The sequence below is a fragment of the Lissotriton vulgaris genome, chromosome 1_1 (assembly GCF_964263255.1).
Source record: "Lissotriton vulgaris chromosome 1_1, aLisVul1.2, whole genome shotgun sequence".
NCBI classification, from domain to species: domain Eukaryota; kingdom Metazoa; phylum Chordata; class Amphibia; order Caudata; family Salamandridae; genus Lissotriton; species Lissotriton vulgaris.
In genome coordinates, this window is record NC_141685.1 from 1,982,673,283 (window position 1) to 1,982,745,371 (window position 72,089).

Sequence of the window (72,089 nt, forward strand, 5' to 3'; positions counted from 1 at the left end):
ACAATATTCTGCAAACAGCATCAAAGTTAAAGCAGAAGTGCTGTAAAGCATTAACATAAACTAACAAAATTAACATACTAAATTCTATCTCAATGATGTATTCAGTTATCTAGGGGGATTGAACATCTAAATCTATTTAAGACGTGATGTGCTGTATTTTATTGTGTAACAGAATGTATACAGTGCTTAAGACCCTTGATGGGGCAGCAAGTACTCAACTTCACATTGGGTTCTTGGGCGCCGAGTTGAAGAAGCGTGGTTGATATGATGTCTGTTGGAGTAATTAAGAGGGGTTGGATGAGAAGAGAGAGTTCCCGGAATGTGCTGTAAACATGCTCTGTTTATTAGTAGTTGTATTTAAGCCTGAGATGTAGGAAAGTGTGAGAAACTTACCATATTTTTTTAGATCTTTATTTCCGAACAGTTATTGTTATGTTCCATATAGGTACCCCAATATTGGCTCAGGTAACATCGTAACCTTTCCCCTATACTCTCCCCTACATTACACAAATGACTGTTCCTGGGGACTGACCTTTTACCTAGATATGAGACTGCACACAGAAAGCCAAATTTTCCCTGGTAAAACCCTCATACATTATGCTTGAGGATTCTTGGAAACTCAACAGGATGCCTATCTCCTGTATAATAACTATGCTTAAAGTTCATTCCCGATGTCATTCTAAGTACAAGTGGCACAGCAAGGTAGAACTCCCGGGGACACTTTTGGGTATATAAACATCATATCTTGCTGAGACAAACAGAGGAGATCAGGACTTCCATGCCGACACACTGACGCAAGACAATGAGGTTCCTCCATGCAGATACTCTAGCTCCTAGTGGTCTAACATCCCTTGCAGGGTGTCCCACTAGAGACTAAGATGGGGTCCTACAGTCGCTCACTTCAGGTTATGATGAGGTTGACTTAATGCTTGAGGGATTCTTGGCTTAACATATATATACATGTTAGATACACTTAGGTACATCTAGTTAGGGTAGCATCGTAGGAGTACGCATTTTTATTGTCATGTATTTTATATATTAGCCTGTATTCATGGTTATAGCAAGATGGTAGAAATCTACCATCCTTTTACTTTCTTAGTGCTTCAAATCATTTAGATCTGTTACTGTCTATTGGTTGTTTCAGCACACCTATTTTACACCAGAATAACGACTGTTCAATAAATGCTTACTGAAAAACGTCCATACTGTTTATTCTGTGTATCTCTCTGAGACTAAGTGAGCACGAGTGACTCAGCAAAAAGTAGTACACTGTTTCTATGGCCCTGAGGGATCAGGGTTGTCATTTTCAATAGTTGCCAAGAACTATTATCTCCCTGATAATAGGAGTTTCTAGTGGCATTGTGAGCTAGCTGGTACACAGGCCAACATACCCGGTAGGGGTGTTTAGAATCAGTCTGACACCAATCCTACCGTGTATGTTGTCTAAACGGGCAGATCACATATTAATTTTGATAGGAACTACACAACATGGTCCTGCCAATGTTGGTTGGATACTTATTTAACAGTAAAATCTTAGTAGTACAGTTGCACTATGCTCAGAGAGCCTTACTCACATTTCCCCAGAGACGTCTGGAGTGGGAGGGTACAAACTCTGCCACAGCTGAGTAGGCAAAAATCCTATTTATTGGCTGTTGGTTAATCAAGCTTGAAGGACTCATAGTTCATATTTGTGCATAACACTTTATATTGGTTCCCTTGGAAAACACGTCTTACTTATACAATGACTGAGCAAGTAAATAGCGCTGTACATGAGCTAAATCTATCAGCCAAAGAAGAAGATGCAGATGCAATTCAAATGACAGAAAATGTTAGAAATGCCATCACCCTAAGACTAGCTGCATATGGGTTAACAGCTAGGGGTGGGCCAGTAAGCGGTTCAGTGACTTAATATCGAGGGACATAATATAGAATGCCCAAAATATCAAATATTTTAAAATAAAATTTAATTAATTGTCAATACCAATAAAAAAATGTATTACAAATTTTCACCAATTAATACAAATTAATTACCAATTAAAAAAAAATTACCAATTAAAAAAAATTATTACTAATTAATAAAAATGTATTACCAATTAATAATTATCAATTAATTATCAATACATATAAAAACAATTATTTGTAACTTTAAAACAATTAAATAACTTTCCACCCTATTCCCTATAAACCCACAACCCGCTCAAAATAAATACAGATACAATTAAAATAATTATCAATTAATCAATTAATAAAAATTATTCACCAATTAATAAAAATGCATTACCAATTAATAAAAAAACATTACCAATTAAAAATTAATTATCAATCAATTAATTATCAATACATATAAATAAAAATTACCATTTAATTTACTAGTATTAAATTACTTCCCACGCTATCCCCTATAAACCCTCAACCCGCTCCTAATAATAAAAAATACAATTAACAGAATTATCAATTAATCAATGAATACAAATGAAATACCAATTTATAAAATGTTATTACCAATTAATAATTAATTATCAATCAAATAATTATCAATACATATAAATAAAAATTAATATTTCATTTAACATAATTAAATTACTTCCCACCCTATTCCCCTATAAACACACAACCCGCTACAGAATTAAATTACGCAAAAATTAAATTACATACAATTCATTACTTTAAAAAAATTAAACATACATTAGAAAAATAATACATAATTTTAAAACATATACTACCAAACATGACACTAAAAAAAATTAGATATTATGGGAATCTATATTATAAAATTTGATATTGTGGGAATCTATATTATAAAATTCGATATTGTGGAATTCAATATTTCCTACCCCAATTTTGATATTCTGTCCTATCTATCTGTTGATAATTCGATATTCTGTCTATTCTATAGTTTTTTTTATTGATATTTTGTCTATTCGATATTTTGGAATCAATATTTAGGGTGTTCACCCAGTAAGCTTCGGGATTGAGGCACACAAATCATTCAGAAAAAAGGTATTCTCTTCATGTGTTACATTCCCAGAGGAAAATGCACTAACAAAGATATATCATTACTACACGACATGACACAACAGATAATGACATACCGAATTAATATTGTTCGTAAGAGGAAATTAATGTTCAACTCACTTACCAGGAGCATTTATACTGGTTTAAAGGTGCCCTATCCCATACAAGTAATAAAATAAGACTCGGTCCACTCGAAAGAGATGGAGCAACATGGCCGGTGCTAGTGGCCTAGACACCACATCCTGATATTGAAACAATGCCAGCAGGAGACTTCCTTACACTACATAAAGAACTAATAAAACTAATAAAACTTTACCGAAACATGGCACAGTTCAGCCGGCAACTGCTACACCAATAGGTCAGACTCAAACATCAACAACTAAAATTAGACCACAAACATTATACGTAGTAATGGGTAAAATGCCCACTGAACGTGAACAAATGCCATATAGGGTCCATCAAAAAATAACACAGTTAGAGATGGTATTTCAAGACAACAGCCCACATGAAAAACGCAGAATGTTAACAATTTGCTTGCCATTGAAAATAACACCCCAGATAGAGGATAGTACCTCTTGGGGTGCATTTTTCGCTGCCATATATTCCAGGACTCATGGTATCCCATCATTAGCAGGCAGTAATACCAGATGTATTAAGACAAATACAGAACGAGAATGGAGCAGAACCTAGTCTGCACTTAGGGATGAAATTATTAGGTAATTTTGCCCAGGTATCAGCTATAATATTAGCAAATATTAAAGGGGGGGCATCATCGGTGCAATACGCCAACGCCTAAGGGATTTCACTCCTCTACAACAGGAACATTAATTACCTAAAATAATTGAAACTGCGTATGCAGAATTAGGTAGAGACAATTTGGGAGCTAGAGCAATAAAACCACAACTGATGGGTAGTCCCGAAAAGGATACCTTTAAGCAAGTACCTGCTTCTTCAAAGAAGAAATGGTTTAATAGCAAAAGAATAGAGACAATAGATCTCAATCCAGAGGTAGGTGTCATTAACAGGAATCCTCTGAACGAAGGTATAACCTTAGGAATATGGACAACATTAGAAAACCTGACAGATATCATTACACTGTTACACGTTCCTCTAGTTCCTTTCAGGGTTCATTGAAAAACTCTGAGAGGGAAGGATGGACAGAGCACAGACAAGAAGAGCGTACAAAGTCCAGAGACGCACCACGCATTTCAGACTACACTTCTAAAAACTGAAGAAAAGCCTAAATCAAAACATCAATTCAAAAAGAAGAAGGTAGTAGGTGTTAAGATCAGACACGCCCAGAATTCTGCGGACTCAACTGCTGAACAGGCAATGGGGTCTGAACATACTAGACAGTGCAGCAGAAGTAACAATAGCTTGCCAGAACCTGCTGAAATTTCTGGTGACAGCGGATCTGAGTGAACGTATCATGGTGGGAACGCCTGATACTAGGGTAAGTAGCCCACACAGGTTATATAAAATACCACTCCAAATGGAGGGGGACAAGCCCATAGGATTTAGAGGTCTTTTTTGGGAGAACCTAACTTTTGGCTATGACATTCTTTTAGCTGAAAGAGATTTGCCGCCTACTATTGTTATGGATTGCCCAAAGGGAGAAAGGGTAAATTTCCCAGCTTTTTCAGACCTCGTTCCTAAATGCTTCAAGCACACGAATGTGTAGGGGTGGGCGGTAGCACTTGCCTCTGCATTATATCGCAACCATGTTGGGTGGGATGAGGATTCAACTCACCATGTGATACCATTAAGATCTACTCCCAGTCCACAGAGGCAGTATCCAATTAAGCAAGAAGCAAAAAAGGAGGTCAGGGAGATCTTAGATCAACTTGAATACCAGGGGGTGATAGAAACTTGCACCTTTTCAATGAATAATCCTTTATTTCCCATAATGAAACCTGACAACTCACATCGTCTAGTTTTGGAATACAGACTCATGCACAAAAACATTTGCAGTACAAAATGCACATAGTGCTGCATTGCAGAACAACATTGTGGTAAAAAATACAAAACAACATTTGATATCTCAAATCGATTCTTCTGCCAGAATATAGCGCCTGAGAACATATATTTGACAGCATTGTTGGCGTTAGGATCCCAGCATAAATTTGTCGACTCCCTCAGGGGTATTGAAACAGCCCAGGGTTGTTCTCAGCTAGAGCAACATAGTTACTTCAGAATCTGGATGAAGAGGCATTGTCTTATGTAGATGATATTTATCTGACAGACAATGACCTGGAGGAACACTTTGCCAGGGTGAGCACCATGATGTAGGGATTCGCCTATGGGGGCTTTAAATTGAACTTCAAAAAATCAAAATAGCCCACCTCAATGTCCTATTTTTGGGATATGAGCTTTTGAGTGGGATGATGTTCCTCTTCTGTTCCTCTTCCGAAGGGCCTACAGAACAAGAGAAGCAGAATTGTAATCCCATGAATGATGGTGGGTCCAGCTTTGGCTCTGCCGTCGGGATTACAATGTTGATTCACTTCCTGGGAGTTCACCCGTTTATAGTGTCTTTGACACTGCTTTGTAATATGTATGTATATATATATTCAGTGGAAAAGCTAATTATAACTTACGCCCCAATACACTGCTTATGACCTTCATACTACATCACTGATGACAAGGTCAGTGACATCACTGATGACATCATTGATGCCCTCCCAAATGAGATCAATGATGACATCACTGATGTCATCATTGTGAGTGTTTTCTAAAGGTTTTTGAATGTTAAAGATATTTAGGGGCCGATTATGATGTCATTCGGAAAGGCTCCAAATGGTATTCAGTTCGGCTGAATCTGATTCAGAACCTGTCATTCTGACTGACTCAAAAACCCTTCCTACCAACCGATGTTTGGAAAGCATTTGAGCTTTCCGACTCAGTTCCAAATGGCATTCAGAGGAACTGAGTCGGTCGGAGCAGACTCACACAGGTCTACAGACCGCGCTTCCGACTGACTGATTACGATGTCGGATCTGGACAACCTTCCGAATCGGTTATTCCAACACATGTCGGCTGTCAGAGTCTGACTTTGGGGGCCTGTAGCAGGCCCTCTTTCACCCAGAGCCCTCCAGTTGGGGACCTTTGGGGTACCTATGTGTCCCCTCTTTCAAACAATGCACAATGTGGCAAGCAACATGGGGTGCCCACAACAGGGTGCATGATTTTCCCCACTCACCCCTTTCTTCAAAGGAAGCCCATGTTGTCGGTCGAAACACAGGCTCCAATTGAAGTCAATGGGAGTCCGACAGAAAGGTGTTCAGAAGCATCGTAATCGGTTGGTCGGACTTCCCGAATCCAATTCAGTCGGAAACAATTCCGAGAAAGAGTCGGTCGGAATGCTTTCCAACCGACATCATAATCGGCCCCTTAGGAAGATACCACAAATGTTAAATTAGTAGATTTTGTGTACTAATAATGAGTGGTACTATATGTATGTGAGTGACTGTATGACTATGTGTACCCATGTGTGAGTAGCTGTCTTAGTAGCTCTATAGGTGTGTGAGTTGTTGTATGAGTGAGTGAATGGCTTTGTGGGTGAGTGGTTGTGTCAGTGGAGTATGGGTGAGTGAGTAAATGTGAAAGTGACTGTATGGGTGAGCGTGTGCTTGTGCTAGTGACTGTATAGGTGAGTGAGTACATGTGTTAATACATGTATGAGTAAGTGAGTAGGTGTGTGAGTAACTATTTGGGTGAGTGAGCAGCTATGTGAGTGACTATATAGGTGAATGAGTAGATGTGTGACTAGGTGTATGGATGATTGACTCAATGTTTGAGTGGTTGTGTGGGTAAGTGAGTGGGGCATGCATGACTGTATGGGTGAGTTAGTGGTTATATGAGTGGGTATATGAGTGAACAGATGTGTACATGGCTCTATAGATCAGTGACTGGGTGTGTGAGGACTTTTATGGGTCCATTGTCTGGTTTTCTCCAGAAAAGTTTCTAAGTATCTTTTTTCACAAATTGAAAATATTCCTTGAAAATCACCTGTATGACTTAAATGCATTCTTTCAACTGTTTACAGGAGATGCACCAGTGCTGGATCCAGGATCCACCACTGAGTAAAAAAAAAGTAACGATAACACTACTTACCTGCTAATTGAATTTCCTTCCATAAGGTAACTTTGAGTGGTTTCACTTGGAAATTATTCTAAGTGTGGAGTTTTGGAACTTTAAAGTATTCACCTAAAATCAGCCGCACAACGAATTCCAATTTATTCACCTGTGATCAGGAGAGACCTTAGTGTTGCATCTTTGAGCCCAGTACTGATCCTGAAAAGTAATTCTAACCATACTTACCAGTAACTTGAATTTCCTCCCATAGGCTAACATTGACTGGTTTTACTTGGAAATTCTTCTAAGTGTGGAGTTTTTGAACATTATAAAATTCCTATAAAATCAGCAGAAGTAAGAACTCCGATTTACTCACCTGTTATCAGGTGTGACCTCAGTGCTGCTTCTTTGAGCCTAGTACTGATCCTGAAAAGTAATTCTAACCGTACTTACCAGTAACTTGTATTTCCTTCCATAGAAATCCATTGTCTGGTTTGCCTGTATGACTTAAACGCATTCTTTCAACTGTTTACAGCAGATGCTCCAGTGCTGGATCCAGGATCCACCACTGAGTAAGAAAAAGTAATTATAACACTACTTACCTGCTAAGTGAATTTCCTCCCATAGGATAACATTGGTGATTCTATGTGAAAAAGTTTCTGTCAACTTTTAAAACACAATAATGTTCCTTAAAAATCACTACTGTAACAAAAACGCTTTTACTCAACTTTTTACAGGAGATGTCCCAGGACTCAATCTAGGATCCAGTCCTGTGGTTAGAAAAGTAATCCAAAAAGTAACTAATTGCATTTAACTAGATAGTCACATTGACCTCAATGTTGCATTGTGTCTGAAATTGTGTTGCTCATTACAACAACTGTACTTAGAAGACTATTGCCTATTTGCAAAGTATTTAAACTAAAGTAATTCACTCTGAGAAAGTATATTTTGTAATTATAATGTAATTTAAAAAATAAAATATATAAAAATAAATTGTTTAAAAAGATTGAGAAAATCAGTATCAAAAAATAAACATAACAATTAATACATTTAAAAATAGTCATTTACAAACCTTTGAAATTCACTGAAAAAATCATAGATTTCAGACATGTTATAGTTAGGAATTAGCATTTAAAAAACCTTTGAAATTCACTGAAAAAACCGAAGGTTTCAGTCAAGTTATAGTTAGGAAAAAGCATGTTAAAAACCTTAGAAATTCACTGAAAACACCATAGGTTTCAGACAAGTTGTAGTTAGGAATTAGCATTTAAAAAACCTTAGACATTCACTGAAAAAACATAGGTTTTAGGTGTGTTATAGTTAGCTAGACATTTCACTGGTATAAAACCATTGGAATTCCCCTGTTATAGTTAGTTGTACTAACTATAACTCTCGCGCCCACAATCCACTGCGCATGGTCAGTGGATGACATCACTAAAAATGGCCATTCGTTCACGCTCCTCAATGAATTAATGTTTGTTGGGCTAAGATGTGTTACATGTATTTAGAGGTGTCGTATATTTGCACTTTGCACAGTCGGACTTTACTTCATGCTGCTATCTGTAAATCACTTGAGCTATAGTAATTTTTTTACTCCGATGCTCCACGGGAAATCTTGTACTTTGCACCTTATATTAATGATCTTTAAATAGGAACTATGCATTTTTCAAAACTAGCACTCCAGATAATGCTGCTAATTGTCCCAATAAATTGTTTCTTGATCTGATGCTGAGAATTGGTGTACTGTGTATATATTGCTGCTATTTTAAGGTGATTCGTGCACATGTGCACTTTATTTGATGCTGCTATAGAAACATACTTGAAAGTTGGTGCCGATTTGGAAAATAATGTACTTTTGCACATTGTCATACAGTGTTGCTGCTATTGTAAATGAAATGGAAAATATAACAACTATTTACTTTTTAATGTAATTTGTATTATCTTGACCATGTAGCAATTATGTGTGTACTTTTAATGATAATGAAATATCCGAATAAAGATTATTGACTTGACTTGACTTGACTTGACATCACTGATGATATCGCAAATGACATCACTGATGACATAATCCATTGAATGTGGTTTGGTTTGTTATTTAAATATTTATTATATATATAGCAATCTGCATTGAAGAATGAATGGATATATAAATTTAAATATCTGGATGGAGGATTTAGTAGCAGTGTGATTGACTGTTTACTTGAGTAATTTATAGTATCTCACTAAATATATTGGATAATGACTAAACTGTGTGCATATCTGTATCACTTTGTCAGTTGTTGTGTAAACTGCTGCACCAGTTGGTTACTAGCTAAATGAAAGTCTATATTAGTTATTGATTAGCTAACTGAGTATTTGTATGGGAGAGTAAATGTGTGTGTGATTTGGTGGGGTGTGTTACTGCACAAAGATGTGTGATTATTTGATTCAGTAGGTATATGAGGTTAAGACAACATGTTATAACAGTTGTTTGGGTGAGTGAATATCTGTATGGGTGTGGTGATGAGCAAATATATCTCTCAATGATACATGTCCAAAAACTAGAAAAATAAAAGGCAGTGTATATGACAGTTGTTGCATATAAATAAGTATACATAAGACTCAGTGATTGTATGAGTGACTGCATGGACAACTGTATACTTGTAATAGTGATTTTATAACACACTAAGTATGAGTTACTAGTGGTGTTTGTATAAGGGTGTTGCTGAGTAAATGTAAGTATGATCCATTGTTTCCATAAGTGAGTAGGATGACTGCATAAGTGAATAGGATGTCTGCTGGTGTATAACGTCGCTATAGGTGTATGAGTATATTTGATAGTGTTCTATTGATCATTGACAGCATGTATGAGTGAATCTATAGGTAAGTGATTAGATGTGTGCGTAGATCTAGGAATTACTGAGTGAGTTTTTAGAAACTTGTATTGGTGTGTCAATGGATTCAAATATGGTACTATGTATTTTACAGTGAGTGATGAAAGGATTTACTAGTGTATGATGAGGTGTATCTGATTGTCACATGGATGATGTCATCGGTGATGTCATCAGCAATGTCATTTGAGATGTCATCAGTGATGTCACTGACCATGTCATGAATGATGTAATATGTGACATCATCAGAAGTGGATTGCGGGTACGTGATTTATAGCAAAACTAACTATAACGGAGGAATTTCAATGGTTTTGTACGAGTGAAATGTCCAACTAACTATAAAAGCCTTGAAACCTATAGTTTTTTAGTCAATTTCCAAGGTTTTTTAAATTCTAATTCCTAACTATAACATGTCTGGAACCTATGTTTTTTCAGTGAAATTCAAAGGTTTTTTAATGATAATTCTTATGTAAAAATATATGTATTTTTTATACTGATTTTCTACAGTTTTTTAACTGTTTATTTTTACATATTTTATTTTTTAAATTATATTATATATTTTTAATATAAATGGAAATAAAATTGTTTTTTAAATATTAAAACTGAAATATAGTTTTTTTGTTGAATGTATGTGCAGAACTATAAGTGTATTGGTTAGTTGGGGGACTGCATGCCTAGTGGATAGGGGTTTGAAGCAGTCCATGTGCTATAGCCTGGCTCAGTGCATTCGTACTTGGGTACTGACTGAATGATTAGAGTACTGCAAGGAGAGTGCCTGGGTGAATTTATAAGTGGTTGGGTTTTGGCGCAGTGAATGGATTAGTTCATGGCGCTCAATGGGTCACTAGAGGAGTGCAAGGGGAGTGCCAGGGTGTTTGCTGGTAGTTAATGAATACTGACTGGGGAATTGAAGGTATGAAAGACAAGTGTTTATGTGGTTAGAGGACTGCATGCCTAGTTGATAGGGGTTTGAAGCAGTCCATGGGCTAAGGCTTGACTCACTGCATGAGTACTTGGGTACTGACTGAATTATTAGAGTACTGCAAGGAGAGTGCCAGGGTGAATTCATAAGAGGTTGGAGGTTGGTGCAGTGAACAGATTAGTACATGATGCTGAATGGGTCCCTGGAGGAGTGCAAGGGGACTGACAGGGTGTTTGCTGGTGTGTATGTATACTGACTGGGGAATTGAAGGTGTGAAAGAAAAGTGTGTAGGTGGTTAGAGGACTGAATGCATAGTGGATAGACATTTGAAGCAGTCCATGTGTTAAGGCCTGGATCAGTGCATGAGTACTTGGGTAATGACTGAATGATTATAGTACTGCAAGGAGAGTGCCTGGGTGAATTTACAAGTGCTTGGGTTTTGGCGCAGTGAATGGATTAATACATGGTACTGAATGGGTCACTAGAGGAGTGTAAGAGGAATGACAGGGTGTTTGCTTGAGTGTAGGGATACTGACTAGGGAATTGAAGGTGTGATAGACAGGTGTGTAGGTGGTTAGAGGACTGGTTTGGGTACTGACTGAATGATTAGAGTACTGCAGGGAGAGTGCCTGGGTGAATATATAAGTGTTAAGGTTTTGGCACAGTGAATGGATTAGTACATGATGCTGAATGGGTCACTAGAGGAGTGCAAGGGGAGTGACAGGGTGTTTGCTGGAAGTGTTTGAATACTGACTGGGGAATTGAAGGTGTGAAAGACAAGTATGTAGTTGGTTAGTGGACTGCATGCATAGTGGATAGGCGTTTGAAGCAGTCCATTTGTTAAGTCCTGGCTCAGGGCATGAGTACTTGGGTACTGACTGAATGATTAGAGTACTGCAAGGAGAGTGCCTGGATGAATTTATAAGTGTTTGGCTTTTGGCGCAGTGAATGGATTAGTCAGCCCCTTCAGCATTTCGCTACTTTGCAATTCATGGAAAAATCGCGAAATCAGCTGTTTGCCGCCATGGCCGCTATATTTACTATTTTGCCCGCAAAATTAGGTCTTCTGGCAGAAAGCAAAAGATTGTGCCTTCTTTTTGACTGGGCGCACACAACACTATGTGCTGTGCCGGATGTACCATGTTACAACGCATACCGTTACAACTACCTACCATTACAACGCGACCATTACAACGCATACCATTACAACGCATAGCGCTTTGAGGTGCTGGATAGTGGTAAGTATAATTTACTATTCTAACTCCAGTCCCCGTGGACCCTAGGGAAGGTGTTGGATTGTAAATTATACTTATTCCCTATCCTAGAGCGCCCCCCAGTGCAATGCGTTGTAATGGTATGCGTTGTAAAAGTCGCGTTGTAATGGTAGTGCGTTGTAACAAATGCGTTGTAACAGGTGTATACCGCTGTGCCGCCGTACAGCCATAAAATAGCCATTCTGTGTCAGAATGTAAATGTATGTGGTGCTCAAATAGAACGCTGGCCTCTTCCTTACATATAAACAACACACTGATGCTTTTGATGGAGGAGAAGGAGGATCTGAATGCAGCAAAGAAATAAGGTGTTAAATTCCACATATTACATTAAAAAATTGATTTTTTTTTACTCCGGAAATATTTATGTCCCTCTCCTCTGTGTGTTAAAGGTCAGACTTCCCCACAGAGCAGGTAAAACCAGATGTCCCGCACCGTTTGCCATATGTTGCCTCCCCAAATCCATCTAAGTCAGCGAATAGATGGATGGCCAATTTGACACTGCAGAGAGATGTAAAATGATAGAAAATGGAAACCCTTCCTTTCTACAAAGCGGAGTTTAAAAACCACAGATTTAAAAAAAGCTGGAAAATCAAATTAGGTGTGAGGTCGTGGATCTGGGGATAGCACAAACAGGTGAATATTGTTATTCACACACAATAAAAGAAAATATGTGAATTTGTGAGAAGCGGAAAACATATGCAAGAATGAGCACAGTATACCGAATACTAAATACACACTACATACTAATACACCGCAAAACATTTGTTTGTCTGCTCCCCCTCCTATTATTTCCTTTTCCTTGGATAACGTGCTATATATGGGATTGCTCATTCTATTGTGCACTTATACCAATTTCTGATTTGTATTTTTATCCTCTAGAACTTGTGTGTACAATTAGAAAAACAACAAGGTCAGACAAGCGCTTCATTATGCTAAGAAACTGCCCAGCAGACCTCATTGTTTTTGCAGTCTGTGCTTGGAGGCAGTAGAGACTTGCAGACCCCAATGTTGTGCGTCTCTTTTAGTGGTAGCTTAAGCTAAACTGTCAGCATTTCTCGCCTCATCATGCTTCGCTAAGCCTGACCCTCAACAGCACTCATGGATCTCTTCCTAACTGAAAGTTGAGATTTCCAGTTGTGACAATTTTCTTCATTAAGACTGAGCAGGAGAATCTTGTGTGCCTTCCCTAGGTCTCACTCCAGCTCCTCCAGTGCAGTGATCCAGTATGCCTTCCCTAGGTCTCGCTCCACCTTCTCCAGTGCAGTGATCCAGTGTGCCTTCTCTAGGTCTCACTCCAGCTCCTCCAGTGCAGTGATCCAGTGTGCCTTCACTAGATCTCACTTCAGCTCCTGCAGTACAGTGATCCAGTGTTCCTTCACTAGATCTCACTTCAGCTCCTCCAGTGCAGTGATCCAGTGTTCCTTCACTAGGTCTCACTTTGTCTCCTCCAATGCAGTGATCCAGTGTGCCTTCACTAGGACTCACTCCAGCTCCTCCAGTGCAGTGATCCAGTGTGCCTTCACTAGAACTCACTTCAGCTCCTCCAGTGCAGTGATCCAGTGTGCCTTCACTAGGTCTCATTCCAGCTCCTCCAGTGCAGTGATCCAGAGTGCCTTCACTAGATCTCACTTCAGCTTCTCCAGTGCAGTGATCCAGTGTGCCTTCACTAGATCTCACTTCAGCTCCTCCTGTGCAGTGATCCAGTGTGCCTTCACTAGGCCTCACTTCAGCTCCTCCAGTGCGGTGTCTCAGCAACAATGTGCAGGCAGCAAGGCTTTTTTTAATTGTCACCTACAGCCGTGTCAAAGATAAAGGCCAAGTTAAGGGGTCATCAGACACAGTGCTTAATTTATAAAATAATAAGTGCCAGGGCCATGACCAGGAGGCCACTGCAACTTTCAGCACCATCGCTGCCAAAACAACTAATAACCATCTCTCTCACCTACAAGTGCCACAGTTCAGATCAATCCAGGTCCCCAAAGATAAAGGAACAGCTGGGGAGGCAGGAATTAGTAATTTCTAATGTATATTGCATTCATAAACAGCCGTTGTTTTGCTCATATCCACATCAGATGAGTAGTACCACCATGTGGCAGTCTGTCATCAGTGTCCTGTTGAAAATGAAGTGCTGTGCCGAGTACCGGAAAACAAATTAAGTGCTGGTGCCGCCTCACTTAAATGCAAATACAACAGAGGGGAAAGAAAAGAACACAGCTTGTTATCTCTTCACAGGTACTTAAGAGGTGCAACAAATGTTGCTGCCAGCCATCACAGGTCTTGGGACTTAGCATAGCAACCAAATACTCTCAGACACCTTAAACATGTCTATTTGAAAGTGGAATACTCTGCTAAAACAGTTTCCATTGATTTAGGACTGAAAAGGAATGATTATGAGTAAAATAAAGTGCCTGAATACTGCAGCTAAATTTCAATATTTGTGCCGCTAAATTTCAATTTGTGTGCCGCTAAATTTGCAAATCTATGCCGCAATATCCTGGGGGGGTCTAATTAGTACATGGTGCCGAATGGGTCACTACAGGAGTGCAAGGGGAGTTACAGGGTGTTTGCTGAAAGTGTATGGATACTGACTGGAGAATTAAAAATGTGAAAGACAAGTGTGTAATTGGTTATAAGACTGCATGCATAGTGGATAGGGGTTTGAAGCAGTCCATATGCTAAGGCCTGAGTCACTGGATGAGTACTTGGGTACTGACTGAATGATTAGAGTACTGCAAGGAGAGTACCTGGGTGAATTTATAAGTGTTTGGGTTTTGGCGCAGTGAATGGATTAGTACATGGTGCTGAATGGGTCTCTGGAGGGGTGCAAGGGGAGTGACAGGGTGTTTGCTGGTATGGATACTGACTGGGGAATTGAAGGTGTGAAAGACAAGTGCGTCGGTGGTTAGAGGACTGCATGCATAGTGGATAGGCATTTGAAGCACTCCATCTGCTAAGGCTTCGCTCAGTGCATGAGTACTTGGGTAGTGACTGAATGATTAGAGTACTGTGAGGAGAGTGACTGGGTGAAATTATAAGTGTTTGGGTTTTGGTGCAGTTTAAAAAAAAATCAGCTGGGTACTGGTGGTAACTGGCTCTGACTAACCAGTCCTAGAGCCACTGCTATGCTAAAAGAGACTTAGAATACAGTTAAAACACCTACATACACTAGAGAACACTTGGGGTACCCCTGTGATTAGAATGACCTCCTCTGTAAGCCCCTAGTACATAATAGGGCAGGGGGATTTAAACTACCTCTTAAAACACACAACAGGGCACGTTTGCACACTGGTGAAGGGAGGGGGGGCTGAGCTGACGTGTGCAAACATGCCCTGTGGCCGTTTTAATTTGGGGGCTAAAGTATCCTTGAATCCTGAGTGTCCCTTGGGTCCAACTAGCCCACCAGGTACCTCCAGTTAGCGCCACAGAGCTGCGTTGCAGAGAGGTATAAAAAGTGACACGACCTGGACCATCTCTCTGCAACGCAGCGCAGTGGTGCTTACTGAAAGCACCTGGTGGACTAGTTGCCCCCCAGGGGCCTTTCAGGATTGAAGGCAAATTATTTCCCCATCTTAAAACGCGCCACAGGGCATGTTTGCACACGTCACCCCAGGCCCCATCCCCTCCCTTCACCACTGTGTAAACGCGCCCTGTGGCCGTTTTAATTTGGGAGAGTAAGTCCCTTTGACTCCTGAGGGCCCGAGGGTCCAAGTAGCCCAGTAGGTACCTCCAGTAAGCACCACAGAGCTGCATTGCAGAGAGGTGTAAAAAAGGGCACAGCCTGGACCACCTCTTTGCAACACAGCACAGTGGCGCTTACTGGAAGCACCTGGTGGGCTAATTAGCCCCCTGGGGTCCCCAGAATTGACAGGGATTTATTTCCCCAACTTTAAACGTCCCTCAGGGCTTGTTTTCACACGTCACCTCGGGCCCCTTCCCCCTCCCTTCACCACTGTGTAAACGCGCCTTGTGACCATTTTAAGTTGGGAGATAGTCCTGTTGATTCCCCTAGTGTCCCTTGGGTCCAACTAGCAAACTAGCCCACTAGGTACCTCCAGTAATGCCACAGAGCTGCGTTGCAGAGAGGTGTAAAAAGGGGCACGGCCTGGGCCACCTCTCCGAAACACAGCGCAGTGGCGCTTACAGGAAGCACCTGGTGGGCTAGTTGGTCCCCTCAGGATCTCAGGATTGAAGGGGAATTATTTCCCCAACTTAAAAGGCGCCACAGGGCGTGGTTTCACTCGTCACCTCAGTCCCCATTCCCTCCCTTCACCACTGTGTAAATGCTCCCTGTGGACATTTTAAGTTGGGAGATTAAGTTCCCTTGAATCCTGAGGGTCCCTAGTGTCAAAATACCCCACTAGGCACCTCCAGTAAGTGCTGTTGCAGAGGGGCATAAAAAGGGGCATGGCCTGTACCATCTCTCTGCAACGCAGTGCAGTGTCACTTACTAGAAGCACCTAGTGGGCTAGTTGGGGCCGGGGGGCTCTCAGGATTGAAGGGGAATTAATTCCCCAACTTAAAACATGCCACAGGGAGTGTTTGTACACGTCACCTCAAGCCCCGTCCCCTCCCTTTACCACTGTGTAAACGCGCCCTGTGTCCGTTCTCAGTTGGGAAATTAATTCCCCTTGAATCCTATGGGTCCCTAAGGTCAAACTAGCCTGCTAGATACCTCCAGTAAGCGCCACAGAGCTGCGTTGCAGAGAGGTGTAAAAAGAGGAGTGGTCTCTGAACACCTGTCTGCAACGTAGCTTTGTGGTGCATACTGGAGGTATCAGGTGGGCTAGTTGGCCCTCAGGGACCCTCAGTATTGAAAGAGAATGAATTTCTCAACTTACAACTCCCCACAGGGCGCACTTGCACAATGGTGAAGGAAGCACACATAATACCTCAGGCCCCGCCCCCTCCCTTAATCACTGTGCAAACGCGCCCGGGGCCCGTTTTACGTTTTTAGTTCAGACATGTTATAGTTAGGAATTAGCATTTAAAAAACCTTGAAAATTCACTGAAAAAACGATAGGTTTCAGGGGTGTTATAGTTAGTTGGACATTTCACTCATACAAAACAATTGAAATTCCCCCGTTATATTTAGTTCTACTAACTATAACTGGCGCAACCGCACTCCACTGCTGATAATGTCCCATATTACATCATTCATGACATGGTCAGTGACATCTCTCATGACATCACTGATGACATCTCAATCACATCACTGATGACATCACTGTTGACATCATCCAAGTGACAACCTGATACATCTGATCATATACTAGTATAACCTTTCAACACTCATTATAAAATATGGAGTACCATATTTGAAACCACTGGCACACCAATACAAGTTTCTAAAAACCCACTCAGTGATTCCCACATCTACACACACATCTAAACACTTATCTATAGATTCACTCATACATGCCAACAAAGATCAATAGTACACTATTAAATATACTTATACACCTACATCATCATTACACACCAGCACATATCCTATTCACTTATGCAGTCATTCTACTCACTTATGCATACAGTGGTGTGATTTTGGCAACCTACTCAGCAAACCCCTAAAACTAAATCTGTAATCTCTACTGACGAAGGTTAATGAACCAGGAACACCGGTGTCTAGAGATCAGCACCATCTGTGCCAACTTTGGCCAAACACTCGACAACATTTCTACGAGGCGAACTACCAGAGACTGCATTACCCAGAATGCCAGGGCCGAACCTTGCCTGATAGGTGAGCAGTGTGCTCCCTGACCTGCTGTTTATTTAAAAGTACTCCCGTGAGTCATGGAGCTGACGAGCTCGTGGACGAAGCACCTGCGCGCCAGTGAGCGGTACCTGACCTGATACGATTTTGGCAACCTACTCAGCAAACCCCTAAAACTAAGTCTGTAATCTCTACTGACGAAGGTTAATGAACCAGAAACACCGGTGTCTAGAGATCAGCACCATCTGCACCAACTTTGGCCAAACACTCAACAACATTTCTATGAGGCGAACTACCAGAGACTGCATTACCCAGAATGCCAGGGGCGAACCTTGCCTGATAGGTGAGCGGTGTGCTCCCAGACCTGCTGTTTATTTAAAAGTACTCCCGTGAGTCATGGAGCTCACAAGCTCGTGGACCAAGTACCTGCACGCCAGTGAGCGGTACCTGAACTGATACGATTTTGGCAACCTACTCAGCAAACCCCTAAAACTAAGTCTGTAATCTCTACTGACGAAGGTTACTGAACCAGAAACACAGGTGTCTAGAGATCAGCACCATCTGCGCCAACTTTGGCCAAACACTCGACAACATTTCTACGAGGCGAACTATCAGAGACTGCATTACCCAGAATGCCAGGGGCGAACCTTGCCTGATAGGTGAGCGGTGTGCTCCCAGACCTGCTGTTCACTTATTCAAACAGTTCATCAGCGACACACTTATACAAACACCACTTTATTTATTGATATAGATAGTAAATCATACATAGGAGCCGATTAGGATTGCGGACGGAAACGGGTTCCGTCCGCCAAGGAAGCGGCCAAGATACTCCGGACCGCTCCGCGGATAAACCGCCGTAGCGATTAGGATAAAAATGGAACGAAACTCCGACCGCGGCGGACGGACCACATCAAACTCCATCCACGGCGGACGGAGTACACCTGAGACTGCTGCAAGCGGACGGAACCTAAGAAACACCGCCCGCCGCAGACGAACATGACCGCAGAAACCGCCACAGCTGCAGCCACCGCAATACCTGCGGAGGCTTCGTGCCTGCGATTAGGATAACGCCGCCAGTCCTACGGAACTCACCTCAATCCACGGCCGCAGCAGAAACAATGCAACGAGAAACGGTGCATCCCAGCGGAAGGCCAACACGAACACCATCCCTACCGTCAAACCAATTTCAATATGGCTGACGGAAGTAAATACAAAACACACGAAACAGGACAACCACCCACCTGAAACACCTACACCAATCACAAGCCACAATGACACCCATCCAAGCATCTACAAATCCACACAAGTCAACACACCCACCTAGCACCTGACTAGCAACAACCATTGGGACACAACCACGACACAGAGTATAAAATGACTCCCACCCACTACCACAATCCTTTGCAGCATAGCTGCTAGCAAGAGGCCCAATACGATGGACAGCAGACACAAATTTCACACATACAACCACCACACAAACACACACACCACACAAACACCCACCACACCATTCCTACACACCACACACCTACACCTCCCAACCCACTCCAACCACACCTTGATCAGCACACACCATGGCACCTAAGAAAAATCCTAAATTCACTGAGACAGAGTTGAAGGTCATGGTGGATGAAATCATCCGTGTTGAACCCCACAAATTCGGCACACTAGTCCAGCAGACAACCGTAGCAACCAAAAACCACATGTGGGACAGGATAGTAAGTCGGGTGAATGCGTCAGGGACCGTGCCAAGGACAAAGCACGAGATCCAGAGGCGGTGGCATGACCTAAAAACCAGGGTCAAAGGCATCCGTGCTAAAAACCACCTGCGAGCACACCACACTGGCGGCGGCACACCCCCGGAGCCAATACCGTATACTGATTGGGAGGAAAAGGAGCTGGGCATACTGCACCCAGAGAGCTTGGATGGAATTGATGAAGGAGAAGAGGCTGGTAAATACAAACCAAGCACCACTATCACACCGACATGGTCTGCCTCACACAACTGAGAAGACATATCTTCCAGGACCCAACCCATGCATGTGGGCCAGATACTCACCAAAATGTGAACGACTCCCAACAGGCCCCCATGTCCACAGGGAGGGTGGTGGTGGGTGGGGTGTGTGAGAGGTCATCACTACAACTCCCAACAGGCCCCCATGTCCACAGGGAGAGTGGTGGTGGGTGGGGTGTGTGAGAGGTCATCACTACAACTCCCAACAGGCCCCCATGTCCACAGGGAAGGTGGTGGTGGGTGGGGTGTGTGAGAGGTCACTACTACAACTCCCAACAGGCCCCCATGTCCACAGGGAGGGTGGTCATGGTGTGTGTCGAGAGGTGGGTGGGGTGTGCGAGAGGTCACTACTACAATTCCCAACAGGCCCCCATGTCCACAGGGAGGGTAGTGGTGGGTGGGGTGTGAGAGAGGTCATCACTACGACTCCCAACAGGCCCCCATGTCCACAGGGAGGGTGGTGGAGGTGTGTGTCGAGAGGTGGGTGGGGTGTGTGAGAGGACAGTGAAATGTAATGTATGTAAAATGAAACATGTCATGTCCACAGTATTGATCATGAAATTCTTGTCCCGCAGGTGATCGCAATTTGACTGGTGATACCAGCAACCGCCCGCAACAATCGCCTCACTCACATTCAGGACTCTCTGGGGACAATCCCACAGCCAGCTCCGGTGCGGAGGACGGAGCGGGCCCAAGCACACTCCCAGGGCCATCAGGCTCAGTGGAAATCCCTGCCTCAACAACCTTTGCCTGTGTCACTCCAGCTACACCTGCCACAGTGAGCTGTACAGCTACCACCACCACCACCAGTACCACCACTCCTGCCTGTGCCATCCTGCCTGACCCACCACACGACGCAGGGCCATCCACATCCCAGCCAAGCAGGGAGAGTGGATGGGAAAGGAGAGAGCTGAGGCCACATCACCCAAGCAGGAGTGCTTCTCACCGGCGAGCTGGGGAAGGACACCCACCCCATCCTGGCGCTGATTCACTTGAAGCCCTAGCCAGAGTCCAGGCCTCCTATGAACGTGTCCAGGAACTGGCTGATCGTGCCCACCAGGACTCGGTTGAGAACATTAATCTGTTGCGGTCCATTGACAGCCGCATAGGCCAAATAGTGGACCTCATGGGCCAGCAAACATCACTGTGGAGGGAATGGTTATCCTGCACCACACCACCCCCCCAACCATGTGCCCAGCCACCACAGTCACCAACACCACCGCCACCTGTGCCCATGGACGCAGATGTGGTCCCTGACCAACCTGCCCCCCCAGCTGACTCCGTTCCGGCTCCAAGACGGAGGGTCCGTCCGAGGCTGGAAGTAGGTGAGAGCAGTGGGGATGCTCCATCTACCCGCTCAAAGAGGGCCCGCCAATGACTCTAACACTGCCTGAGGCTGCCATCCACCTGCAAACTATCCTGTCCCACTACACCAAGTATTGGCACTGGTCTGCTGGACTAGCTGGACATCACCCAATGTGGTGTCACCACGGTCTTTTCATCTACCATGACCTTCAACTCACCTTCCCCCACCCAACACTTACTTGGAAATATCCAACAGCACCAATTCACAACCTGTAAATAAATTTCACTTAAACACTCAACGATGTGTTGCCTCCATGTTTTAATCACATGAATGTCTCAGAAACAGAAGTTACCAGGTGCAGGGATCTATGTTGGTGAGAATCATGCCTCTGTGGGAGTGACCTAGGGAAAAAGAGAGACAACAAGCACACGTCAGTAAACTGAATCACACCCATCACAACACACTGCAGTGCAACATCCCACAAACCACACTCATCACAAAATCAGTGGATGAGAGGACACACATCATGGAGATTTGCATGTACACAGACATTACCACACACACATGCAAACATGACATACCAGAACAGCCAGCTGATGAACACCACATTCACACACCACCAGCAAACATACATAAAGCATTGTCAACCAGCACAAGCGTTACTTACTCACATTCAAGGGAAATAGCGATCAATGAGCTGACGCCTCTGGTCCACACCTTCCTCCTCACCACTATCCTCATCAGTCAACATGGGTGGGATGGGAGGCCGAGGATCTTGTTGGTCTTCAGGGTCCAAGATCAGCTCAATGTTATTGCGTAAGGCCAGGTTGTGGAGCATGCAGAAGGCAATCACGATCCTGTATACTTTGCCTGGTGAGTAAGGCAGGGCCCCTCCGGTCTCATCCAGGCACCGAAACCTAGACTTTAGCAGTCCAAAAGTACGTTCCACCACTCTACGTGTCCTTCCATGGGCATCATTGTATCGCATTTCACCCGCTGTTGTTGGATTACGTATGGGACTCAGCAGCCAAGGCCGGTTTGGGTACGCAGAGTCGCCTATGTAGGGGGATGACAGACACAAATATCACAACCAGAATTGGTGGGTACCCAATCCCACACTGAAAACACAACTGTCCCCACAGCATACTCACCAACAAGCCATGCATGTTCTAGACGCAGATTTGCCATCAGTTGGGGACAATGCTGCTCCGCATGATGTGGAAGTCATGTGCGGAGCCTGGAAATCTTGCACCCACTTGGGATATGATATTGTCGGCCAGGCACACCACTTGCACATTGAGCGAATGAAAGTGCTTCCGATTTCTATATACCGGCTCACGTGCCCGTGGTGGAATGAGACCGATATGGGTGCCATCAATGGAACCCACTACGTGTGGTATCTGGCCCAGTGCATAGAAGTCTGCTTTGACTGCTGCCAACTCTGCCGGCCGTGGAAAATGGATGTATTCATCCTTGTACAGCATCATGGCTTTTAGAACATCCCGCAGTACCATGCTGAACATGGACTGTGACATCCCCCCGGCATGTCCAACTGTGTACTGAAAGGTGCCAGTTGCAAAAATGTGTTGTGCCGCCATCACCTTTGCTGTGGGTGTAATGGAACTTCGTTGCTGCAGATGAGGAGACAATTGGTGTCGATCTAGCCGGAATTTCCTGATCACCTCCTCGTCAACCATATCCTCCAGCACAGTGTATGGGTGATGCACATTTGGAGCCCTCCTGTGTGGGAGTAGATGTAGTAGAAGTCAATTTACCAACAACGCATAGCTGAGCAACTCCATCACATGTAGGCCAACACTAGCAAAATGATAAATGTTGTCGACAATTGTCATATGTGTGACATCTCTGAAATTACCTACAATACGGAGTGGCGTATAAACAATGTGCAGCCACTAGCAACATGATGTGTGTCAACATGTACAATGCAACTTACTCTCATGTCAAAATTAGTGCCAACAAGACATGTTTAAGGACCCAATTGTGGACAAGCCTCATCACAAACACACATGCACGTGCAAACAGAAGACGATAATGCTACACACACTCAATGTCATCATGCACCAATGACCACACCGACAATGGTGAGCATCCTCACATGACATGCATGGTCACACAAGAGGCAACACACATACGCATACACAGAATGCATGTGTACCCCCACCATTGTTATTTGCACACATTAACCACACACTGACAACAGATTCAGAATGTGGCGAGACAGCCTTGATGTACTGGGTAGATGTGAAGAAGTTGCAACATTTGTGGGGAAATACAAGACCTCAACACGTCGACATGCACATGTGTAGCACATTGTGCGCACATCAATGGGCATAGTATGAACACACATGATATAGTGCATGACATATGCAGTTTCGCCATCACGGTCACAACCCTCATATCGCATGTGCAGACTATCCACCATGGTGCTGCATTTGAAAATATACAATCAGTGGCGCCGCCATGGCGGTGCACTGCTTCCGCTATTTTTGATTGGGCATACGCGGCCCGCGTCACCTCTTCCCATTTCCTGCATGTGGTCACACATCGGCAACCGCATGGTCGCGCTTCCGGGACGGATGCTTCTTTTGCAACAATGTTCAATCTGTGGCGCCACCATGGCGGTGCACGCATTCCGTGGGGGAGATGCAGGCCAACACATCCTTGTGATGATGAAATTCGAAATGGCAGTTCATGACCCCCTTTACAGTCGCATTGCATCATCCACCATACACCGGCCGGCCACGGCCGGTCCACAACCGCTGTGCCAGGCCAGCGTGTGCCCAATCGAAAATAGCGGAAGCAGTGCACCGCCACACCAGGGCCAGTCATTGTCCCTTTTTGAAAGAGGCATCCAGGGGGAACCAATTGCTGATGTATGCCACTCACATGGTCTCAGGGCCCTATATATGTGTGATTTCCAAGATCACACATTCACTGCTGTGATCCAGTGCTGCCTGTGACCATCACCTCGACCTGCTGCTGCTGAGCTGACCAACGACTACTGCCTGTGATCATCACCTTGACCTGCTGCTGCTGAGCTGACCAACGACTGCTGCCTGTGACCTTCACCTCGACCTGCTGCTGCTGAGCTGACCAACGACTGCTGCTGTAGTGCCACAGTCCAGGACGTTTAACCGTCTGTCATTCCTTGTCTCCCCAGAGAGCCAAGAGTTTCCTATACCTTGACACGTAAGTGTATTACGCTTTATTCCCCCTTTCCCGACCCCTCTGGTTTCCTACCCCACCCACGCCACCACACTAGTTCACTAAACGGGTGTATCACGTTATTTCTGTCACAGAGGATGTCATGATTTAACGCAATGTGAATGTATTTGTTATATTGGTTAATTCGGAAGGTAAAAGCGTTTGTTTTGCTTTCAGAACTCCTTGACAAAGGGCAATCCATGCCCGAAATGCATCGGAGTATTTCTTTGGAAATGTTTGTCTTCAAAATGATGGGATATAAAAACTTCGAAACTGTGTGAATTAACACGTCAATGACTTTTTGCAAAACTGATCAATAAATAACTAACCGATAAAAGCAACATAGGAGTCTGTCTTCATTAGACGAACCATAGAGTGTGCCCATTAGCAAGGATGCGTTTACTCCCCATGTAACGCACACAACCTGTTCTTACAGTCCAGGACCTTGCCATGCAGAGAGTGCGAGAGATCCGGTCTCGTCCCTTCACCGCAGTGGAACTAGATGTTCTTGTGGGCGGTGTGCTCAGCCACTACAAATACCTCTATGGTGCACCCGGACAGGTGGTAAGTGCAGTGGTGTACATTTTCTTGGCCCAGTTGCTCCTGTCTTCTGTAAGCCTGGCGGTGTGATGTGGGACTTTCACATGTGTTTTGCAGAGCATGGCTGCATGTAGATACGTGTCTCTACATAGTTTGTGCATGTCATACTGTCCACTTACGTTACCCTCTTGTCTCCCATCATGGTAGGTTAAGCTGCACCTTCGCAAGGCTGTGTGGAGGACCATAGCACGTGATATACGGGCAGTGGGGGTGTGCAATAGACGACACACACACTGTCACAAGCGCTGGGACGACATAGCCAGGCTGAGCAAGAATGTAGCAGAGATGACACTGGGGATGATTCCAAGAACGACACGTCTGGCCCGACGCACCATGACCCCTCTTATGCACCGTATCATTGCTGTGACGCATCCTGACCTGTCCGCACGGCTGAGTGTGGATCAACGGCAAACTAGCGGTAAGCAGACTGTATGTGTATGTTACTTGGGAGTGCAATGCATGTATTGGTGCTCAGACACAGTAGTGACTTCCGTGGTGCGTATGTTTTGCAGGAATACCATGTTGGTGCCATTGGCGTAGTCTAACTTGACATCCATGTCCGCCATGTTGACATGCTACTTACTTGCTTAGTAGTGGAGGGTTCAAGGACATGACGTAGAGGTTTGTGGTCCCATGGCAAGACATGTGTGCAGATCTATATGCACTTGGCCTGTTCGTATGATGTACATGTTTCACGGCCACCACCGGTTATTTCATGTGAGGATGACTGGTAGGGGTGGGACGTGTGCAGGAAGGGGGCTACATGTTCTTTGTCTGACATGGAATTAGAGATTTGTTGTCCTTCTGTACGTGAGTCTGGCAATTACTTACACCTCTTTTCTCTCTATTTCAGCTTTGGCAGAGGGCACTGAGCCACAGACGACGGAGATGAGATGAGGACTCGCATGCCGAGACACCATCGTCCTCATCTTTCGACAGTGTTGGTGAATCAGCACTGTTGTCACAGGCAGGGAGTGGGCAATCAACACCTTCGGTCGGGACACAGCACACAGGGCCCACACTGCCGCCAACTGCACCATGTACTGTTCGTGCACGCAGAAGTAGGGGGAGCAGAGTGAAGTTCGGTGCAGGCACCGCTGCCCCTGCCCCGGTGACCCAAAGTGCACTTTGTGCTGAGGCTGTTGATATGCTGCGACAGCTGTGTGTGGGGCAGACCAACATGATCAATGCATTCCAAGACCACGATAGGAAGTTGGGGCAGGTGGTGGAATTCATGGAATGGATGCATGGCAATGTTGCTGGTCTACACAGGACAGTTCAGTCATTGGCAAACACTTTGTCTTCTGCCATTGTACAGTCGCATGGACAGGGTGCTACTTCTGTTCCCCCATCTACACCACTTGATGTCTCAGGGGGGAGTGAATATTCTGACCACGACTCTTTTACAGGTTATTGCACTAGAAGCAGCCACAAGCAGCACGGCAGGGCACAAAGGGCACAGACACCATCCCCTAGGACAGGAAAATCTGTTACAAAGACGACGAGAGATACACTGGAGTTCACACACAGGATCCCAAGTGGTGTTGGGGGAAATGCCTTCACATGCTACACAGGCATCCCATACAAAGGGTACTCTCAAGGCAAGGGATACTCCCAAGTCCAGCGAAACTCCCTTGGACAAGGACACTACTAAGGCAAAGGCACTTCAAAAGAGCAGGGACACTCCCAAGGACAAGGACACTACTAGGGAAGGGCGACTCCCAAGAGCAAGGACAAGGATAGTACAAAGACAAAAGGCACCTCAAAAGAGCAGGGACACTCCCAAGGACAGGGACACTACTAAGGAAGGGGCGACTCCCAAGAGCAGGGACAAGGACAGTACAAAGGCAAAGGCACCTCAAAAGAGCAGGGACACTCCCAAGGACAGGGACACTACTAAGGAAGGGGCCACTCCCAAGAGCAGGGACACTCCCAGGGACAGGCACACTACAGAGGAAGGGCAGGGACACACCTAGGGACAAGGTGTCTTCTAGAGACAGGTACACTACAAAGGACAAGTCTGCTGCCAGGGCACCGTCCAGGGAACAGGGAAAATTCAGAGACAAGACTCCTTCTCAGATAGTGGCACTGTGTCTGTTGTTTGCTGTCATGCATCATGTAGTGGCACTGTCTCAGTTGTGCCCTCTCCTGTTTCTGGTGCTGGCAGTGTGTCTGGGTCTGTGGCTCATGTGTCAGTCACTAGAGCTGTGGCTGTGTCTCACACCCCTATGTCTGGTGCTGGCAGTGTGTCTGGGTCGATGGCTCATGTGTCAGTCACTAGAGCTGTGGCTGTGTCTCACACTCCTATGTCTGGTGCTGGAAGTGTGTCTGGGTCTATGGCTCATGTGTCAGTCACTAGAGCTGTGGCTGTGTCTCACACCCCTATGTCTGGTGCCTGCAGTGTTTCTGGGTCGATGGCACATGTGTCAGTCACTAGAGGTGTGGCTGTGTCTCACACTCCTATGTCTGGTGCTGGCAGTTTGTCTGGGTCTATGGCTCATGTGTCAGTCACTACATCTGTGGCTGTGTGTCACTCTCCAGTTTCTGGTACTACCAGTGTGTCAAAGGCAAGTACTTCAGGCAGTCCATCTGCTCCGTGATGTGAGGTGTGTTTACCTTCACTCACATGTAATTTGACTTGGTGTGTAGATTGTCCATTGTAACCAGACTTGCGTTGTTCTTGTCCTTGGGATAGGTACCTTGCACCACATACTTGTGCCTCTGATGTTCCTGTTCGATGCCATGGACTGTTGATGCACTTAGCCCCTCTCCTGTGCTGCCTCTGATGTACCTGCTCTGTTGGCCACAATGGCCTGTTGGTGTTCTGATACTGCAGTCTGCCCTCTCATGTGCTGCCTCTGATGTACCTTTTCGATGTCATGGACTGTTGATGCACTTAGCCCCTCTCATGTGCTGCCTCTGATGTACCTGCTCTGTTGGCCACAATGGCCTGTTGGTGTTCTGATACTGCAGTCTGCCCTCTCATGTGCTGCCTGTGATGTACCTGTTCAATGCAATGGACTGTTGCCCATGCTCTTGCATACTCAGTGATTATACTCCTATTATGTATAATAAAGAAAGTCAATCATGTGTCGTGGTTTGTCGTTGTCATTCCTGCTTGTGTACTCCAGTTGTGGATTTCTATTTGCAATGTGATGTGGTTTCTCAAACATCACACTCACCCTCCCAACGTCACAACCCTGCCAGGTACTCCCCTTCAGACAGCAAATGGTGTGTTGCGTACCTGCGTCGTCGTCGATAGTGGTCCATGACTTCCAGGTGGTGGATCGCGAAGAGTATCGGAAATCCGTGTAGCGCTGGGTCCATGATGGCGAGCAGCTTGTGGTGGGTATCTCTGCTATGTGTGGTTTCTTCGCTGTGGGGAATCTGCCGTGTTCAGGCAGGTTGTTTTTCTGCTGCGGTTTTATGTGTGTTTTCCGCCATCTTGATTTGGGGGACGGTCGTTGTCGTCAGTCTCTGGATTGGTTACGTCTGCTGCGGGGTCGGGTGTAGTTAGGCGGCGGTCCGTGCTCTTCCGTCACGCACGGACTTTTGACACTCTTTACTATCCTGATATGGCGGACGGAGTGACCGCGGAAGGCGGACACGGAAACAGCATTTTCCGCCTACTCCACGGCTGCGGTCGCACTTCCGTCCGCCATCCTAATCAGCCCCATAGTATGTAATGAAACCACTATTACAAGTCTACTGTTTTCCATATGTCACTCATACAATCACTGAGTCTTATGTGTAGTTATTTATACACAACAACTGTCACATACACTGCTTTTTATGTTTCTAGTTTCTTGGACATGTATCATTGAGAAATATATTTACTCATCACCACACCCATAAAGAGATTCACTCACCCAAACAACTGTTTCCACATACAGTCGTAACCTTATATACCTACTAAATCAACTATTCACACATCTTTGGACAGTCACACACCTCCCATCCAACCACACAAACATTCATTCACTATACCATACAAATACTCACTTAACTAATTAATAACTAATATAGACTTTCAAATAGCTAGTAACCAACTTATGTAGTAGTTTACACAACAATCAATAAATCAATCAATCAATCACTTGCAGAGTGCACTACTTACCCGTGAGGGTCTCAAGGCGCTGAGGAGAGGGGGTGCTGCTACTGCTCGAAGAGCCAGGTCTTGAGGAGTCTTCTGAAGATGAGCAGGTCTTGGGTCTGCCGCAGCTGGGTCGGGAGGGTGTTCCAGGTCTTGGCGGCGAGGAAGGAGAAGGAACTGCCACTGCAGGTCGTTCGTTGGATGCGGGGGACAATGGCGAGGGTGAGGCTGGCGGAGTGGAGCTAGCCGGTTAGGGGTGTAGTAAGTTGAGTCTGCTGTTCAGGTAGGCTGGTCCGGTGTTGTGGAGTGCTTTGTGTGCGTGGGTGAGGAGCTTGAAGGTGATCGTCTTGTTGACGGGGAGCCAGTGCAAGTTTCAGAGGTGGGGGGGTGATGTGGCTGCGACGAGGGATGTTGAGGATCAGGCGGGCGGAGGATTTTTGGATGCGTTGCATTCGTCGCTGGTGTTTGGTCAGGATTCCTGCATAGAGTGCGTTGCCGTAGTCCAGCCTGCTGCTAACGAGGGCTTTGGTCACCGTTCTTCGTGTTTCGGTCGGGATCCACTTGTATATCCTGCGGAGCATGCGGAGGGTATTGTAGCAGGAGGAGGAGATGGCGTTGAGTTGTTTTGACATGGAGAGAGAAGAATCGAGGATGAATCCTAGGTTGCGTGCGTTGTCCTTGGGTGTCGGTGCTGTTCCCAGTGTGGTTGGCCACCAGGAGCCCTCCCAGGCAGAGGGAATGGGGCAGAGGATGAGGACCTCCATCTTGTCCGAGTTCAGTTTCAGCCAGCTGCTCTTCATCCACTTGGTGAAGGCCTTCATTCCCTCGTGGAGGTTGGGTTTGGAGGTGTGCAGGTCCTTGGTGAGGGAGAGGATGAGCAGGGTGTCGTCAGCGTAGGATATGATGTTCAGGTCATGCTGGCGGGCTACTTGTGCGAGGGGGGCCATGTAGACATTGAACAGGGTCGGGCTGAGGGATGAGCGCTGCGTGTAAACGCTCCTCCTGCATTCCAACTTTTTAAATAATTTTAAAATAATAGCCTAATCTTGATTGGCGTCGCGCGATCGCGCTTTGTGTTTTATTTTGTATTAGCCGCTTAGGGGGAATTTAAGGGAGCACTTACCCTCACTATAACTGCTGCACTCCCACATTTTGTGGGGTAGAAGGGACTCGGGGGCACTGCACAGCATCGCGCCGGTTTTGAGCGCCATTTTGGAGTGGGGAGAAGGTTTTCTCCTCACGGAGCGCCATCTTGGGTGAGGGAGAGCCACTCGCCCTGCCAGGACCCACGTGATTTTCACGCCGGCCATTTAAGATGGCCGCACAACAGGTGCGCAGCAACGGTGCGCAGCGGGTGCGCCGTAGGGGCGCCGGAGGTAAGCCCGTTTGCGCCCGTTCGCGCAACGGACGTGCCGGGGGCCGGTACCTCTGGATCCCGTCCACGAGATACTCTTATCTATACTCGTGACGAACTGCTAGGCTTTAATATTAGTCCCCCGTCCAGTAAACCTGCTACATCACAGACAGACTCCTTTAGTTGTGGCCGTTTGAACGTTAGGTCGCTGTGCTCACATCATGAGGAGATTGCCCTCACGATTGAACAACATGAGTTAGATATGCTACTCATGACGGAGACATGGACGAACATGGACTGTGCTGTAGAGTTGGGCTTAGCTTGCCCTTCGGGATATAAAATCAGGCACATCCCTCGAATTGGTGCTAGAGGGGGTGGACTAGGACTTATATTCAGAGAGTCTATTGATCTCTCCCTCATTGATATTAAGTCCATTCCTGGTTACGAATTACTTGCCTTCTCTCTAAATGGACAGGGGGGCGCCCTATTCACTGGTCTACTTTGTTATAGACCTCCATCTTGCCCTTTATCTGCAGTGACGGGGTTGATTGAGTTAATTCTCGATCTATCCGCCTCACATTCAAGGCTAATGGTGTTAGGTGATCTTAATCTTTGGCTGGGCGGCTTTGGAGATACCGCACTTGCAGATCTGACCCAGACCTGTCAGAGTATCTCACTGCAGCAGTTGGTCTTTACTCCTACCCACCAAAAGGGCCATATACTAGACCTTATCTTTGCCGACCCAGAGTTTGTAACTGTTCAAAACATTCTGCCTCAGTGTTGGACGGACCATGCGTTAATCCTTTTCTCTCTCACGCCCAAGATGGAGCAGGGGAGAAATAGGAATTTAGGTGGAGTTAAAATTTCCAGACAATCGTCTAAACTCTTGCGTCAGTCCCCTTTACCCCCTCTACTCTCTGAGGGTTTTACGGTAGAGGAAAACGTAGATCTGAGTTATGAAAGACTTAGTCAAAGGATTGTGTCTTCCCTTGACTCGCTGGCCCCTCTACGGAAACTAAGAAATAGGCCCACACCAGCGATGCCATGGTTTTCCGAGGAGTTGCTTCAACTTAAACTCCAATGCAAGCGAGCTGAGCGCACATGGAGAAAGAAATACCTGGACTCAGACCGGAACCTTTACAAACAGGCCTTGTCCATCTATAAAGCACAGATCAAATGTGCGAAGGCCAGGTTTCTGGAAGAGTCTCTGCGGGCGGCAGTTAACAAATCACAGACCTTATTTAAGATCGTGAAGGATCTGTCATGCCCTGCTAGTGCGACAAATACCATCATCGCATCTCAGTCCCTGTGCGACTCACTGGCACAGGCCTTTGAGGATAAAATCGCGGCCATTCTGAACAATCTTGGCACAACACCCGGCGGTAATCCCGAGAGCCGCTCGGAAACGCACGCCAAGCCTATCATAGACTGCACCTCCAGCAGTGCTAAGTTGGACTGTTTCCCTTCTCCAACTTTTGAGGAATTTTGCTCCTTGGCCAATAGTGTTTCATCGGGATCACCTCTAGACCCAATACCGCATAAATATTGGAAGCTCTTCCGGGATGAACTCTTCCTTCCGTTGTTTACCATCTGCGATCAGTCCCTGGTTTCGGCACGGGTACCAGACTGCTGGAAACTTGCTGTGGTATCCCCTCTACTCAAAAAGCCCACCTTGGACCCGGCTAATCCTGCAAACTATCGACCCATCTCCCTGCTCCCGTTTCCAATAAAGATTCTGGAAAAATGGGTCACAAAACATCTATCTAAACATCTGGAGACTGGGTCCTGTCTGCATGAAGTCCAATTCGGATTTAGACCGGCCCATGGGACGGAATCAGCGCTGGTGACTGTACTTGACGATCTTAGAACGAGAGCCGACCATGGAAGAGCAGCCTTCTTAGTACTGCTCGACATGTCGGCCGCGTTCGATACTGTCAGCCACGCAATTCTGATTCACAGACTAGAGGAAGTAGGGGTAACTGGCCTTGCACTACAGTGGTTGACATCTTATCTTGGAAATCGCCACCAGGTAGTGGCATTGCCACCGTTTCAATCTAACATCAAAAAAGTGGTGCAAGGTGTTCCACAAGGGTCGGCCATCAGCCCTATCCTCTTCAACCTGTACCTGCGGCCCCTAGTTGCGCTGATTAGATCCTTTGGCATAGCGGTGACAAACTACGCAGACGACACTCAACTTGTCTTCTCACTTGAGGGCAAGGAAGCAGTGACTCTTGACACCTTCCACCGCTGTATGCTCGCAACCGCGGACTGGCTGAATCAGAATTTGCTGCAGTTTAACAGCTCTAAAACTGAGGTCCTACACTGCACCACTGATCGCATCCCTAGACGTCTTCCACCGGATTTTTGGCCACCCTCCTTCCAAAGTACGATTGGGCCTACCACCTCGGTCCGCAATTTGGGAGTGATGTTTGGGTCCAATCTCCAATTGGATGCAGCTGTTAACAAAACAGTGAGTACTTGCATGGGACTGCTTCGCATGTTGAGGAAGGTCCTCCCGATGCTTCCTAAGGACAGCAGGCCAGAAGTGGTGAGGAGCATTATCGTAAGCCGTCTGGATTACTGCAATGACCTATTTCTTGGAGCACCAGCCACCTTGATAGGAAAATTGCAACGGGTGCAAAATCTTGCAGCCAAATTGGCGCTTGCTCGCCGCCGCTATGACTCCTCATCCCAGGCATTAAGAGACCTTCATTGGCTACCGATCCTTCAACGGATCGATTTTAAATCTGTATGTATTGTATTCAAGGCCCTCCACGGACACGGCCCAGTACCACTTCAGAACATGTTTCACTGGTACACTACGCCGAGATCCCTTCGCTCGGCTTCCGCCCATCTTGCTGTGGTGCCTAAAGTCTTGAGAGCTCGGTTGGGCGGACGATCTTTCAGCTTTACGGCAGCCAGATTATGGAACACTCTTCCGTTGGGTTTGAGAAGTACGCAAGACTTTTTCTCTTTCAAGAAACTCTTAAAAACACATCTTTTTCCTAGGACTGCATCTTCTTAATCCCAAATTCCAGTAGGATGTATGGCAGGATTTTCATCAGTCAAAGCGGCAGGATACCCGTGGGGTGACAGATACGCGCTATAAAAGATTATAAATACATACATACATACGCCGCAGATGATGTTGGTGGCTTTGGATCGGAAGGGTGGGAGGTGGACTCTCTGGGTTCTGCCGGAGAGGAATGAGATGGTCCAGTCCAGGGCCTTTTCTTGGATTCCAGCTTCTTGGACGCGTGTCCTTAGTGTGCGGTGGCAGACCGCGTTGAAGGCTGCTGACAGGTCCAGAAGAATGAGGGCTGATCTTTCGCCTTTGTCTAGTTCGCACCTGATGTCGTCTGTGGCGGCGATGAGGGCTGTCTCTTTGCTGTGGTTTTGTCTTAATCCGGACTGGGACGGGTCTATGATGTTGTTGTCCTTGAGGTGGCAGGCTAGTTGCATGTTGGCGATTTTTTCGACACGAGGTAGAGTGATACAGATATTCACAAAGTTTAATCACTATCCCATATATTTAGTGAGACACTTTATATTCGTCACTTAGACAGTCAATCACATTGCTACTAAATCCTCCATTCAGACACTTATACATGCACTCACTCTAATATATATATAATACTTATTTAAATATCGAACCAAACCACATTCATGGGATGATGTCATCAGTGATGTCATCAGTGATGTCATTTGAGATGTCATCAGTGATGTCATCAGTGATGTCACTGACCATGTCATGAATGATGTAATATGTGACATCATCAGCAGTGGATTGCGGGCACGCGAGTTATAGTTAGTACAACTAACTATAACGGGGGAATTTCAATGTTTTTGTACGAGTGAAATGTCCAACTATCTATAACAACCCTAAAAACTATGTTTTTTCAGTGAATTTCTAAGGTGTTTTAAATGCTAATTCCTAACTATAACATGTCTGAAACCTACTGTTTTTTCAGTGAATTTCGAAGGTTTTGTAAATGACATTTAAAAAAAAAATTATTTTCTTTCCACACTTCCAAGACATGATAGATATTTGACAATACACAATTTCCATATCTAATTCTTACATGATTCTCATACATTATTTTATCCAGCTGGGCCTTTTAGTTAGAGTCCATCAAGAAAAATACGCCAAAAAGAACATTAATGTAAATAATCTGCTGGGAAAGATTAATTTGCCTTATCATTGCAAAATCCCCATTTTTTTTACTTTAGCTTAAAAAAATATAGTTGCCATGTTGCGTTTCCACAGTTGTTGGTCTTTACACCTTCCACATTTCCTTGTATTTTACAAATTAGTATTCTCAATTATTCATATGGCCATGAATTGCTCCAAAATCATAAGACCCAATTTCCGTTTTCGTGCCCCCTTTAGCGAATATACAGGCAGATGCATCAAAGAAAATACCGGGAGCAAACGGGCAGATTCTCAGAATTTGGCCGTTTGCTCTCGGTATTTTTGCATTTTGGATGCATCATCCCAAATGCAGAAATCACAATTTAAGGAATCTCTAAATAGCGATTCCTTAAATTGCTCTTGTATTTAAGGAATCCCAAAATGAGATTCCTTAAAAGCAATGCATGAAACCCAAAAAAATAGCGATTTCGCTAATAGGGGGAGCAAAATACCATGAAGTTGAACTTCGTGGTAATTTGCAAAAACTTTGAAAAATGCACTTTTGTGCATTTTTCAAAGTTACATGTTGCGCACACACATGGCCTTAGGGCATGTGTGTGTGTAACATTTGTGCACAGGTCCATTTCAGGGGTGCAACAGGGTGTCCCTTGGACACCCTGGCACCCTTGAAATAGCGGAACATTAGCGATTCGGTAATAGCTATTACCGAATCACTAATAAGGAGTCTGTAGGAAGCGCTAATAACATTGTGATTCCTACATGCATCCCGTTTTGCGAGTCTTTAATGGCGATTCCTTAAAATTCGCTATTTAGGACTCGCAAAACATAACTTTGATGCATCTGCCAGATAGACTAAATTCCAAACTTGAACTTCTATATAACTTGGCCCTCCAAACCTTAAATCTTGGAGGCTCCTTGCATAGCCAGTCCCCCGCTATACATAAGCGGGCAGTAGTCATTGCAACAAATAAAAAATATCTGAACGTATATAAACTACCCCCCTTTGAAACATGCTGGCCCTTCCCTAACAACATCAACGCTGGGGTTATCCGAACAGGTGTCTCTAATATATCAGATAAAAATCTTTCCATAGCTTGTATGAAAGGAAGCAATTTAACACTAGTATAAAAACTATGATCTATATTCGCATCAGATGAAACACATTCGAAACATTTGCCATTGCAACTACTACCCCATTTTTTACATCCGCGCGGGTGTATAATATAACTTGAATATAGTTTTAAAAGACTGTACTTGTAAATTTGCTGACATAAGAACTTCCCTAGCTCTTAAAATTGCTTCCTCTATTGATATATCTATTTCATTCTCACCAAGAGTTTCTACCCAATATGCCATATGTTTTTCCAAGTCATCCTTCTTTCTCGAATTTAAGATTTTGTACAGACCACCAATTCTACTGTGAGCCTTTAGAGCCTCCATCAAAGGGTTAGATATCAGTTTTAAGTTTAACAAAAAAATCCCTGCTTTGTAAATACTTGAAAAACTGTGTTTGTGATATGCCATAAACCTGTGATAGTGAAGAGAACTGTTTGAAAGTTCAACTTTGATCATACAAATCACCTAACATCATATTCCCTTAAGCATGCCAGGTCCTCGCCACACTATCACCACAAATAGCTGGGAGCCATTTTATCGCGTTTAATGGGGGATAATAAGTTATAGTTCCTAAGTCGATTAATTTGCGTACTTTCTTCCAAATTTTACTGGCTTGTACTACCATCTTAAACTTCACTCTTTTGTGATAGCTCCATTCTATCTGCCGGAACAAACTCCGATTTGCTGCCATTCCCAGGGTTAAATGATATATAGAGATATTGGAACTTAACGTTGTTACATTAATTCCCTCTTCACCTCCCATCAATAAAGTATGCATCTTTTGCAGAAAGCAGACATAATAATACAATAGAAAATCAGGAACCGATAGTCCCCCCTGTCTTTTGGTAGCGTCAAAAGCCGCATAGCTCTCCGTGGTTTACCAGGAGTCCATATGAATCTGGCACACAAAGCCTGTAGTTGTTGAATTTGGGTTGGTAGTATTTCTAATGGTAAGGATCTAAAAAGATATAGAACCCTTGGTAATATACTCATTTTTAATATATTGGTTCGGCCGATTAAAGTAAAATGTAGCCTCCCCCACTTCTCTAAGGATTCCGCTATATTTCTGTACAGTGAAACCCAATTAGCTGAAACTACCTGTCCGAAGTATGTTTCTACTTGCATTTTGATATGTGTTTTATATTTGAATTTGCATGATATATAACAAAGAGGTAATGTTGCTTTTTATGTGGTAGGGTCAAGATTGTGACTATTAATAGAATGGTGATGATGCAGCACAAAAGTGTGGAGTAAAAAGATGTGACAAGAGGTGTTATTAATTAGCCTTCTTTTCTAAGTTTCTAGAGAGGTACAGATGAAGTATGCCGCATCATTGTTGATGTTTGCTCGAAATCGGACGTTTGTTCTGTGTTTTTTTAGATTTGGATATTGTTATGGTACAGACATATTCATGTATGGTTTTAGTATTGTGGTGAGATTTTTACTAAAGATATATGAAGGGTTCCTACTTTCTATTTGGGTAGGTGTAATATTATAAGTAGTTGTAGAATGGTTAAAAAGTAGCCTTAAAGGGAGGTCTGAAATGTTTGTAGATATGTTATTTATTAGAGTAAATTGTATGATGTGAAAAAAGTTACATTTCATATATACCACATAATTGTCAGTGTCTGTTTGAAAATTGAAGAGTACTCTGAGGTTTTCAGCTGTGCATGGTGTTGTGACTGAGAAATGTGTCTACTTGCTCATACACTTATAGAATCAGTCAGGCAGAACCTTAGTACTCCTGCTACAACCAAAATAGTACCTATGGAGATATAAAATCACCCAGTTACTTTCTATGTATTCCAGTAATTTCGCAGATATTACTTCTGCAGTCATGCAATCATCCAGGCACTTGTTTTGTACTACCGTACAGTCATGTAATCATGCAGGCTGTGCCTATGCAGTCATGTAATAACCCAAACACTACTTTTGCAGTCATGGAATCCTGGCACTACATATGAACTGCTGTATAATTCAGGCATTAGTGCGGCACTTATGCAATCATGTAAGCACTATCTATGCAGTCATGCAATCACTAAGGTATTACCCATTCACTCTTTCAATCATGTAGCCACTACTTATGCACTTATATAATCGTCCAGGCACTACTGTTGTACTTGTTCAATCATGGAGGTGGTACATTTATAGTTTTGTAATCACTCAGCCAGAAGTCATGCTATTATGAAATCATCCACGCACTACCTTTGTATATAGGCACTATTACTCCATAGACTACCCTTGCAGTCATAGAATTATCCAGGCCCTATTGTTGCATTGATGTATTCACATAGGCATTAGTCAATGAATGATCTATGCCTTCAGGTGCTATTCATACAGTTATAAATGCACTGTACTTCTATATGTGCACTCATACAACTAGTCAGTCACTATCTATCCTCGCGTCTAATTACCCAGTGCCTACCCACTCATACATGTATCCAAATATTACCCATGGAGTTATACAATCTCTTAGACACATCTATTGTATACTTTTTTTTAGATATGATGATTTGAAAAGGTACAGACGTTTGTATGCACACTTTAACAATAAAGAGAGTTTTATGGTTCAGTCATTTAATAGTGTTCTGGTTTATATTTGGCTAGACCCAACACACATGAAGTTTTAAAAAAGACCCAAGTATTACCAATGCAGTCTTTGAATGATCCAGGCAGTACACATACACTGCTGTAATCACTCAGGCATTAATGCTGCACGAATGCAATCAAGTAGGCACTATTTATACATTCACACAATCATTAAGGTATGACCCAAGCACTTTGTTAATCATGTAGCCACTACTTATGCACTTATATAATCATAATGGTAGTTGAGAGCAAAATGCCCCACAGTCCCAGCACAGTTCGCACCTTTGCATCCTGGTAAATGCAGTATACAGTTCAAACGTACTTCAAAATTAGCTGTTGTTTTTCACCAAAGTTGGTGCAGACATTGCTGTATATCTCTAGACACGTGTTTCTGGGTTGAGCCCGTCATCAGTAGAGAGCAGCAGTATTAGAGAACAAAGTTAAATCATCTGGGTTGCTGGAAATGCTGCCAAGTTACTCTCAGGTCACAGTACCACTCACAGGCACACATGTGCATCTCCAAAGCTCTTCAGCTTGCTGGCTCAAGGCAGCCTTTTAAACAGAATGGGGGTTGGGAGCACACTGCCTCACACTTATATAATCATCCAAGCACTACTGTTGCACTCTCTCAATCACGGTGGTACTAACCTTGTAGTTATATAATCACTCAGCTAGTAGTTTGCTGCTATGAAATCACCAACACATTCGTTTTGCACTTGTTTATTAACTGAGGCACTACCTCAGTAAACCTGCTATCCCCAAGAAGTACACATGCTCTTATAAATTCACTCACTCATTTCCTATGTAGTGAGGTTAATTTTCATTTGTGTTTGAAAATTAACTTCGACGCTGATGACGAGCTCGTCATGAAGTACACCTCTCGTACGCTCATGACGAGCTGAGCTCGTCATGAACCGCAGGATTTTCAGATCTTCAGCGCACAGCGGGAAAATGGGCTGCACCAATGGTGTTAAAATGATGCAGGCACTAGATATGCATTGTTGAAATCACTTAGGTTTTACTGCTGCACTGATGGAATGATATAGGTACTATCACTCATTTATAACCCACACACGACCTTTGCAGTCATAGAATCACCCACCTCCTACTGTTGCATTCATCTATTCATGTAGGCACTACTCAATGACTTGTCTATGCCTTGAGTTACTATTCATATACTTAGCTTTGCACTAAACCTCTATAACTATACTCATGCAACTAGGCAGTCACTATCTACCCTCTACTACAATTACCCAGTGACTAGCTTTGCGCTCATCTAATCATCCAAACACAAACCTTGGAGGTATGGAATTACTTAGAGAGATCTATTATATGTCTCAATTTCTAGGTTTCACTCTTTTCCAGCAATATGGTATACATATTTCTTTTAGATATCATGGTCATTTGAAAAGGTAGAGACATATGAATGCATTTCAAAATATGGATAGACTTTTGGTTGAGTTATGTCACAGTGTGCTTGTTTATATGTTGTAAGGCCTAACACTCATGCAGTTATAAAAACATCCAAGTACTTTGTAAGCAATGATCCAGGCACTACATATGCACTTGTGTAATCAGTCAGACATTAGTGCTGCACTCATTCAATCCTCTACGCACTACGTATGCATGCATGCAATCATGAAGATATTACCCATGCACTCTTTGAATATTGTAGCTACTGCTACTGTACTTAGATAATCATACAGACAGTACCGTTCCACTCCTCTAATCATGAAGGTACTATCCTTGTACTAATGTAGTTGCTCAGCCAGTGGTTATTCTGTTATAAAATCACCAAGGCGCTACCTTTGCACTTGTGTATTCAGTCAGGCAATACGTCAGTAGTCTTGCAATCACCCAAGAAGTACTCATGCACTTATAAAATCACCCAGTCACTTCCTATGTGGCCATTTAAATCTTCATGTATTGCTGCTGTAGTTATGAATTCAGCCAGGTGTTACATAAGTAGTCTTTTAATCACCCAGACATTACTTGTGTACTGATCCAATCACAAATGGATTAGTTATACAGTGCTTGATTACCCAGGCACTATTTTTGCACTCTTTCAATCATGTAGGTACAGCTCGTATCCTTATAGAATCTCTCAGCCAGTACTCATGCACTTTTAAAATCACCCAGGAGCTACCTTTGCTGTCATGTAATCACTTAGGCAGTGCCTTAGAATTTCTGTAATCATCCAGGCAGTACTTATGGACTTATAAAATCACTCATTACCTTTTAATGTATTCCAGTAATCTCCCAGATATTACCCCTGCAATCATGCAATCACCCAGGCAATACTTATATACTACTTGTACAGTCAGGTAGTCATGCCTTTTAAATGGTTACTCTATCTCAGACACATGAAGCTATCTTAGCATGTAAATCAGGTTCCGAACTGGATGCATGCCCTTCACTGATATTGCATCATATCATGGATATAGTTTATCCTGTGATTAACGGTATTGTGAATTCCTGGCTGTCCTCCGGCATAGTGCCCGATGAGTGGACATTTGCGATAGTGAAGCCTCTAAAGAAAAAACTAAATATAGACCCTTCTAATCTCTCCAACTATAGGCCCATATCCTTACTCTCAATCTTGAGTAAGATTACAAAAAGAATGGTCTATAAGAAACTCTCTAATTTCGTCGAGTCAGCACAGATCTTCCACCCTCGACAATCTAGCTTTCGCCCAAAACATTCCAATGATTCAGCCTTATTGGAGATATCTGATACTCGGAAATTCATTACAGACAATGGCAGGAAGGCAGTGGCGATCCATTTAGATTTGTCGGCTGCTTTTAATACTATGTCTCATAACATCCTCTTGGCCTCACTAAAATCTTGCGGCATTTTCAACATGGCTATGGCTTGGATCACGTCCTTTCTGTGCAATCGGAGGCAGGCAATCTCCCTTCGAACTTTTCTTTCCTCTAAACGAACTATCCCCATGGGAGTCCTACAGGGTGCCTCACTTAGTAGACTCTTGTTCAATATATACATGGCCCCGCTTATTTCCCTCATCTCAGCCTACGGGGTTCAAACAACATCTTACACTGACGACGACACTCAGCTGATCCTGTCCCTTGATAAACACTCCACAAACTTTAAAGCCTGTCTCATGGCTGTCAATAAATGGATGAAAAACAACCATCTCCATTGTAACACGAATAAGACAGAAATCCTGTTGATCAGGAAAGATAATCCCTTTCAACCGAAGGATTGGTGGCCGGAAGAGGCAGCAGCCCCTCCAGCTACTTTGGAGGTGGCCAAAAATCTGGGAGTGTAGTTTGAGTCCTCTCTTTCTTTTAAACACCATAAACGCAAGGTGGTGGGTACTTGCTTTGGCCTAATTAAAACCATGAAAGCATGTTTTGATTTGATCCCACTTGCTGCAAGGAAAACAATGGCTGTTGCTTTAATACTCTCACGTCTAGACTACTGTATTAGCCTCCTAGCAGGGGTCAATAAATTAGCTGTAAGGAGACAAAAGGTAGTGCAACACGCAACTTCTAGACTAGTTTTAAAACTTCCACGCAGGACGTCAGCATCAGAGGCTCTGTAAATTCTTCATTGGCTCCCGCTACACAGGAGAATTCTATTCAAACTCTTGATAATTACCTTCAGCGCTACCCTCCAAATAGGACCAGTATATCTCTCCACGAGATTTACACCATACACCACAAAGAGGATACTCAGATCTACAGCTGCTAACGTCCTCAAACTGCATGGGTTCAAACTGAAAACTATGAGAGGGAAGACAGCTACATTGTTAGGTGCAAAAGCTTGGAATTTTATGCCAAACTAACTGAAAATGATGGAATTAGAAATACAGTTTAGGAAAGCTCTAAATACCTGGATATATGGAATACATGATTAATCTTGTCTTGCCTTCATCTAGGACCTCACTCCCAACTAGTAAGCTTGTTATCTGTATAGTGCCAGGAGGCTGTAGCTGGGTACTCATATAATAAGCTACACATTACCCTTGCAGTCATAGAATCACACATGTTGTACAGTTGCATTCATCTATTCACATAGGCACTACTCAATGACTTGTCTATGCCTTCAGGTGCTATTCATATATTTATCTTTGCACTGAATCTCTATGTCTACACTCATGCAATTAGACAGTCAATCAATCAATATATTCTTTATTCGGTTTTAAAAGTATAAAAACCATAAAAGCGATATGACAGATAAAAAATATCATTGTACATAATTTAAGCACCGTATCCATTACTAACGTTGGGGGTCCCTAACCATGCTAACTAATACAACACATTTCTTAGTTTCAAAAATTCATTTATTTTCACAGGGATAGGATTTTTCAAAGGTTTATTCTATGGTTAAAAATGCATTTCAAGAATTTAACATTATATTTGCAAGTCCATTCAGTCTCTAGAAACTGCAGTCGCAGCATGGCTGGGCGACATCTTCTAAGTCCCATTAATTTTAGCAACGGAACCAACCAAAGCTTACGATGACTAACATAAAACTTACAAAACAGAACAGTGTGAATGGTTGACTGCTCTGAAGAACATCACATGGACAAGGTGTGAGGGTTCGATCCCAACTGTTTCGCTCTGGAAAAACCACCAATCGGTGAAAGATATTTAACCTAAATCTTATCAGAAGGAATCGCTCAAATTGTGTCAGATCATATAATAAATATGGCTGAATAGAAAGGGTAGTCTGGACTGCCATTGAATGTTGGACGGAAGCTTTCATTGCTTCCTTGGCTATTCGCAGCTCTTCTAAGTGGCCCAGGGCCCTTACTTTCAGTTCCTTCCTAGATATTTCACAGATCGTATCAGAAGTGGTGTAATAATTCCCAAGTCCCAAATCACACAAAAGATTTTTCACATACAAAAGCCAACTGATTTTAAGTGAGTGGTCTAATGACATGCAATCTGCCACTATTTGGTCAGTAAGTGAGTTTTTCCTTGATGTCCAGATTTGACGCCAAAGTAAAAGTGGTTGAATTTTTGCTAAATCCACCAAATACGGAATCCCCAATTCCTTATGACATGCAAACGTAGAGACGCATTTAGGTGCCGCCAGCAACAATCTTAAAAAAGTGTTCCATGCCACTGTAGGAACTAATGTTGGCATGCCCCCATACTCCAGCCCCGTACAGGGCTATCGCCTGGCATTTAGCTCTATAGATTTGTAACAATTGTACGGGCGGCCTTTTTCCTAACCTCTGGGAGAAATTTATAAGTGCAGAGATTGCTCGCATTAGATGATGTTTCCTGGCCTCAATTTAGGGTTTCCAGTTCATTCGATAGTCAATTATAATACCTAGATAAGGGCCAGTAGGTTCGAGTTGTTCTTTACTAAAGAATATGTCTTTACCCCCCTTTTTCCCTGAACCCGCTGCCATTACATAAGTCTTTTTTATATTTATGCATAGATCTAAGCTCCCCATGAAGTCACATACCTGTCCAGGGTCTTCTGTAGTTCGCGAGGGGTACGGGTCAGTATCACAGTGTCGTCCGCTTAGAGCAGAGCGGGGACCAGACGATTTTTTACTTGCGGTAGGTCCTGGCCCCCCCTCAGCATTGCCATCTCCAGACCATTTGTATAAAGTGAGAAGAGAAAGGGGGCCAAGACACAACCCTGCCGGACTCCACGCTCTACTCTAAACGACGCGGACAACTCGCCTTTCACACCGAAATGTACCCTCTCGGAGGCATTCGCATATAGTTCCCTCAGGAAGTCAATCAGGGGAATATCAACACCCAGTAATAACAGGTCGGACCACAGTTTTGCCTGGATGACACAATCAAATGCAGCGGACAGGTCAACGTAAACCATGTTTAGGCTGGACTGCTTTGCACTGACGTATTTACCTAGCAACATTGAGAGATTTAGTGCTTGCTCGGTGGTCCCAAAGCCCTCCCGGAACCCAAATTGAAGGTCCGAGAGGATCCCGCCATCGTCAGCCCACTGCTGTAGACGCTCAAGGACTTCTCTCCTCACCACCTTGCCTAACGAATCCAGCAGTGAGATCGGGCGATAGCAGGATACCTCTTGCCGGTCTCCTTTTTAAGTCTCGCCTACGATGAACGTGCTGAAAGCGCGTTCTCGCAAACGAGAACGATAGCTGTCGTCTCAGCTCAAAAAGCAGTCTTTCGACAAGACCTGGCCGCGCGCAGCGTTTCCCCATAGGATAACGTTGTGCACGCGGCCAGGTCTTTTCTCCACGGCATGCCAATGCAGGCCGGATCGCGTCGCGCGCCTCTCTGGAATGCAGGGGGAGTCTGCAGAGAGGCGCGCGGCGCTGATAAACAGGCAAGAGGCACGTGTCGGAATCTGACTCTTACTTTCGCTGTTCTTGTGCCCTGAGTAGTTGCTTGTTTTTATTACTTTAAACTATTCAGCACGGTGTCCATTTCATGAGCGCCGTGCTTTCAACTTAGCAGCTTCATCTCCCCTTAGGGTGCCCTCCCTCCCACCACCAAAAACAGGCTGCCAGTTTCATTCTCCTCATATCTCCGCTGACGGATAAGGAGTTCATCATCCGCTGGTTCGAACGTCATGTCTCCCTCCATACTCCATGTGTTCCCACCCATCATGTCTCTCTATTTTATTTTATTTTATTTTGCAGGGCGGGGCTGGCACACAACCTCCATTTTTTTTTAAAGAACTTTAAAATCTTTAGCGCGCCAGCCGAGTCGGTTTTCTTCCGTCATTTCTCCCTTCATACTCTTTGTCTTCCCACCCGTCATGTCTTCCTATTTTTTATTTTTTGCAGGGCGAGACTCACGCACTTCCATTTAATAAAAAAAAAGCTTTAAACTCCTTAGCGCAGCAGTTGGGCCTGGCGTCATATCTCAGTAAGTGTTGAATCAGTAAGTGTCTGGATCTAGTAAGAATGTGTCAGATTTTCCAAGTGATTTCGAATCCAGTAAAAAAAATGCTAAAACAATGAGAGGTTGCGCCCTGTTAAAAGAATGTTTGCGCATCAGTGTAACCCCCGAATTGTGAAGTGCAGCCAAGACCAATAACACTTGAGCATGTAGCGTGTTAATCCAAACGTATAACAAGTAGACCTGCTGTTTTCAGTTGAAACTGCTTCCCAACTACCAATTATATATTAATCCAACTACGTTTAAAACATTACAGTCCAATAATATTAGTGAGGAGTGCATGTTTACGGTTTATGACATTTATATGTGCCATGTGGATCTAAACAAAAATGTTATCTTACTTGTTCTAAAGTGTTCACGTTAGTCAAATTACCATGCAGTTCAAAAATTGTCATGTTGCAATGCCCATCTTAAACTGTGATTAACATGAGAAATGCATACACAGATTGTTGTAGCCCACTGCAAACGTGTGTGTACCCGGTGGCTATGTCTGAAAAGACATGGTCTCTTGCTGGTTTTGGATCATGCTTTTTATCATGATATTGTGCAAAATATCAAACTAGCTATGTGGAAATAATGAAGTGCCTTTCGGTGGTTGAAGGGTCCCAGTGAATCTAACTTGTCAATAAACCGTACCTAGGGGTCCATTAGGATGTCGGGTGGATTTCCTCCTCCAGGTTGGCGGTAGCCTAGCGAAGGAAATCCGCCGACATCCACAGCCCAATTCCCCCCGCCATATTAGTATGGCGGGGTGGACCGCGGCGGTGAGAAACACCGCCCGCATGGTTTCCGCCACGGTCGCCTTGCGGCCGGGGCGGAAAACGAGTAACATGGTGGCGTTGTCTGTTAGACACCCCCGTCATACTACAATGGGCTTTCACCAATGAAAGGCATGCAGTGACTCCCTGCGGGGGCCCGTTGCGGGCCCCCGGGAGTCCCTGGCTTGGGGGGTTGCACATGGGGGGTATCTATGGTACCCCCCCGCATTTCAAAGTGCAACATGGCAGGCACCACGCGGTGCCTGTCATGTTGCACCTTGAAAAGCAAAACGTCCACTTTTCACATAGCGGCGGGCGGAGATTTCTGCTCCGCCTGCCGCAATTGCAACCATACAGGATGCGCCCGCCTGTGTGGTGGGCGCATCCTAATGCCCTGATCGGAACCCCCGCCCTTATGGCGGGCGGTCCCGGGTCCCGATATGATGGCGGGTGGACTAAGTCCGCCCGTCATCATAATGGGGCCCCTAGTGTGCAGAAAAATACAATGTAACGTGGGTGGGGGGCTCTTACTGTGCCATATTGGATTCTCAATCTATTCAAGAATGCATGACGTGACATAACAAGCATTTGCAATTTGATTGGTGTTGCAATTGTCAGATTTTGAGCTATTGGCATTGTAAATGACAATCCCATTTATTTATGTGTTTAAAAAACAACACATAAATGAAAAGCATTGTCATTTACAATACCAATAGGTCAATGTTTCTAAAATGCGAGACCTATTGCGGTCACACACTGCTGGCGAGTAGAAGCTGAACTAGCACTTCGTTGATTACAAACGATGTCATTTCAATGCCGCTTTTGCTCTTGTGCACAATGCTGATATGCTGCAATTTTTAAAACCGATTTGGGGTTTTTAATTCTAAGGGGAATATCTTTTAATTTACTGTTGTTTGTGTGCTTGCATAATCACCTTGTCTGAGGCTTCCCCGGTCCGCCACGGCTTGGCCGATTGCTACGGAGGGAAGACCTCAGGGCGCCTCACTTCCGGGAACCTTCTTCCGGTGAGGTTAGCGTTCCAGTCGCCAGCGCGACTATTTAGAGCCACGCTGGCCAGGACGCGAAGCGGACGTGCGCAGCGGGTGCGCCGAGAGCGTGCCGAAGGCGCGCTTAAGGCAAGCCCGTCTGCGCCCGTTCGTGCCAGGACCGGGCCGAGGGCCTGTCACTCTGCCCATCTTGAAACAGGATATGCCAGCCGGCGCCCTTATAGTCGAGCTGATTTATTGTCCTGGAATCCGGGCCTTCATACAGGTCAGAAATGTTGTAACCCGACCATTGATAGGGTGTGGGGATGCCCTGACTGCAATTTCCATCTGCCCCCTCTCCGGGCGAGAGCCCACCGGACGGTCCGGCAAGTACCGACGGTGCAGGCAGCCCTGATTAATGCCCGTTCCATGGTGAAACACGCAGTGAACATCTACGAGCTGATAACCGATAACAAACTAGATATTCTGTTTATTACAGAAACATGGCTTAGGGAGTCCTGTGCACCGGTGGTCGAGTTGGCCGTCCCCCGAGGCTATCGCCTTGCTCGTGGCAATCGCACTTTGGGGAGAGGCGGAGGAACACCTGTGGTGTTTAGGGAATCATGGACATTAGTATGTGAAAAATCTTCGAAGGTAGTGGAGGGGGAAGCATTTGACTTCTCCTTCATCCTAACGCCCCATTTTACATTATGGGGAACTCTGATCTACCGCCCTCCGGGGCAGATTGGGTCATTCATAAAATCTTTAGGCGATTCCCTGTCAGAACGAGTTCTTCGCTTCTCCAGATTTCTACTTCTTGGTGACTTTAATATCCATTTGGATTCCTCAGAGGCCCCTGACACTCGGGCTCTTCTGGATCTCCTGGGTCTGATCCAACGGACCCAGTGGGTCGCTAAACCTACTCACACACAGGGCCACTTATTAGATCTGGTATGTTCTAACTTTCCACTAGAGGTTAATGATCCTCAGACGGTGACTTGGACAGACCATGCTCTGATTAATTTTTCATGGGCCATGAGCAAGCCGCCCCGCCAATCCCCCCCTCCTTTGGGGTCTTTTGCCCGCAAGATTAGTATTCCTGGATGGATATATGACGGTACCACGCGTACTTTTACAGCGCGTACCGTTACAACGCTACTTTTACCACGCAAGTCGTTACAACGACTTGCGTGGAGGGGCGCTGGATAGTAAATTTTTTAATTTACTATTCCAACTCCATTCCCGTGGACTCTAGGGAAGGAGTTGGATAGTAAATTAAACTATTTACTATCCTGGAGCGCCCTCCAGCGCAAGTCGTTGTAATGACTTGTGTGGTAAAAGTAGCGTGGTAACAGCACCGCATTGTAAAAAATGGTGCTAACCGCTGTACACCTTCCTGGGCTAATGGAGGCCTTGTCTCACTCGCAGGAAGCCCTAGCAGATGATCTGGAAGGGCAAATCGACCATTTCAATGCTTGGGTCAGCCAGGGGGTCGAAGCCACGTGTAAACCCATGTCTAGAATTCATCAGAGTGAGACGCCATTGCAACCCTGGTACTCACCGACGCTAAAAGATCTGAAGCTCAATTGTAAGAAGCTGGAACGACTTTGGAGGGTGGCATATTGCCCGCTAGCCAAATCCAAGCTTCGCTCTTCGCAGAGAATATATTACACTGCGGTTAGGAGGCCAAAAGCGAGTACTATGCATTCAGAATACTGAAGGCAAATAATAATAGCAAAGAGATATTTGCTATCGTACAAAGCTTTATGTCACCTCAAGCAGAACTAAAACCCATTCCTATCTCCGCAGGTTGGTGTGAGGAGCTGTCGTCCTTTTTCATCAACAAGATCAAACTAATTGAAGAAAGCTTAGCTGTGTCTGCCACGCCCTCACACCCTCTACCTGATCTGCTACTTTGCTTGCCCCCCAACAAGTCTTTCTCTCAGTTTGACCTGGTAGAACTGCCGGATATCCTCTCCATCCTCAAATCGCTAAAATCAGGATCTCCTTCAGATCCCTGCCCGGCCAGAGTTCTGGCCGGAGTTGCTGATATTATTGGCACGGAGGTCACAGCGATTGTTAATAAGTCGCTGCAGTCTGCCATGGTGCCGATACAATGGAAGCAGGCTAAGCTCCTTCCACTATTAAAAAAACCATCGGCTAACACCCTTATCACTGCAAATTATAGGCCGATCTCACTGCTACCAGCGCTGGCCAAAGTGTGTGAGAAGGTGGCCTTTCGAAAACTGAATGTCTTTGTTGAAAACTCAGGGGCCTTCCATTCAGCGCAGTCAGGCTTTAGATCCTCCTATAGTACGGAGACTGCTCTGGTGGAGGTGACGGAGGCAATCAGAGAATGTCTGGATAAGGGCGGCAGAGCAGCGCAGATTTTATTAGACCTCTCTGTCGCCTTCGACGCAGTACCTCACCAGCTTCTCTTGACGCGCCTATCTGCCATCAGCCTCTCTGGGTCAGTCTGGTCATGGTTGGAATCCTGTTTGACCTCCCGCTCCCAGCAAATCTGGATGCCCCTGTATTCCTCATTAACCAGAGAAGTTCAGACCGGTGTCCCGCAGGGCTCAACGCTGAGCCCGCTTCTCTTCAATATCTATATGACCACACTGCTCTTTCTGGCTGAAAAACTGGGCGCCAAGATTATGGCATACGCCGACGACACCCAGCTGTTGTTCACCTGGGACGACCCGATCGTCAGCACAGAAGCGGCGCAAAGATGCTTAGCCACCGTGTTCACCTGGCTTGCCCAGGCGAAATTAAAATGCAACAAGGGGAAATCAGAAATCTTATTTTATGGTCAATTTCCCCCTCAATTCACAGAAGTTCTGTGGCCCCCTGATTTTCCCCGGCCTCTATCGGAGGTTGGCCCAGCCAAGAATGTAGGCATTTGGTTTGGAGCAGATCTTAGAGTTACAGAGCATATAAAAAGATTTACAGGAATCTGCTTCAGGACCCTCAAATCCCTAGGCAGATTCCTCGCTCTGCTCCCTCAACCTGCCAAGGAGATGGTTGCCCGGGCACTTATTCTGTCCCGCTTGGACTATGCCAATGCACTCTTCCTTGGCATTCCGACAAACTTGATTAACAAGCTACAACTTATTCAGAATGCGGCGGCGAGACTCCTTCTAGGCGTCTCTAAACGGACCAGTATAAGAGCACAAATGTGCATACTCCACTAGCTGCCGGTGATCCACAGGGTACAATTTAAGGCTCTGGTCCTAACACACAGAGCTTTACACGACTCCGGCCCCTCTTACATCAAGAGGAGAGTGGCTTTTTACATTCCCCGACATTCGCTTAGGTCTGCCGCCCAACGACTGATGATAATTCCTCATTTCCGTCGAGCTAGGATGGGCGGTCAGTCTCTATCGGTTAAAGCAGCCATCCTTTGGAATGCTCTCCCGTTAGTGCTGCGCCACACTCAGGATCTAAGATGTTTCAAAAAATTACTCAAAACCCACCTTTTTAAACAGGCCTACTAACTCATCTTCTCTCGCCAGCCATGCTAGACTGCTTCGCGCCAGGATACTCAGGAGTAGTTGTGCGCGTTATAAATCACAATATAACATAACATATAACATAACATTGCATTGCAAATGCTTGTTAAAAATAGGGACCATGATGGATTTAGTCCAGGAGACTAGCAGACCCTTCTCCATTACTGCCCTAAACACCCTGGTCAATATTGGGGCCCATAGGTCCGTGTTATACTTAAATAGATCTACGGGAACCCCGTCTGGGCCCGGAGCTTTCACATTTTTACTTGTGTTTAACGCTTGAAGTACCTCCTTTATCACAAGTTCTAGCTGAATGGGATAAGATACTGCGCGGGAGCTACCACTAGAAGCTGCATCGGTTCCTGCTGGTAGCGGACCCTTCTGGAATATTTTTGAGAAATGTTCCACCCACACTGGTTCCTCGATAGCTATTTCTATGGCCGGGAGATTTTTACAATCTGCTAAAAAGGGGGATTTTACCACCCTCCAAAATGCTTCACTATTTTTGTCTATGGAGCTTTCATGCAGTTGTTACCATTGGGCTTGTTTTAATTCGCCCTTCCTATCCTTACGTGCAGTGTTGTAGTCCTTTCTTAAAATTCTTATTTCCTCTGGGTCTCTGTTCGGTTTGTTCAGTGCTATCTTCAATTTTTTATGTGCTGCCGTACATTTATGATTGAACCACCCAACTTTCCTGGGACAATCTTTCTGAGTCTTTACTGTTAGTAATTCATTTATTTTTTCTAGAATTACCGTAAAATTATAAATGACTTCCTCCTCCGGGACTCCCAGATCTAAGCATTTAACTATCGATGGATAGGCTGCACATACCACTTTTTTGGTTATTTCCCCGGGGTCTACCTTCTCCCATCTTAGGGAGTATCCATTTGTCTTAGCCAGGTGCAGGGTGTTCTGACCTAAAGCACTGACTATGATCTGTGAAGAAGACAGAACGTGTTTTAAATAGAGTTCTATCTTAAGGGCACAGTGATCACTGAATGTATTAACCACTGAATCAAAGCTCATGACTCTATTAGCCAGAGCATTTGATACTAAAGTCTATTGTTGTCTCATATCCCCTCCCCAAAAATGTTGGATCGAACCGGAGGGAGATCGCTTTTAATTTATTAACTATCGTAAGCCCCAGATCTGAGAGAACTTCATTTAGATATGTACCCGTACTAGTGTGATTAAAATGCACAATTGGGTCTTCATATTCGTCCACCAGCCCACAAATCTTGCTGTTACTGCGTGGGCAAGGATGCTGATTAAAATCACCACCCCATGAGATGCTTACACTAGCTCTCCCTCCTATCTCCTTTACCAACTGGGCCAATTTGTCACGTAGGGAACACAGAGCCTTCAAAACCTGTCCTTCCGCTAAATTATTGTAAAAATTAAGCAGAAGGATAATCTCTTTGTTATTAAAAGACGAGCTAAACAGCTGATAATTTGGATCCAGGTGCACTAGCGTTGTTTTTAGTCCCCGTACTGTATTGGCTATGAAGATAGTCAAGGCTCCCTTGGCCCGACCTGAGGCTACTGGTAATGCAGATGTAAAGTAAGTTTTGTTTCCTACCAGGTGTAGTTCTGTAATGGCCAATGTCTCCTGGAGAAAAATTACACTATGATTCCGAAGGAAGTTCAAAGCGCTTCCATCTTCAACCTTTGATCGAAGGCCCGCAATATTCCAGAAGATGACTTTAAATGATTGCTCGTCATTTACTGGAATAGAAACCTCAGGGGGGGTAGACTGAGCTCCCGTCTGCACCTCAGCTATAGAGGAGTCCATTGTATTTGTCCGGCCTATATTTGGGACAGCCCTTCCCATGGGATTTTCAGCTTTATTTCGATCTGCAGTATTATCTGCCTTCAATGTAGATTGCCTTAAAGGGAGTTTGGGGCATATTACCAACAACTAGCGATAATTATCGCTATGTTGGTTTAGCAGCGATATTTTTATCGCCGAGCTGCAGTGATTTTTATCGCTTAGGAGCCTTGCTATTATCAAGGTTTATCTCCTAAGCGATAAAAATCGGCCGAAATGCATGAATATCGCTGTAAAGTTAGCGATATTCATGCATTACCGAGCAAATGCTCTTAGCCATGTTATCCACCTACCATTGGATAACATGGCTAAGAACTGCTCAGGGGCAGGGGCTAGCTTTTGGAGATATTCGCGTTTAGCGCGAATATCTCCAAAAGTTGATAATAGGAGATAGCGATGTTAGCGACTGTTTCCAGTCGCTAACATCTTGGCACGCCCACTTTGCATGTCATTAGTGATAAATATCACTGACATGCAAAGCGGGGCCCAAAATGGTCGCTATCTCCTACTAGCTGCCGCTAACTGGTGTTAGCGACAGCTAGGTAATAGGGAGATAATTTTATCTCCGCTTTCTTGGCTTTTAAACCCCCTTGATAATATGCCCCTTTGACCATAGTAATCTCTTCCTTGCTATCTGGACCTTCTGCTACTGAAACTTCAGACATTACAAAGTTGGCAGGAATGCATAGTTTCTCAATGATCATAGGCTGGAGTCAATCCACACCTTCTAGCCTGTACAACATCGAAAAATGGTTAAAAGTCGGGATATTGAAATCGTGGTGTTCTATGTTGTGCCTATTAAGAGCCTGGTTTTCCAAGAAGGGTTTGTGAGGATAATTGAAAGTTGAGTGATTATAACCATGGAATCCTGTACTATGCCTATTTAAAACCTGATTCCCTAAAGGAATACCTTGGGGGTGTGAGAACGACGTCTGGGGGTAAAAGTGACTTAGATAGTACGTAGAGATTTCCTCACTACCTCTCACATCATGCCAGTCTCCAATGTGCCTCACTGCTCTATGGTCTTTAAAATTTTTAATAATAGCATCCCCCTTTCTATCTTTGGGCCGGGTTCCGACCCAATTCACACGCCTTACATTTAGGATTTCTCCTTTAACATGGGCCGGCAAGGGTCTATTGTACAGAGCCAGAACATTACTTTCTTTTTTAGGGCTCGATGATCCTCTTTTACTCCCTCAAACAGAACCGGGACTCCTGCCATAATTACAACGAAAGGAGCAGATTCCGGTGGTAGATCAATTCTTCTGTGGCTTGGTCTATTTTTGTTTTGTGAGTCGATAGGCCCAATAACCATTTTTTGGGAAAGATCCGGTTTGTTTCCTGATTCCGTTTTATCCCCCTTTTTTTGATTACTCGTACTTGGTTTTAGTGCCACTTTGGAGGCAAATGTCTCCTGTGAAGAAGAAGGTTTTTGGCCCTTTATGGGGGACTTAAGTGGTGGCCTGTCACCTACATAATTATCTTTTATGGGGACTGTAGGACACAGAGAACATTGTTTACTTAGCAACAGCGAGTTCTTTACCACCTTCTTTTCAATAGAGCCTAGTTGTTCGCCTATTCTCTTAACCCTTTCTATTAATGGGAGGATTAGTGATTTAACCAGTTTTTCCATACTAGGCAATAACTCATTTGTGAGTATTGATGGGAGCTGTTGTACTGGGTTATTTTTAGAAGTAATAGTTGTTTGTGTGCTTTTCTGTTGGGCTCGGGTTACCGTCACCCGTTTCTTGTTCTTGTCGCCCTGATCATTTCTCACAAACTTCCTCTTTTATGACGGTGGTGCTGTAATGCTAATTATTTTGACCGGTACCTCACTTACAGTGAGTCCACTATTAGGTGACCTAATTACAGGGTCCGAAGACGTATTTAAGGAAGTATATAATATTGAGTCAGTTTCATTTGAATTATGCGTTGACAATTCCAAAAGCGGCGACTGAGATAGGTCATTTACGATTCGAGAATCATGAATATGGGGAGGGGTATCTTCTATATGCTGTTTATGGGGGGTAACCACTGATTTAATTGCCCCCAGGGAAGTCTTTTTTTTCCCAAACATAGAAAGGAGAAACAGCACACTCTACAAGCTAGACCAATGTAATACTCTGAATAGTGGTCCTTACTTCAAAATAATGTCATACTCGAGTTGTTAATGAGGTGGCCCAGCCCAGCCTCGGCCAGCCCCGGACGGCCACAGACGGCCCGCCCTTTGCCCAGGCTTAGCCCGGCGCACGTCCACGCGCGTCCCGCATGTGTGCTATGACTACCAGCTAAGTAGGTGGAGATGAGGAAGGGGGCGGGAAGAGGACCAGCTGCGGCCGATCAACGCCGCACTGCACGCTGGTCCTCGCAGTCCCGCCGTCAGCCTGTGGGTGGGTGTCCAGGTACAAGGTTCAGTGCGGCTAAAGATTCCAAGTGAAAACAGCACTCCCTTGTCGGTGTAGACACGAGTGGCTCCCGCAAAGCGGGGGCCGCGAGAGGTGGAAAGCGGTCAGGAAAGAAGTTCCGCCAAAGTTCGAAATCCGGGGCTTTGACAGCACTCCCTCAGCTGATTCAGGCAATATCCACCATCTACTCCAACTACCCAGTGACTAGCTTTGCGGTCATATACTCATTCAAAAACTATCCATGGAGTTATGGAATTACTTAGACAGATCTATTACATGTCTCAATTTCTAGGTTTCACTCTTTTCCAGCAATATGGTACACATATTTGTTTTATATGCTGGTGATTTGAAAAGATACAGACATATGTATGCATGCATTTAACAATATGGAGAGACTTATGGTTGAGGTATGTAATAGTGAGCTCGTTTTTATTTTGTTAGGCCCTGCACTCATGCAGTTATAAAAAGATCCAAGTACTATATATGCAGTGTTTGAATGATCCAGGCACTATATACGCACTGCTGTACCCAGTCAGGCATTCATCCTGCACTCATACAATCCTCTAGGCACTAGGTATGCATTCATGAAATCACCAAGATATTACCCATGCACTCTTTCAATGATGTAGGCACTACTCATGTACTTATATAATCATACAGACAGTACAGTTCCACAACTGTAAACCCAGATGTACTATCCTTGTACTTATGTAGTTGCTCAGCTAGTAGTCATGCTGTTATAAAATAATCAAAGCACTACCTTTGTACTTCTTTATTCACTCATTATGTCAGTATTCTTGCAATCACCTATGACGTACTCATGCACTTATCAAATCACCCCAGTCACTTCCCATGTAGTCATGTAAATCCTTTGGTATCAACTCTGTAGTCATGCAATCAGCCAGATGTCACCTATGTACTGCTTTAATTCCCCAGACTGCTCTACTCATGCAATTACCAGTGCATTAGTTATGAAGTGCTTTAAATACCAAGGCATTAAGGGGCATATTATCAAGGGGGTTTATCTCCGCTTTTTTGGCTTTAAAAGCCAAGAAAGCGGAGATAAAATGTTCTCCCTATTAGAAACAGTCGCTAACATCGCTATCTCCTATTACCAACTTTTGGAGATATTTGCGCTAAGCGTGAATATCTCCAAAAGCTAACACCTGCCCCTGAGCAGTTCTTAGCCATGTTATCCAATGGTAGGTGGATAACATGGCTAAGAGCATTAGCTCGGTAATGCATGAATATCGCTGACTTTTCAGCGATATTCATGCATTTCGGCCGATTTTTATCGCTTAGGAGATAAACCTTGATAATAGCAAGGTTCCTAAGCGATAAAAATTGCCGCAGCTCGGCAATAAAAATATTGCTGCTAAGCCAACATAGCGATAATTATCGCTAGTTGTTGGTAATATGCCCCAAAGTTAGCAGTTTTTCAATGGCACAAGGAATACTCTTGTAGGTATGTAATCAATCAGCCAGTATTTATGCACTTGTAAAATCATCCAGGCACGATCTTTAAAGTCCTATAATTATTCAGGTAGTGTCTTAATAGTTCTGTAATCACCTAGGCAGTATTTATGGACTAATAAAATCACACAGTCACTTTCAATGTATTACAATATTCCCCCAGATATTACCTCTGCATCCATGTGACCTCACAGCCACTAGTTATGTAGTACCCGTACAGTCATGCAATCATGCTGGCTGTACCTATGTTGATTTTTCACTGTTTGACTCACTCAGCTGCTACAATATTACTAGTTCAATTAACAATGCAGTATCTTTGCACTTACAAAATAATTTACAAAGATTGTATATATTTGTGCAATCGCCCAGATATTACTTGTACAGTCATGCAATCACAAGCCATTACATATGTATTCCACTATTCCCCATGACATTATATGTCATTAGGTATAGACTAGTTTAACCTCACAGGCTGCCTTCCTCCAATCACTCTGTGAGGATATATGCACTCCTTCTAACACTTACCAAGTGTGCATGCAGTTATAAAATCACCCACTCCCTTTAGTTTTCTCCACTGACTGAGCCATTAGCACTAAAGTATTGCAATTACTTACGTAGTACCCATGTAGTTTAAAAATCAATAAGACACTTTCTATATAGTGTTCCAAGAACACAAGCAGTATCCATACACTTACACTTTTCTAATCTCTCACTTTGCAGTGGTCATTTACCATTGTACTCATGGCAAAGGTGTGGGTATTGGGCCTAAGAAATATAGAAAAAAATTGTACAACATATCGGAGCTGTAAGTGTCAGTATAGTGTGGAAATTATATATGGATATGTTTGTAGTTTTTAAATTGCATGTATTTTTATATTATACAAGTGCATATTTGTATTTTATAATTTTAATAATATTACATGGTTTCTAAAACTTTAGTTTTTTACAAATATTCTGCAAAATTATTAAGAAAGAGCTACAATGACAAAAAAGAGCAAAAGAAAAGACAAGAAAGAAAAGAGGCTTCTTTAAAGAAAAGAGAAAACAAGAAATTAGACAAACTACCCCATGGATCATTAAAGAAAAAATCTTCTGGTAAGAGAACTAAAGAATGTATTTAAAAAGTTTTAAAGACACTAACAAATTCTCAAAATGAAGAAAAGAGAAACAAAAGTATTACAACCAAACAGAAGGAAAAGAAAAATGGATTATGAGAAAACAAAATATGTTGAAAGAAGGATGAAAGAATTTTTAGACATTAGAAAAAGATTGTATAAAACTAGGGTTCTACAAAATTTGTTAAAAGGTTGCAAAAAATAAAAAAGGAGATCGGCATTTTGCACAAAAAAGGAGATTCGAAGTCTTGTTGATAAAGCTTTTGAATTAAAAAGACAATTGTTTATCTTGGTTTTAAACAGAATGAGAACTTTCAACAAAATAATGCAGTCTATGAAGGACAAAAGTAAAAGAAAAAGAATTGTAAATAGAAGTAACTTGTGTTAAGTATTTTCTGGGAATGGACGCATACTTCTAGTATGAAACCTTTTTTCAATGAAGAAAGCTAATTTTAACAAAATACATTAGTTCACGCAGTTGAAACCTGTGGTCGTTGTTACAAAGTTAAAAATAGTTGTCTATTAAAAAAGAATAGTTATTTCCGAGAAATGTGGAAGAAGTAATCGCTGAAGAAGTTCAAGGGAGACGTACACAGTCTCCAGTGTTTAATTGGGATTGAAGTATAGGACAGGAATCTATTGATATATTACTACATTTCTTAAGAGGATATGGACAAAAATGTGAAACAGAAAATTAAGATGTTGGAAGGACTAGATCCTTGCAAAGTGAGAAAACATACTAACTTGCAGAGTCATTCTCTGGCTTGTCTTTCAAAGAAAGTGTGTCAAAGTCATTTTCATCACTTAAGAACGTTAGCCTTACATTATTCAGAAATATGGAATTTAGTAAGAAGATTGTACTATGTAAAAAGTCTGGCATTCTGTCTGAATGAAATTAACACAGCTCTTTTGCATGGTTCAGTGTTGGATGTAAAAAAATGTTTCTGCTGATATACAGTTTTGTTTCTATGGAGCTCAAAAGGAGTATCGGGAAAGTGAGAGTTTGATAAGTGTAAGTGTTGAAGAAGAGATGGCAGATTCTACTCATGTGAAGTTTAAAAAAGAAAGAACAAAGTTTAAAATAGCTTCTGGTGAACATCTAAACTATGTTTGTATGTGTTGCCAAAATACTCACTATAGAAGACAAACTAGGAATGTAGATGTATTTTTAAAAAGTGAAAAGGAAAACAATGATAAATGGAGGGAATTTGCTGCTTATTTGTTTATGGAAGGTCGTTTTGAGTTGGGTACTGATCAATGTATTTATAAATATTGTTACAATATATTAGAAGAGAACATAATGGTCGCTAGAGGTATACAAATTAATCTAGAATTAGTAGCTATACATATGAGTCCATCCTTATTCAATCAAGGCACCTGTTTCAGACTCTATTTCTTATGGAGCCTAAAACAGGTAAGCTGCCTCCAAAGGATCTACACAGAGGATTAAAAGGAAGAGTTGTGTATTTGCCTTTAAATTTTAAGAAAACTATTGAAACTGTTGGTGCAGACAGTGAGGAAAGTAACCCTATAATAATTCTAGTTAATGGTGTACCAACAAGCAGTCAGAAAATTTGGCAGGAGAATGTAGATGTTTCCAAACTTCAAAAGGCTACATTATATCTGGTACAAAACAATATTTACTACAAAACTGTAAATGTAGAAGAACAAGAAATATGTTTAGAAGGTGAAACAGACATTTCAAGTGGACAAATAGAAAACGTGGAGAACTAAAGAAAAGAAGAAATGTATTATTATTATTTAAACTATACACCCTCTACATTCAAAAGAAGTGATAAGAGACAGTATTGATTTATTCCAGATGAAAAAAGTAAAAGGAAATCCCATGAGTGTATGGGAAAAAAGCTTGGAAGCTCATTGTTTTCCACAGCTGTTCCCTACTGGAAAAGTTGGACGATACGATGAATGACCAGTACCGATTCCAGCTCCAGAATATCGCACTTTAAGACTGTACTCAGAAGAGCCAAGATTATGACAGTAAATTCCATATTTGTTTCATCTTTTTGTTTAAAGTGACCTGTCTGCACTTTCATATGCAGTGAACCACATATTAAAAACAGGTTTCTGCAAAGGATTTCATGGACAAAGTTCAACAAAGAGGCAAACATTTAGAATTACAGTTAATTAATTTGATGGCTTGTCAGCGTGGTACTAATGAATATTGGTATCAACGTCATGAAGAACTCAAATGTATGTTAAGGAACTTAGGAAACCCCTGCTTGGCTTGTTACACTTAGTTCTGCTGAGTATGCATGGGATGATTTACTTGTTTTTCTGCGAAGCAAATTCAGATATAAAAAACATTGAATTGAAGACAGCTGGAAAACTGTGATCCTTGGATCCTGTAAATGTGAGCAGATATTTTAATCATAGGCTTAACGCCACAATATATTTTATCTGCAATAAAAATAACCCACCTCTTGGAGAATTTATTGATTTCTTTTGGAGAAAGGAGTACTGTTAGAACTGGGGGTCTCTAGTTTGCAGAGGTAGGTACCACTGTCTAAATAGGGACCCTTGCTTCTAGTCAGGGTAAGGAGGAAACCCTCTGAGATAACCCCTGCTCACCCTCTAGGTAGCTTGGCACAAGCAGTCAAGGCTAATCAGAAGGCAATGTGTAAAGTATTTGTACTAACACAGTAACACAGTGAAAACACCACAAACTGACTCCACAACAGTTTAGAAAAATAAAGGTATGTAATCTAAACTACACAAGAACAAAACGACAAATATTCAACATACACAGTTCAAGAATATGGTTGCAAAAGAGTTCTTAAAGTTGTGATAAAAATAATCCACAGTTGCGTGAAAAGTTCACAGTTGTGTCACGTTTAGCCAACAGTACCTTTAGTTGCAACAAAGTTCCAAAAGCAGAAACTGGTGCGGTGGAAAACAAGTGATGCGTTGCTCCTGAGACCTTGGGGAGGCGATGAGACAACCTCGCTGCAACGCCGTGTTGCGGCGAATCCGGTCTGTATGGGGAGGAAGGCCACTTGTATGGATTCCAGTGCGTAGGTTCCGTAGGAAGTTTGTTCTTGCAAAGGCATGATGTGTCGATCTCGTAGGGTCTGCGACGATCTCCGGGGCGAAGATGTGCGATCCAGCGGCAATCTCTCTCACGCAGCTCCTCAATGCGATGGCTCTGCGACAACACTCGCAGCGATGTTAGTCTTCCCGCACCGGTCTGGTACGTCCCGCAAACGAAGGATGCTACGGCTCTGGCATCAGCAACAGGCGCTGCGACGATCTTGGCCTTCGTAGCAGCAGGAATTTCCTCGCACTGTCGTGGATGTGCTCCGCAGCGAGCGATGCAATAACCTTTCTGTAGCAAAGTCTTTAAAGTGTGATTTCCATCTTCCCAACACAGGTACAACTTCCAGAGGCACCACACATGGGCTACGCACTCCAGGAAGGACATAACTCTCTCAGTAGAGCTCAGGGGAAGCTGGGGGTGAAGTCCTTTTGTTCCTGGGACTTCAAAAACAGGGAGCCAGCTCTTCTCAGGCCCTTGGAGATTCCTTCAAGCAAGGGGACACTGCACAAAGCAAAGTCCTTCCCCTCTCCTTGGCAGCAAAGCAACAGCAGGGCAATCCAGCAGAGCAACAGCTGGACAATCTTCCTTCTTCAGTTTCAGCTTTCTCCTTGGCAGAGGTTCCTTCTTGATTCCAGCATGATCTATTTTTTTGTAGTCTGGGGTCCTATACTTATACCCCTAAAAGTATTTGTTCTCTTTGTGCAAGTGGGCCCTGAGCCGGGTTTGAACCAGTTCTGGGTGTTCTTTGAGCACTTTGTTTTCCTGGCTTCTCCTTTCCTTTCAGAGTGAGGGGTAGGGTCGTCAGCTGCCCAGCAGGAGGTTGAGCAACCATTGTGGAAGGCAGGCACAGCCCCATTCAGGCCCAGGTGCTACCCCCTCCCACCACTCTAGATGTAGATGGAGCTATTCAGCCCAGGGATGGCCCAATCAGACTCTGGGAGCCACCCAGCTCCTGTCACTCACAAAACTGACAGTCAATTCACAAACAGGCCAAGGCACACAGAAAGGGCAGACAAGAGAACAGCAACTTTCTAAAAGTGCTATTCTCAAACACAGGATTTAAAAAAAGGTTCCTAAAAGATGTGTTATTAAATTCTGAGTTCAGGGATACCAGACTTTTATGTCCTATCTTGCTCCTATGTGAAGATATGCTGGTAGCCACTGTAGCCAGCATTCCCCATGATAGCCTATGGGGCAAGATAGCCTTACAATAGTGAAAAACAAAAGTGGCAGTAATTCACTACCAGAGCATGTCACCTGCACCAGTACATGCTCTACCTTTCACATAGACTGCACCCTGCTCAACGGGGTACCTTAGGCCTTCAATAGGGGTGACCAATGTGCACAGAAAGGGAAGGGTTAGGCCTGGTCAGTGGGGACACTGACCAGGAGTACATGGCAGTTCACAGACTGCACACATGCGCTGCGGTGGCAGGCCTGAGACACCATACAAATGTGCCAATCATGTATATCCAATCAGAATAACAATTTACACAGAGAGCATATGCACTTTAGCACTGATCAGCAGTGGTAAAGTGCGCAGAGTCCTATTGCCAACAGCCATGGGTCAGGAAAAATAAGGGAGGAAGAAGCAAAAAGTTTGGGGATAACCCTGCAAAAAGAGCCAGTTCCAACAAGTACCAAGCCAGAGGGGCTCCATATATATATATGTTATCATGTATCATGGATGTGCCTAAATTTGGAACCAGTTCTGATGAGACTGTTTTATCGTTCATTGAAAACCATTGGCAGATTTACAAAAACTGGCGCATCCCCATGGATGCGCCAGTTATTGTGCGCCGCAGCTCCGCCACCCATGGTGCGCCGCATTTACAATGCGGCGCACCTTGAGGGAAAAATGGCACAGATGCGTGATGCATCTGTGCCGTAAAGGCGGCGCATTGCTGGAGTTGCGTCGCAAGCGCGACGCAGCTCCAGCAAGGCTCGGGGGTGCCCTATCTGTCCAATGCTGCAACTAGCCTTATGCCTGCTTCAAGCAGGCGCAGGGTTTTGATGCAACATTGGCCGAAAAGTGACTGAGTGAAATCTTGTAGATTTTACTCAGCCACTTTTGCAAGGTTGTGTCACGTTGTAAATGGGTCGCAGGAATGCGCCATGTTTACGCCGCCTTTGCGTGACGCAACGGGAGCCTAAAGGTGGAGCAAGTCCGACATAAATCTGCCCCTATGTTACCTGTGTGATTCCGAAAACAGGAGAGAAAAGACAACAAGTTTAAGATTTCAAAGTTATCGATGTGGGAAATATTGTCGACGAAAATACAAGTCAAAGGAAAAAAGTTATACAAAAAGTCGATTTGGATTTCTACGTCCAGTAATTTCCAAAGAAAGAGTCAACAATTTCATGTAAGCAGTGAGGCGTACTATCACTCGAAAATCTCCAAAGAATACTGACAATATAAAAAGAAGTGACGATGTGGAATGCAAATATGGATGTTTAGTATGTTGCAGATAATTCGATTGCTGTAGCTCAGTATGTTACATCCTATATAACCAAATCTGAAAAGATGGAATTGAAAGAAATGTGGCAAGAAATTTCCCAAAAGAAGACTCTTAGTAAAAAATTGTCCAGCCTTAGTTTAAAAATGCTTTCTCATCAAGAGATTGGATCCTACAAATGTTCGGATCCGTTGACATCTGCAAGTGTATATTCAAAGTCAAGAATATTCATTTGGGTAAGTCTAGGTCTTAATGCAACACAAAATCGAGTATTGAAATCTGTACAAGAAATTGAATACTTATTACTGAATGAACTGGAAAGTACAGATATTGTTAAAACAAATATGTTGGACACCTACTATCCTAAAAGTAGTCCGCATATGGAAAACATATGTCTCTACGAAGTACTGCAACATTACAGCTTTAAGAGAAATGCTACAGAAAATATAAATGAAAGAACATTTGTTGTAATTGGTTTTGAAGGATGTTTAGTAAAACATGCAAAAGGAAACCTTATTAATCACAGAAAACTCAGTTGCGATACTCCAGATAAAAGGGATTTTTTATATTTAGCACTTCTGCAAATCTTCAAGCCTCGGAGGACTGAAATGGAATTACTTGGTGATTTTGAGTGCTATGAAGATTCTTTCAATGCATGTAAAGATAGCATTGATTTTTTTTTTTTTTAAATATATATTTATTGCAGGAATTTGTTCAAGTTACAGGCCTGTACCGGGACGTTTTAACAGCGGCAATGAATGTTGCGAGCTCACCTAAGTGAATATTCCAGTTACACAGCCATTCAGCCCACATCCCGGAGGCTGGGCGGCGCTTGCGGTGGTCTCATACAGGATAAATTGTTAATCTCTCGGGTATGGCCAGGATGAATATGAGGTCTACATCTGCTTTTCTAAACAACCATAAAAAACTTTTAACCCCACCCAACTAAACCCACCCCCCCAGAAGACCCAGAGAGGGAGAGTGTTAGAACTGGGGGTCTCTAGTTGGCAGAGGTAGGTACCACTGTCCAAATAGGGACCCTTGCTTCTAGTCAGGGCAAGGAGATAACCCTCTTAGATAACCCCTGCTCGCCCTCTAGGTAGCTTGGCCTGAGCAGTCTAGGCTAACCAGAGGCAATGCGTAAAGTATATGTACCAACACTCACAGTAACACAGTGAAAACACCACAAACTGATTCCACAACAGTTTAGGAAAATAAAGATATTTATTCTAAACTACACAAGACCAAAACGACAAAAATCCAACATACACAGTTCAAGGATATGGTTTCAAAAGAGTTCTTCAGGTTGTAATGAAAGTTCTTTAAGTTGCGTTAAAATAATCCACAGACGCGTGAAAAGTTCACAGTTGCGTCACGTTTACTCACAGTACCTTTTAGATGCAACAAAGTTCCACAAGCAGGAAGCTGGTGCGGTGGAAAACAAGCGATGCGTTACTCCTGAGACCCTGGGGAGGCGATGCGACAGCCCCGCTGCAGCAGCGGGCGTGTTGCGACGAATCCGGTCTGTATGGGGAGGAAGGCCGCTTGCGTGGATTCCGGTGCGTAGGTTCCGTAGGAAGTCTGTTCTCGCAAAGGCACGATGCGATGATCTCGTAGGGGCTGCGACAATCTCCGGGGCGACGATGCGCGGTCCAGCGGTGATCCTCTCTCTCGCAGCTCCTCGATTTGATGGTTCTGCGACGATGCTCGCAGCGACGTGATGCGGTCCGCAAGCAAGCGGTGCTGCGATCTCACCCAGCGACGACAGGTTCTGCGACGACACTCGCAGCGATGTTCGATTCTCCCGCACCGGTCTGTGCGTCCCGCAAACGAAGGATGCGACGGCTCCGGCAGTGGCGTCAGGCGCTGCGCCGATCTCGACCTTCGTAGCGGCGGGAAACTTCTCGCACTGTCGGGGATGCGCTCCGCAAGCGAGCGATGCGACCCTTTTCAGCTTCAAAAGTCTCTCAAGCTTAGTTTCAAGCTTCCTAGCTCAGGTTCAACTTCCAGAGGCCCCACAACTGGATCAAGCACTCTAGGAAGGACAGAACTCTCTCAGCAGAGTTCAGGGAAACTGGGGGTGAAGTCCTTTTGTTCCTGGGACTTCAAAAACAGGGAGCCAGCTCTTCTCAGGCCCTTGGAGATTCCTTCAAGACAGGGGACACAGCTCACAGCAAAGTCCTTCCCCTCTCCTTGGCAGCAAAGCAACAGTAGGTCAGTCCAGCAGAGCAACAGCAGGACAGTCTTCCTTCTTCAGAGTAAGCTTTCTCCTTGGCTGAGGTTCCTTCTTGATTTCCAGGATGATCTAACTTTCTGTTGTCAGGGGTCCTGTACTTATACCCCTAAAGTCTTTGTTCTCTCTGTGCATGTGGGCCCTGAGCCCGGTCTGAACCAGTTCTGGGTGGATCCTGAGCACTTTGTTTTGCTGGCTGCATCTTTTCTTTCAGAGTGAGGGGCAGGGTCCTCAGCCGCCCAGCAGGAGGTGGAGCCAGCATTGTGACAGGCAGGCACAGCCCTATTCAGCCCAGGTGCTAACTCCTCCCACCACTCAGGTTGCAATTGCATTCATTCAGCCTAGTGCTGACTCATCCAGCCTCTGGGGGAATTCCCCAGCCCCTGTCACTCACAAACCAGACGGTCAATACACAAACAGGCCCAGGCACACAGAAGGGTCAGACAAGAGAACAGCAACTTTCTAAAAGTGCTGTTCTCAAACACAGGATTTAAAAACCACCTTTCCTAAAAGATGTATTATTAAATTCTGAGTTCAGGGATACTAGATACTTATGTCCTATCTTGTTCCTATGGGAAGAAATGCTGTTAACCACTGTAGCCAGCATCCCCCATGTTAACCTATGGAGCAAGATAGCCTTACAATAGTGAAAAACGAAAATGGCTGTGATTCACTACCAGAGCATGTCACCTGCACTAGTACATGCTCTACCTTTCACATACACGGCACCCTGCCCAGGTGGGTACCTTGGGCCTTCCATAGGGGTGACTGATGTGCACGAAAAGGGAAGAGTTAGGCCTGGTCAGCGGGGACGCGGACCAGGAGGACATGGCAGTTCTAAACTGCCCGTAGGCACTGCAGTGGCAGGCCCGAGACACCATTTTAGAGCTACTCCTGTGGGTGGCACAATCAGTGCTGCAGGCCCACTAGTAGCATTTGTCATCACCAGCCCTGGCACACCCAGTGCACTTTACTGGGGACTTCATGGTGATACAAATATGCCAAACATGTATATCCAATCAGAATAACAATTTACATAGGGAGCACTTACACTCTGGCACTGATCAGCAGTGGCAGAGTGTCCAAAGCATCTAAACCAGCAAAAACGAATCCAACACTCACAGTAACACAGTGAAAACACCACAAACTGATTCCACAACAGTTTAGGAAAATAACGATATTTATTCTAAACTACACAAGACCAAAACGACAAAAATCCAACATACACAGTTCAAGGATATGGTTTCAAAAGAGTTCTTCAGGTTGTAATGAAAGTTCTTTAAGTTGCGTTAAAATAATCCACAGACGCGTGAAAAGTTCACAATTGCGTCACGTTTACTCACAGTACCTTTTAGATGCAACAAAGTTCCACAAGCAGGAAGCTGGTGCGGTGGAAAACAAGCGATGCGTTACTCCTGAGACCCTGGGGAGGCGATGCGACAGCCCCGCTGCAGCAGCGGGCGTGTTGCGACGAATCCGGTCTGTATGGGGAGGAAGGCCGCTTGCGTGGATTCCGGTGCGTAGGTTCCGTAGGAAGTCTGTTCTCGCAAAGGCACGATGCGATGATCTTGTAGGGGCTGCGACAATCTCCGGGGCGACGATGCGCGGTCCAGCGGTGATCCTCTCTCTCGCAGCTCCTCGATTTGATGGTTCTGCGACGATGCTCGCAGCGACGTGATGCGGTCCGCAAGCAAGCGGTGCGGCGATCTCACCCAGCGACGACAGGTTCTGCGACGACACTCGCAGCGATGTTCGATTCTCCCGCACCGGTCTGTGCGTCCCGCAAACGAAGGATGCGACGGCTCCGGCAGCGGCGTCAGGCGCTGCGCCGATCTCGACCTTCGTAGCGGCGGGAAACTTCTCGCACTGTCGGGGATGCGCTCCGCAAGCGAGCGATGCGACCCTTTTCAGCTTCAAAAGTCTCTCAAGCTTAGTTTCAAGCTTCCTAGCTCAGGTTCAACTTCCAGAGGCCCCACAACTGGATCATGCACTCTAGGAAGGACAGAACTCTCTCAGCAGAGTTCAGGGAAACTGGGGGTGAAGTCCTTTTGTTCCTGGGACTTCAAAAACAGGGAGCCAGCTCTTCTCAGGCCCTTGGAGATTCCTTCAAGACAGGGGACACAGCTCACAGCAAAGTCCTTCCCCTCTCCTTGGCAGCAAAGCAACAGTAGGTCAGTCCAGCAGAGCAACAGCAGGACAGTCTTCCTTCTTCAGAGTCAGCTTTCTCCTTGGCTGAGGTTCCTTCTTGATTTCCAGGATGATCTAACTTTCTGTTGTCAGGGGTCCTGTACTTATACCCCTAAAGTCTTTGTTCTCTCTGTGCATGTGGGCCCTGAGCCCGGTCTGAACCAGTTCTGGGTGGATCCTGAGCACTTTGTTTTGCTGGCTGCATCTTTTCTTTCAGAGTGAGGGGCAGGGTCCTCAGCCGCCCAGCAGGAGGTGGAGCCAGCATTGTGGCAGGCAGGCACAGCCCTATTCAGCCCAGGTGCTAACTCCTCCCACCACTCAGGTTGCAATTGCATTCATTCAGCCTAGTGCTGACTCATCCAGCCTCTGGGGGAATTCCCCAGCCCCTGTCACTCACAAACCAGACGGTCAATACACAAACAGGCCCAGGCACACAGAAGGGTCAGACAAGAGAACAGCAACTTTCTAAAAGTGCTGTTCTCAAACACAGGATTTAAAAACCACCTTTCCTAAAAGATGTATTATTAAATTCTGAGTTCAGGGATACTAGATACTTATGTCCTATCTTGTTCCTATGGGAAGAAATGCTGTTAACCACTGTAGCCAGCATCCCCCATGTTAACCTATGGAGCAAGATAGCCTTACAATAGTGAAAAACGAAAATGGCTGTGATTCACTACCAGAGCATGTCACCTGCACTAGTACATGCTCTACCTTTCACATACACGGCACCCTGCCCAGGTGGGTACCTTGGGCCTTCCATAGGGGTGACTGATGTGCACGAAAAGGGAAGAGTTAGGCCTGGTCAGCGGGGACGCGGACCAGGAGGACATGGCAGTTCTAAACTGCCCGTAGGCACTGCAGTGGCAGGCCCGAGACACCATTTTAGAGCTAATCCTGTGGGTGGCACAATCAGTGCTGCAGGCCCACTAGTAGCATTTGTCATCACCAGCCCTGGCACACCCAGTGCACTTTACTGGGGACTTCATGGTGATACAAATATGCCAAACATGTATATCCAATCAGAATAACAATTTACATAGGGAGCACTTACACTCTGGCACTGATCAGCAGTGGCAGAGTGTCCAAAGCATCTAAACCAGCAAAAACGAATCCAGCACAGCATCAAAAAATACAGGAGGCAGAGGCAAAAAGATAGGGGTAATCACGCCAAAGATGCCAGGTCTAACACGTGTCCCCTCCAGCTGAAAGTGGGGAGAACTACCCACCCTCTTGGGAGTTCTCTTCACTAAGGCGGAAAAACCTGGACAGACCATCAGCGTTGGCGTGTTCTGTACCAGGGCGGTGTTCCACCGTAAAGTCCATTCCCTGTAGGGAGATGGACCACCTCAACAGTTTTGGATTTTTGCCCCTCATGTGCATTAACCACCTGAGGGGCCTGTGGTCGGTCTGAACACGGAAGTGAGTCCCAAACAGGTAGGGCCTCAACTTTTTCAGAGCCCAGACCACAGCAAAAGCCTCCCTTTCAATCGCACTCTACTTCTGTTCCCTGGGGAGTAGCCTCCTACTGATGAAAGCTACTGGCTGGTCTCCATTCTCCTCAGTGGCTTGTGAGAGTACTGCTCCCACACCATGCTCTGAAGCGTCCGTCTGAACTATGAACTCACTGGAAAAGTCAGGTGCCTTGAGTACCGGTGCTGTGCACATAGCAGTTTTCAGGGCATCAAAAGCAGTTTGGCAGGCGTCAGTCCAGTCAACTCTTTTGGGCAAATTCTTGGAAGTGAGTTCTGTCAAGGGGGCAACAATGATGCCATATCACTTGACAAACCGTCTGTAATACCCGGTGAGTCCTAAAAAGGCTCTCACCTCTGTCTGGGTCTTGGGGGGCTCCCAAGCCAGAATGGTATCAATCTTTGCCTGTAGGGGCGCCACCTGGCCGCTCCCCACCTGGTGTCCCAAATACACCACAGATCCCTGCCCTATCTGGCACTTGCTGGCCTTGATAGTGAGGCCTGCCTTTTGCAGAGCCTTCAACACTTCGCAGAGGTGTTGCAGGTGTTCCTCCCACGTGGAGCTGAACACAGCAATATCATCCAGGTATGCAGCGCTGAATTCCTCCAGCCCGGACAGTACCTGGTTAACCAGTCTCTGGAATGTGGCAGGGGCATTCTTCAACCCAAAGGGCATGACACGGAACTAGAAGTGCCCCTCCGGCGTTGAAAATGCTGACCTCTCTTTGGCCCCATCAGTTAAGGCAATCTGCCAGTACCCCGAAGTCAAATCAAATGTACTGAGGTACTTGGCAGCTCCCAACCGATCCACGAGCTCATCAGCTCTGGGGATAGGGTGTGCGTCAGTCTTCGTGACCGCATTGAGCCCACGGTAGTCCACGCAAAACCGGAGTTCTGGAGGGCCACCGGGGGTAGCAGCTTTCTTGGGAACCAAGACCACTGGGCTAGCCCAGGGGCTGCTGGAGGGCTCAATCACCCCTAGCGCCAACATCTTGGAAACCTTTTCCTTGATGCTGGCCCTGACCTTGTCAGCTACCCTGTAACATTTTTGCTTCACAGGCAGACTGTCTCCAGTGTCCACATCATGGACGCACCAGTTGGTGACTCCTGGGGTCAGGGAGAACAGAGAGGAGAACTGACCCAACACTTGGCGACAGTCACTCTGCTGTTCTGGGGTCAGAGTTGGCGACAATCCTGTTCAGGGTCTTATCTTGCCCCAGATGTCCTGCAAGAGGCACGTCATGAGCCAGACCCATTAGGAAGTTTCTGAAGCGCTCGGGTACCGCCAGCACACGGGCTGCACCGGGCTCAGCAAACTTAGGCTCGCTATAAAGTAGGTCACCTTCCCAGTAAACATAGTGATCTTTGACTGCTCCACCTGCTGCCTGATCTACAGCCTGTTGCCGCAGACCAATGAGGGAAGGGCATTCCTTCTGCGCCTGGCAGAACTCCTCCCTGGAGGGACCACCTTCTTGCTGCCAATGGGTCAGCTCAGGTAGGTTTCCCAGTTCGGCGACCTGTTCCCCTGTAGGTTCCAGGGCATCCCCCTCAGGTTCTGCTTCCTCCTGGACCATGGGAATGGCTGGGGCTGGTTTCCCGCGCCCTCTGCCTCTTCCTCTCCTGGCAGGTTTCTGGGCCACTGTTTCAGGCTCCAGTTCTGCTGATTCACCCTTACTGGCTGCCATAGCACGCGTGGTCACGCAGATCCACGCAGGCAGACCTAACATCTCCAAGTGAGTTCGGTGTTCTATGTCTTTCCATGGAGAACTCTCCAGGTCGTTGCCTAACAGACAGTCCACAGGCAAGGCATCACTGACAACTACTTCTAACAGACCAGAGACTCCTTCCCATTCAAAGAATCCTTGGCCAGCTTGCAGAGGCGCACTGAGCTGTCAGCTGCCACTACAGGGCGGAGTACGCCAGGGATGATTTGCTCTTCAGACACCCACTGACACCTCACGGATGTCACACTGCCTCCGGTGTCTCTCAGAGCCTCAACCTCCCTCCCATTGATGGTCACCTTCTGCCAATATTTCTTAGTGTTAGAGGGCAGTAAGGTTTCCTGGACCATCTCTCGGTCTCCTAGAGAGACAAGGGTCATGACTGCTAGCTCTCCCCAGTCACTAGAAACCAAATCCCCACCCAAAGCTACACTAGCTAACGCTGGGGCGGGAGCACCAGTGGGTGCGGGCTTCTTCTTGGGACATTTTGGAGCAATATGGCCCACCTCATTGCAGTGATAGCAGGTAGGAGGACCCTGGTTATTTCTCCTGTCTCTATTGTCCCGCCTGCCCTTAGAGGGCCATGGCTGTTTAGATTTGGGGGGTTGGGAATCCTTTTCCTGGGAACTATTTTGGGGCCCTTGTGAGAACTCCTTTTGGTTACCCTTGTCCCCGCCACTCTTCTGCTGGGGACCCTGCCCACCTTTGGCTGTGGTACCCACAATTCCTCTGTGGACCCTGGTACTGGTCCAGCCGTCCGCCTCCTTAGCAAGCTCAATGGGGTCTGTCAGCTTGCTGTCTAAAAGATGCTGGCGCAGCTCTGGAACACAAAGACTACTCAAGTGCTCCCAACTGATTAAATGCAACAACCCCTTTAAATCAGTTACTTTACTGTCCTTCATCCAACCTTCCAGTGCACGCGAGTACCCATTCACACACTCCATCCAAGTCTCAGACTCTTTCTTCTTGGAGTTTCTAAACTGCAGTCTGTACTGCTCGGGAGTAAGGCCATACCTGAGACATAAGGCCTCCTTCATATTGGGGTAGGTCATGGCACCTGCCATCTCTAAGGGCTCTAGAGCACTCCTCCCAGAAGCCTCAAAATGTTTCCACAGGCCCGCCCCCCAATGCTTATCAGGCACACCATTCATCTTCAATGCAATCTCATACGAAGTGAACCAGGCATAAATATCCTCACTCCTATGGTAATTCTGTACCAGGTCTTTGGGAATGTATACTTTACCCCCATGCACTGGCTGCGCGCTGCCACCATTTGAACTGGCATCCACCTCCTTGGCTTTAAGATCCAGTTCTTTCATGCTCAACTCATGAGCCAAAAGCAATTTCTTTTCCTCTAGGGCACGGGCCTCTCTCTTGTCTTCCGCTGCCCTTTCTTTCTCCAATTCCAATTGCCTCAGTTTTATTTTCATGACTTCCAAGTCATATTCTCTCATTCTCTGATTTTCTTGTAACTCTTCTGGGGTGAGGCCCCTACTGGAGTGGTTGCTGCCAGTTCCTGAGCCTACTCTGCCCACTGGCAGATCCTTGCCTTGAAAAGCACTTTCTACATCCAAAACATTATTTCCTTCTTGTACCTCCCAATGGACCTTCAAGATTCTCTGCAGCTCCTCCTTCCTGTAGGCGCTCTTTATGGGGCACTCAAACTTCTGGCAGAAGTACCTAAGATGCTTTACCGGG